Raw genomic sequence first — 72089 nt, forward strand, 5'->3', positions numbered from 1 at the left:
TAAAGCCCTGATGGTGGCGCTGTTGCTACTTGTTCACACACAGAGATGCATCTTGTGTTGTTGGTTTTAAACATGATTTTCTTTACTGACATGTTGTTCAACACATAAATACTTTATTACTTATAATCATATCACTTTCTTTCTTTTCTGCTTTGATGCATTTCTTCAATTTCATTTATTTTACTTTTTGTTTGAATTTAAAAGTCATTAATTCATGTTCTCAAGTTTTTTTGTTTATAAAATGCTCATAATTATTTATATGTATTATAATGTATGTACAGCACTTTGAGCAAATTATTATATTAGTATTATTATCATAGATTTGAAAAGGAAGTAAGAAAAGGGAAACTATTTGGGGTTATTTTATATATTTATCAAATACAAATGCTTTGGGAACTTATAAATAAATGCTCATAAAACGAATTTATGGATCTGCCAGTCAAAGCTAAATTCAATCTTATTGTTGTGTTATTGTTTTTATCTTTAATGATTTTCAATCAAAACCTTTTTAGAAGGACTGGATCTTTTATTCTCATCCAATCATCAAGGCCGTCGATCAACAGCATCTGAAATTCAAATCCATTCATCTGTCGGGACTCGAGCCTGTGGAGGTTAAAGGGTGAAGGCCACAGGGACAGAGTGTGTGTGTGTGTGTGTGTGTGTGTGTGTGTGTGTGTGTGTGTGTGTGTGTCTCGGAACAGCCCTAAGGGTCAGTCATGTAATCATCATCTCATCAGATCACACACACACACTTTGGAATTGTGTGTGAATTTCGACACGTTCAGGTTTTTGTTCCAAATCAAACACGTCTGTTGTCATCCAGTGTTTTCAGAGACATCACCAACATAGACCCAGAGACTCGTGAAAAGCTGAGAGCAGCAATTATAAAGATAAAATGAATCTATGAAGTTTATTCAAGCTGTTTTTATTTAACATTCCTCCTGTCGTTGCCTCTGATGAAGTTTCTGTTCACGTCGACGAGTTTCCGTGGAACCTGTGGAGGCTTGAAACTTCAGGTTCTTCAGGTCGTCAGTCACAGAGAAGAACTTCTGCTCACTGAGTCTAAAATCTTCTTTATAATCATGTGTCAACGGAGGAATTAACAACAGACTCCTCGACAATACAAACACACAACTCATTACTGATTTAACATGTTTAACTCCATCTTTGTTCCTCTTGGTTCTTTGTGTTGCTTGAGTGAAACATCATTTATTTATAATTTCATACATACAACAATATATTCATGATCTCCTGTGGTCTTTCAGTTTTTAGCAGAATAGAGTGGAACAGGATAAAGCTTCATGTCTTCATCCTGAATGAGCCACAACGTGAACACAACAATTACAGGGTCATAAATACAAGCGACAACATGATTAGTTGTCATTAAGTTATTAAAACGTGCACAGTGTTTCCCACAACGTGAGCTTGTGTGGTTGTGTTTCATGTTTTTTTTGTGTTGCCTCGCTGCAAAGAGAGAAACTTCCTCTGAACTGGAACCAGTGACGACGTTAAGAGGTTTGAAATCAATTTTAAATCTGCAGCTAAATGTGTGTCTGTGGTGTGAAGCTCCTCACACCTCGACCCTGAAGCCCCCTGTGACCTGCCCCTAACCCCTCCCACCCAGCCTGCGCCTGTCCACAACCAAACGCACCCCCATGAGAGCTGGTGTGTGTGTCTGTGTGTGTCTGCGTGTGTGTGTGTGTGTGTGTTGCAGCAGTGGATTATCTGACGTCTCTCTGGAGGGATCATTAGGCAGCTTTGAATATCTCTGATCTGTGCAACACACACACACACACACACACACACACAGACACACACACACACACACAGACACACACACAGACAGACAGACAGACAGACAGACAGACAGACAGACACACACAGACACACACAGATCTTTCTCAGCTCACATCTGTTTACCATTGAACCTTGTTGCAGGAGGAAATCTGACACCTTGTCACCTCAACCTGTGAACACTGTGTGTGTGTGTGTGTGTGTGTGTGTGTGTGTGTGTGTGTGTGTGTGTGTGTGTGTGTGTGTGTGTGTGTGTGTTAGAGATCATCAGTGTGTGTTATCGTGGTTTAACAATGAGAGCATAGAATAAACAGAGCAACTCATCGTCATATGTCATGATGATGTGTGTCTCTCTATGTGTGTGTGTGTATGTGTGTTTCTCTGTGTGGGGTTGGTGTGTGTACATAGGGCAATCCTGCATGGTGCAATCCTGTGGCCACACAAATGTACACACATATATACCCTGTACAGACACACACACACACACGTACACACTTGCACAAACTGTTCACTACAGATCCTTTTCTTCCAACCAGGATGTGGACGGAAACTTTTTCTTGTGGTGTTGAAATGAAACGTGTCGTAAAATCATTAAATTCCTAAGGAACAATTTCCAGGATTAATTAATTCTCCTTAATTCATCAAAATAATTAACAATGTCCATTCATTGGAAATTCTGTCACCTAAGAAAAACCCTTTACACTTTATAATTTTGCATCATTTCTGAGTCTTAACTGACTTGTCTGGCCTCAGAACCAATTCACTGATAAATATAAATTAAAAACAAATTGTTAATTCAAAGTTTTTCTCTTCATCAGTCGTTTTACTGCATCATTTTCATCTGTTTACTGTAAAACATCATTCTGTCCAGCAGAGGGAGCTGTGACCTGCAGACAGGATATAAACAGGCCTCAGACGTGTCGTCAAACACAGTTTACCCATGTCAGGTAAACGTGATCCCATGTGTTGTGTTCCCAGTACAATATTGTACAATATTGTACTGGGAAGGTTATGGAAGAGAAGAACTTCCCTCAGTCTGAAGAGGAATCTCACAAACCCTCCAACGTCTGGTTGGTCGGTGAACACAACCCCAGATGTGACGTCTTCGCCCCGACAACAAACCCCTGAGCAAGATAAGTTGCTCAGGGGGTCAAGTGTGTAGTTGTGTTGAAGTTTATGTTGAAGTTCTTGTTTGGACCGAGTCAACACAACGTCCTCACAGGGGACAAAAGGAGTTTGTGTGCACTGGAACGACAGAGAGACCATGTGAATGTCAGTGTTTGGAGAGTCACTGGGTTCTCCTGCTCATTCATCACAGCCTCATACAGTAACTGTCACGATCCACCTGGTGGTCACATGGTCGCGGCCCATCGCGGCTTTTGTGGCAATAATCTCAGAGTTAACAAACTCAACTGAGCGGTGACAGAGCAAATACCACAAATATCAACCGGTTGGTTTTCCTGTCGCTCTCGAGTCAAGTGGAATTTATTTTTCACAGCCTGGATCACACATTTTCCTAAAGAGCAAAAATCAGCACCTGGAAATGGTCTTTTTTTATATAAAATGTGTTATGGTACAGTTTATTGGCATTTAAACATTCATACAGGGAACCTATGGGCTTTTTTAGCGGTTCAATATCTTGCCCAAGGACACTTCAGTCTATATAGGCTGGCATCGAACCTACAACCTGTGTCCTTGAATCTAAATATAATTGGGCAAAAAGGGCAGGATCTCATTTCCAGGACAGAAAAGTGCAAAACCAGAACAGAGCAAGCAGAATATGACTAAAACATAAAATGTATAGATTATAAATGATTCTCTTCATATCACATGATCAAATCTGTGCACAAACAACCACCTGGATGTTATATTTCACTTCTTACTGCAGCAACATGATCACCCTCCCTTCATGTTCTTGCTCCAGATCTTTGGAAACGTGCGCTGAGTGGAGGCGTGTGCGAGCACATTGCTGATCCTGAGTCAGCGTGGTTCACAGCGTGGGCCTGCACGCGTACGTCAGTGATGGAGTCACTGACGTACGCCCACAGAACAGACAATGAAACATGTCGCTCAAGTGAGAGCAAGGGTGAGTGGAAAACTCCTCTGACTCCATCCTGTGATCTCAGCAGGGAACTCTGCAGCTCTCACACTGGACTTTCATGACAAAGTGAAACATGAGAACAGTTTCACTTTTTAATCCTCGTGTTGGGTTTAATATTCGTTTCCTACTTTTCTCTGATCCACGTCAGATTAATCAAACTCTTCTAACTAACGTTGAAACTTCAGCCGGATGAAAGTCACTTGCTCATCAGGAGGCGTGTCTTCATGAGACTTTAATATTTGCATAATCAACACCCCCAATGCCGTACAAGGCAAAACGTTCCTGTTGAGTTTGTGTGGAAAATTTCCTTCTGAAAAATGTTATATAAGAGAAAGAAGAAGATTGAAAAACTTCCAAGTCCTGAAGTGAGACGCCAGCAAAAAAGAATAAGAAGTCATCAGTCAGCAAATAATACAAATCTGTGAATGACGAGCCGAGCCCAGAGAGATAAAGAGGGAATGAGAAAGATTCATTCTGCAGCTGGTGATGTTTCTGTTGAGTGTAATAAATCATAAGTGGGGACTGGCCACGTTCAGCTACAGACTGAAACATCAAGTGTGTTTTGAAGTATTTAACACATATTTAAACTTGTGTCTTCTACAACCGAGCTTTCAATACAGTTTCCTAAAATCTTTTGTCAGACTGACGTGTATCTGTCGTTTTACTGTCGGCCCAGGGATGTTTAGAAGATGACAAGAAATTAAAGTTCAGAGAGACGATCTGGGTTCATTTCATTTTCCCAAGTAAGTTGCGATATGAGCTCAGTAACTGGAATTTAGAATCCTTCAATAAAACGATGCAAATGTCTTTAATCGTTTCAGTGAAGAGGAACGAGTGTTTTCTACCGTCTCCGGCTTCCTGTCTGAGCTGGTCCCAGACCTTCCTCAGCTTTTGGCAACGAGAAGATAAAATAAAAGCAGCAGCAGGTAAAAAGAAACGTATGGTTTTTCAAAAAAGTTGCATCACATCTAACAACTTCCGAAATGCGACCCCGATGATAAAGTCAGCTGCACAGGAAGCATCGTCACCTGCGTGGGCCGCAGCACTAAACTTACGACACAGTGACTCGACAGGAAAACCAGGTCAGAATAACTGTTTCTGTCTTTTCATGAGTTTAAACTAATCGGCCTCAACTTCTTCTTCTTCCACCGGATTTGTTCCATTTGCTGAATCCATCACTTTCGGTCTGAAGCTCTGCGGTGGAACAGATTCAGAACCTTTTCACTCGCTGCCCCGAGGCTCTTGTACTTTGCACTTGATGATGGCTGCTGTTGCCAAAGCAAAAGCACTCTTGATAGTGAGGTTGAGTCACCAGACGTTGAGCCTCCACCAATCAGGGCTCTGCAGTGGAGCCTGGAATGCAGAATGCTTGGGACGCGGTGCACGTCTTCTCAGCGCTGGTGCGTGTGGACGAGGATCAAACAAACTCATTTGCTCTGCTTGTAGCTTTTGTTCTGACATGTGATTGTCTCAGGTTCTTCCCTCGGGCAGCTGCCGCATGGGAGCGAATATTCCTGATAATGGGGCCTATAATTAGATTATTATCACGAACCAGCCTCTGAGATGTTTACACGGTTGATTTAAAGCTTCTTCTTAAATTCAGAAATGCCCTTTAAGAGCTTCCATTCAGTGCTCGGCCTCAAACCTGTTCTCATAGACATGCTACATGTTCTACTCATAATTCGGTTTGGAATTCAGTTGCTCGGGAATCGGGCCGGTGACATTTTAGTGTCTTCAGCTGCCGGGGCCACTTCGAGTCGTCCCATCCAGGGAGAAATGAAGATGTGACGATGTGTCGACACTTTCATCCAAATGCACAAAAATTTTACTTAAACATCTCGGAAGCGGAAGCTGCCGGCTCAATACACAAGCTCGACCAATCAGGAGTCAGTCTCAGCTGTCAATCAAGACGTCTCAGCCCGTTTTCATATATTATCAAATAATGAATAAAAACCAAACATGAACACTTGAAGAAACACAAACTGAAATGAACAACACCATCTTTGAGAAAACCCTTTTTAATATATACTTTATTTTAGGTTCGGCCCATGTCCGATCCGTTAACATGGAGGAGGGGTTGATAACCAGTACTGCCGCCAGCCACCAGGGGGCGATCCAGATGACTTGACTTCACTTTTGGGAGCCGTCATGCACCCCCCCCAACACTGTAACACAATAGTTCTGTAATTCCTCAGAACAAACCTGTGAGTGCACCAACAGGTTTTCACACTGATAACATCATTATACACACAAACACACACACACACACACACACACTGCTTCCCACAAATACACAACCTGAGGGACACACACACACACACACACACACACGTCTCAGGTCTCCAGGTTTACCTGCCAGTAATTGAAGCCCCGTTTATCCGTCACTTGCTGGAGCTTCAGTTTACATTGTTGTTCCTGTTGCTTCTATTGACACGGTGACGAGAACCAGGGAACCTGAGGCTGACCCACATTGAGACGCCAAAATATAGTGTGTGTGTGTGTGTGTGTGTGTGTCAATGTGTGTGTGTGTGTGTTTGCGTGCCAACAGACGTTTTTACAATGTTTGATTCAAAGTGAATCATCGACCTCTGATTACTGCTCCACAGGTTTCCTGCCAGTCACAATGATTATTTCACCTATTGACACAGTGCATCACTCGACTGTAGTTGACTTAGAGTTCATTTATTTGATTGTGTTATCGATGCCTGAACAGAAATGTGTGGAGTTTTTCACGTTCAACGTTTGTTTCTATATTTAAAATCAGAAGAACTGGGATCCTGTCTCCGTCTGTGAGGCTGGAGAAGTGTCAACCCCTGGTTCATTTGGTCTGAGCTCCATCACAAGCGACTCTCTGAAGCTGTTCTCAGATATCACCTCTGGAGGATGTCCACAGAATGATAGTTTGGAATTTGTAGGTCACATAATTACTAATAAACCAGAATATAAACCTCCATATTTAGACATCGTATGGACATGATGGAGAATCGGCCTCTACCCAACCTGCCGCCTCTCAGACAGAACCAGGTGGCTGCTGGGAAGACGCCATTCGCCTGAATCCTTCTGATCCTGTGGGGGCGGTTTCCCACTTTGCACACCAACAATGAGAAGCTCAACCCCCCCCCCCCCACCGGCCTCTCGCTCTCAGGCAGGTGGAGGGGTAACGTGACACTGTGGGAGCTCTCTGTCCTCGGGGGTTAAAATAACAGTCGATAATCTGCTGCTCTGCTGGTGACGAGTGTGTCGCTGGGAGAAGGAGCTCAACGTGTCACTGGTCAGGAACATGCATGTGTGTGTTAGAAACCAGTAACACTGGGATTGCACGGCGGTTGAATCTCTGAGCTCATTGTGGTGAAACAGTGTGAGTCGCCTCAGCAGGTTTTTCTTTTTTTTTTCTTATCAGCTACAGGAAACTTTAGTAGTTGTGCACAGCCCCCCCGTCAATCTGCCCAGGGATGATGTCACAATCTTGGTCGTATCTCACCGGATGGAATTCCAGGACTTCCTGAAAACCCAAATATGGTCACAGATCCTGTAGGATAACCCAGAAACCGTGCGCTCGGGTTGTGAAACAGACTTCTGGTTTCCCCTCTTCCTCTGAAGCATTTGGCAACAGATCGTTTTGTGGGATAACGCCTGAAAACGTTTTTATTTCCCAAATACTTGAACAGGAATCATTTAAAACTGATCGTCTACCTGCAGAAGAAAAGAGACACCTTTATTTTGGAATGTTTATTTATTTATATTAAAGCAAAACTTACATTTTTTCTAGATTAGAACATTACATTTCAGTGATCTATGGCCATAAACTCCTCCAGTTCCCGTCCTGATGAGACATTCAGTGTCGTCAGTGGTTTAAAATGTTTCCTCATATTTGCACATTTACAGTCCGACTTTTAAAATGAAAAGTGAATCTCACTCTCTCACATTTACAGCTCAGAGATTTAGAGACGTCTCTCGATTACAGCGACTGTAATAAACTGCGTCCGTCACTTATCAAGCTGCTGATAAAAGAAATGGAGCAACATCTGGATGAACACCTGCAGCTCTCACAGATTTAAAATAGGTAAACTTGTCTTTTCTTCATGGGCTTTTATTCTGAAGATTCCAGGGTTTGAGTTTAGCCTGCAGATTGTGTTAAACATCCTGGAGCCACGGACGTGATGTCACCGCTGCTCAGGGTAATTTCAGACTTCTCACTGCTGAGTAATGTGATGGCTCAACGCTCTGCAGTTTGTGAAGATACGATCAGGCCGGTAATAAACTGTCTGACTCCTTAAACAATAAAGTGATCGCAGCGGTGATCAGTGAACCTCTGCGTCACAGGAAGTGAAATAAAATGATACGGATGAATGTAATTTACAGTAAAGGCGATAAAATCAAAAACATTCCAGAAAAAATAAGAAACTTCTAGAAGATCCTGGGTTGAAAATTCCTCTTCCCTTTTTTTTTTTTGTTACTTCTTGAAAGTTTGATTTCACAATAAATGTCAAACTCAAGGTCAACTTACAAAAATTCTAAATCTAATTCTCTTACAGAAACTATGGTTCCATTTTAGCTTCCATTTGAATTCAGTCAGTGATCTCTATCTCTGTACATCCATTTGTGCAGGCGGGGGTGTGACTGACCCGAAACAGTAATATTACACATTGAAAACTTATATTATGAGCTGAGTGATGCTGGTGGAGCTGGGACGAAGTACAGAGTTGATTATAACTGATTAATTTGATCCACCTCCTGATAGATAAACATTGATTATGCATCTTTAACATTTGTTCATTTATTTAGGAATAAATCAAGATGATGCTGCTGAAGTACTGTGTTGGTTTATGCCTCTTTTGCAACTTCCTAAAGTTCTTCAGCAACAAACAACACAAAACAGTGTGTGACAGTTTGTGTAAGACCCAGAAACATAAAGCAGAATATTGCAGCAGCTCTCCTTCCACCTTGGACCTCACCTCTGCACACACTGTAGATCAGTGACGCCTGAGTTTACTCAGATCAATTGCTTAAGCTCTTACCTTTTTATAACCTGATTCCTGAGAACAATTAGAGGCTGTCCACAGCTTCCTCCCTCGGTCAATAGGAGGCCTCCGCATCCACGCAGCCAATCAGAGGGCTGCCTTTTAATCACGCCCTCCATTCACAGCACGTCCACACACCTGCAAGAGACAGCTGCCTTCATCCCTTCACTATCATCATCATCATCACAATATCACTATCTTTATTATCCAGTTCTTATGTGGTCACCATACTTTCTCCCATGAATCACTATGAAACAGAAACGTATTAGTCAAACATTTCTCTGTAGATGTTGCATTTACCTACAAACTGGTTTGACCAGAAGTCCTGGTTGTATTGAGCCCAGTGAGGTTTACTGGTAATCCAGGAGGAAGTGCCCTGGATGCAGCCTGGTGTGAAGCAGGTGTAGAGGAGGAGGTGAAGGAGGCAAATGATATCCTGTGACACATCCAACATTTACACCTTTATCTGGGAGTGAAGGACTGTTAAACAGAATTCCCGGATTAAGTCAATGACTGGATTTTATTTACATGCTTTTATTTGCCAGTGACCATAAAAGACACTTATGGCCCTCGTGGCAAAATGGTTTTGGCTCTGATTCGGCCCATTTGTCCCGGTCAGCTTCTGTTTGCCACATCTGGGCTACAGGGTGTCAACTAAAGATGCAAAAGGTGGCCCGGCTTTGTTTGTGCCATTTGGATCATATTCACCCTTCACCACATCAATCTAATATCACAAGGCTCTGTCTTCATTTGTTATCGCAAGTAAGCTCCATGTGCACAACCAAGTGAGAACTACCAATAAGGACTTTAGCTCATTCTCGAAATCCCATGAACGCCTCAAATCAGAACAACCAGCAGGCCAAACTCTGAACTCATTGTAGAACAGGACAAGCTGGTGAATGCGGTGGTCTAGTGGCAGAAACTTGGACTATGGGCAGAGAAGGTCTCTGGTTCGACTCCACGGAGAGACAACAAAAGACGAACCTGGATTGATCTGTCCAAAAATCCAAGAGTCTCCCTACCCTGTCTAGTGCCCCTGAGCAAGGCACCTTACTCCCCCAACATCTGCTCCCCGAGCGCCGTACATGGTCGCTCACTGCTCTGTGTGTCCTGCACACAGATGGGTTAAATGCAGAGGTAAAATTTACCTACCTGCATGAGTGTGTTGTGCATGTGTTTGGTACAAATAAACATATTTAAAAAGCCAGAAGATGGAGTTTTGACTTCAAATCCATCATCACAAAAAGGTTTCTTTGTTTAAACAAAACACATCCAGTTAACTCCTTCCCAGTTGAATCATTTTTCTGCAGAACACATTGTGAAATCCTATTTGATAGCACTTATCTGTTCATCACCTGTTATGAATATATATCTCTGTCGATCACGGTGACACATCGAGGACAAAGACTTTGACGAATGATGATTTCTGGATTCAAGAGCAACACAGATCAGAACACGTCCTCAGCGCCGTGATGCAGAGAGTTCTCACACATCCAGAACTGAGCTGTGAGGAGAAAACTGCAGAAAACAGGTCAAAATGGAAACGCTAGGAAACAACAAAGCAGTTGTTCACAGGTATGTATGAATGAACAGGGATTATTACTGATATGGAATTGAAGTAAGTAAAGTAGAAGCAAAGTAGTTTTCAAAATGCAGTTTTTCTACATTTCCTGCAGGTGATGGATTATTATTAAGGTTCTGGAGTCGGTTCTGGCCGCAGCCATCATTTTTTCCAGTTTCCCTGAAGCGGCTGCATGACGACCTTCAGCCTCGACCCTGACGTCGAAGGGAAGCCGGTGGTGATCCATGCAGCGTCCTGCCACAGGGGCAAAGATCTGAGTGCACAAGTTTCCAGTCAGCAAGTTCTGGCTTAGAGGAGACGCTGCAGTCTGCACCACCATCTTCCCTCAGAATACAAACCTGGGTCCTGTAGGAAACTTTGAGACTTCTCTGATCCCATCATCCTAAAGACAAACTGATTCAAACACATTTCCACACATTCAGATTTTGATATTCTTTTGGCAGTTAGTTTTTAATACAACACAGTCCAGAACAAGAGGTAACAAGAATAGAGAGCGAGTGAGAGTTTGGAAAATGGTTAAATAAGATTATTTAAGATGTTATGACACATCTGTCAGATCAGCAGTTTCTCTCTGACACTCTCTGATGGCCGACGTGAGCCGACATGAAATCAAATTCCTCGTTGCTGTTTTTTGGCTGTTTGTCATCAGCTGGAAAAACTTTCCCTTCAGTTCCTGAAGAGCCCCGACTGCTCTGTGGTGACAGATTGTGTCCCAGGAAACGAGCGGTATTGATTATTGACTGTGAATAAAGATGGACGACCCGTCTCCACTTCCTCCCACTAACCAGAAATGAATGAGAGCAAGAGTCTGCCCCGAAGTGATCCAGGCTTGGAGGCACCGAGTAGAGGTCCTGTTGAACCCGGACACTCTAACAAGCGTTATTTGAACTCAGTGTGATCCTTGTCCCATCTGCTAACATGGAGGGGGTGGGCTTTATGATCTATACAGCTTCCAACCACCAGGGGGGATCAACAAGGTTTCTTGCAGATGTACTTGCAGGATGTGTGTGTGTGAGTGTGTGTGTGTGTGTGTCTGTGTCTGTGTGTGTGTGTCCATATTTGCATCCTTGTCTCTTGTGATGTTGAGGGCGTCAACCTGCTGAGCGTGGAAACCTTGTCCTCATCTGCACTCTCTTCCTATGACAACACACTGCTGCTGCTGGAGAGAGAGAGAGAGAGAGAGAGACAGAGAGAGACAGAGAGAGAGAGCGAGAGAGAGAGAGACAGAAACAGAGAGAGAGAGAGAGAGAGAGAGAGAGAGAGACAGAGAGAGACAGAGAGAGAGCGAGAGAGAGAGAAACAGAGAGAGAGAGGTGATAAAGATTTTTAAAAAACCTCATTCATGTCTCATTAAGTGTTTTTCCTTTTAGTTCTTTGTCTTTACTTTGTCGGTCACACAAACACACACAAACACACACAAACACACACAAACACACACACACATTATAAGTGCACTACACTAATTGACTCTTTACAGAATTAAGTGGTGGACCAGATTCTGTTTTGGTTTTTTTATTTTGCCTGCTGTGCGTCACCTGATACATGAGAAAGAGTTTCAACAGCTTGAGAGGGAAATCCTCCGTTTATCAAATCATTAAAAGTTGTATTCAATCAACTTCCATGTAAAGACAAGAGAGTATGATTCAGTAGATACGTGAGAATTGAGCTGTGGTTTTAATATGTTTTGTTTTTTCAAGCGTCATGATTCATGGGATCTATTTAATGCATCAGTGACTCTCTTGATTACTTACACATACTTCTGATAGTTGAGTGTGATGCAAGGTTTTAAAAGCAAGAAGAGGGAACATGCCTGGAGCGAGAGACTGAACCCACTGCCTTTATGATGACGGGTATTTCGAGGTTACCTGCCTTCAATAACCAAAAGGAATAAACATTCTCACAGATGTTCTGGATGTTTTATGTATCGTTTTATACAATCGTTGAAATATTCTCTTGAATTTGAAATTAATTTGTGGATTTGAACAGAATCTAAACCTCCAGTGATTTTATATATATATAGAAACATGTATAAATTAAAGTTAATGAAGAGAAATAAAAAGCTTTACATATGTCCTCCTTTCCAACATTTTACTCAACGCAGTTTAATTCTTATTTGAAAAGCACATTTTACATTTGTGCCCCATAATTCATATCCAGGGGCCTCACAACAGGGCCCTCAGCTGAGAGCCCCCCCCAGCAACAACCCTTAAATTCTAAGGTTTGCTGTCTAGACAGTGGGGTTGGAAACCTGAGGCAGGAGCCCCGGGTCCCTTTGGCTTTGGGCCCATGTTTGTATTTCAACTGTTCCTCCAAATGAAGATGATCTATAACACCAGTCAGAGGATGGATCTGGATCATTCATTGATTGGACTGAACCACTCAGAGCTGGAGACGGGTGATGTCATCGGTTTAATAAAACCCTACAATCTTCGTCTTGGATTTTTCTACCAACGATCATTATTTGAACTCTCACAGGGTGTTAATTGTACGAGCTCTTATTTTCTCAGCTTGCCATGTTTCATCGTTGAAGGATCACAGTCGGCAGGTATGTGGCCCGACCAGTGCGACCAACTAAACCAGATCAGAAGAGATCCTGTCATTATATTCAGTATAAACAGAATCTGCATCAGCGCTGACTTTTCTCACGGTTCGGGATCAGACCTCAGTGTTTTGTTTTCACTCTGGCAGTGACACAATGTTCCCGTGAGGTTTGACAGGTGCATCAGCAGCTGACGGCAACATCCAGCTGCAACTGACACAGCAACTGACACCACAGGAGTTTCCTTATTCAACATGATATAGTCTAATTGTCTAAAAGGCTCTTCTAGGGAGAGGCATTAGAACTGAGCAGTTTCTGAAGCATTGGATTGTTGTGTTGATGTATCGTATCCGTCCCGAATAAACTTTTGTTTTTTATTATTGTTGTGATGTAACTGGAGATGAAACTCCACTGATTTGAACTGAAGCCTCGTTCAGCTCTGATGAAAATCTATAATAGTGACTCAGCTGATTAGTCTTAACGAGCTCCACCCTCTGGGCTCCTTGGTGAAGCCTTTATGAAGCCTCGGTGAGTCAGAGAGGATTCTGTCTGAACACACGCATGTCAGGCTTTGAATTGACTTAAAAAGTTGATCCATTGTGTCCTTCATGGACTCAGCGGTTGTGATCTTCACTGGGAAACATCAACGCATCGTTTCCAGTGTTGCCAGAGGTTCAGTCGTGGACGAGCTGATCTCACAAGTTTCATTTTGGTCGCTGAGGGCTTCAGGAAAAACGTGCTGTTTGCCAGTCGGGTGTTTGGTTCTCCCATCGTTTCACTCGTGATGGATCCCGATAATTCATGATCGTTCGCTGCATAACGTGAATACATCAGTTGATCCATGACCTCATCGGGGAACATGGTTTGAGCCTGAGTCACTTCAGAAGACGTCAACTCCCATGATCCCATGCTTCCTCGAGACGTCATCAAACTATGTCTATTGTTATTGTGTGATTGATGGAGCCCTAGTGGATGTGATGAAACTGCATCTGCCCCGATTTCCAGCCTCTGGTTTTTGTTTCTGGCTTTAGGATTCATACTGGTCCAGAGGATCATCGGCTGCCCACTGCCCCACCTGGAGGACTTCTTCAGGTCTCGCTGCCGCAGCCGAGCAGCCTCCTGAAGAACCCTCTCCACCCTGGACATCATCTGTTTGACCTGCTGCCCCCTGACCTGCTTTCAATAAAAAAACAGACAAACAGTCTGAAAATAGCTTTTACCCCTCGGCCATCGGAGAACTAAGCTCTGTTTAATTTGTGTTTCATATTTAAATTCGACCTCATACCAATTTGTTTTTATTGTACCCTTTTTTTATGTGTTTATGCTGTTCCCTCTTGTTGTTGTTTATTTTTTCTTTTCTGTTTTTCAATTTTTACCATGCACTTTAAAGATCGCTGCTAAATGTCCTTGTGCACTGTGCAGTGATAATAAAATGATTATATTCTAATAACCTTTATTTGAGGGAAGAGGGTGTGGTGCAGCTGACAACTGGCATAAATCTGGCCCTGGCGCTGTAACAATATAAATCTTAACCTTTAGGTGCAGTTAAATAAAGAAATAGAACCAGACTAATTGCAGGAGGCAGCAGTGCTGATGTCAGGGATGATATATACTGCAGGAAAACAGGTTTTGGCAACAAGTGTCTGTGTCAAACCCACGAGCGATGATGTCTTCATCAGTTTGTGCAGAGCAGCTGATGAAGGTGTTAGCGGCGTATCATCTGTCCACGTGGACAAAAGAAGGTGGATTGTGTTTCTATCTGATACTTACAGCCGGTGAAAACAGCCTCAACACCTTCTGGACTGTGAGCGGCGTTGTGCACGTGGTTCATCTGATCTCAGTATATTTATATAAGTATATATATTATATATAACCCATTAGAGCCTGTCAACGTGTACCAGGGCAATACTGGAAATGATTTTGAACAAGTGCAATGAATCCATTTGTGTTTTGAATGAATATACATACCGTACATGTTGTAGCAGCTTATTTATGTTCTTATAAGAGTTGTTTTCTCATGTGTGTACTTTTGGAAACCCACAACTTTCACCTTTCAACAACAGGCTGCCTGTGGAAGCCTGTCTAGGGGGCGCTGTTTCACCAGGCTAATTTACAGAAATGCAAGGAAGCTCCAACTTCTCTGACGCAGCTAAATGTAAACTTTCTCACAGCAAAGTTTCATTTTCTCATTTCTTTATGGAATTTGACTTCATGGGAAAACAATTGATTCAGGTTCGTAGATAAAGATTGTTGACATGACGTCTCCTCAAATGTGAAGCCGAAGCATCTTGATTGCCACCTGGTGGCTGGCTGCACTATAAGTCATATCCTCCCTCCTCCATGTTGGCAAATGGAATATGAACGAAAAAAATCTATATAGGCCTCAAATAAACTTTTCTTGAAGAGGGTTTCTGTCCTTTTGTAGTGAAGAGGAGGCGGGGAGAGGCGGTGGACTAGTGGCAGACACTTGGACTATGGGCAGAAAAGGTCTCTGGATTGATCTGTCCAGAAATCCAAGAGGATTCTCCCTACACTGTCTAGTGCCCCTGAGCAAGGCACCTTACTCCCCAACATCTGCTCCCCGGGCGCCGTACATGGTCGCTCACTGCTCTGTGTGTCCTGCATCAGATGGGTCAAAAGCCGAAGTTAAATTTCCCTACAATTGCATGAGTGTGCCTTTGCATGTCTGTGCATGTGTTTGGGATAAAAAAATGAATCTTAATCTTAAAATGGTGAATAGTTGTAAGTCAAATGTTCACATCGTTCACAAGTTCGGTTTTAATTTGTTATTCGATGCTTTAAAAACAGAACAAATAAAACAGAGGGATTCGATAAATTCAAATGAGAGAGTCACTGTGATGAGAAGTGTTTGGTTCCATGAAGTCGTGTCGATCTGTCTTCGTCCGGTCTGATGCACGTAAAGACTCGTCTGTTATTCCTCATGGTTACTGATCTGTCTGATCCTTTGCTTCTCTTGTGCAATTCACTTTTGAATCCATTATTACTCATTAAAAGACTTATCATTTGCTGAATCTGCTGTAGCATGCCTTGAAACGCACAGTCACAGATAAGCTCTATTATTTCCTAATTGTTCATGTCCAGATGTTTTTATCTGCAATAAAATACAAAATTTAACAATTTAATCAAAAGTTGAGTTTATGATTCCAATAAATCGATCCTCCAGAAACTCGTCACACTCAGATCTGATACAACAGGCTTCATTAAGTCACCATTACATCAGTTTAAATGAATACAACAGATCTTCTCTGTTTCTGAAGCCACAAGTGAACTTTTATCAGCATGACTCATTTATTTTCTTTGGAGTGACTTTTATGATCAATTCAGGAAACGTGATCAGGAAGAAAGAAAGAAATTCGGCAGCAAGTTTATTATAAAGGAAGGATTTCAAAATAAATCTTGTAGTTACAGGGATATAACGTGTGTGTGTGTGTGTGTGTGTGTGTGTGTGTGTGTGTGTGTGTGTGTGTGTGTGCGCGCGTGTGTGTATGCATGCATGTGTGTGTGCGTGCGTATCTCTTTGTGTGTGTGTGTTCCCCCCTCCTCTCCTGCAGCCCTCTCAGGTGAGTTCCTCCTCAGTTGCCGCTGATTGGCCCTCCACACGCCTGCTCCGCCCTGATTGGCTGCCCCCCCCGTCGGTCTCCCCCTGCAGGTAGCAGGTCCGTACTTGAGCTCAGGTGAGACGTCCCTCGGAGCCACAGCAGAGGGAAGAAGGGCGGTGGAATTCCCTGGTTGCTTTCAGCGCATTACGCATAAAAAAAAACTCTTTACGCACGTATACCCAGAAGAAAACCTCCATTTGTACACGTGAACTTTTAAAAGTACTTCAAATGGCAGCGAGTGTAGGATTGTCCATGATGAATCCGCCGCACGCCACCGAGGAGCGGGCCGTGTTCACGCAGCTGAAGCCGGTGAGGATGTCGGGAGCGGACGGCGCAGAGGACGCGTCCGTGTTCGAGGACGTCAAACCCGGGGTGAGAGGCTGTGCCGAGCCGCCGCGTGTAGCCGGGGGTCTCGGTGAACCACTTCTTGTGTTTTCATTTGAAGCTCATATGTTTTATTATATTTATCTTTAGTTAATTCATCTTGAAAGCCTTAACAGACACAGTGGATTTCTCAATCTCACATAAAAAAAAAATGATTTAATGATAAATAGAAACCATTTAATTGCGCTTGAGCTGCACGAGCTTTTTATTATCAGTGCGTGAGGCTGAGTTTGACCTGGAGGAGGCAGCTCACCTGTAAACCAGGTTAAAGTCCCACACACACCTGACAGGTCACTAACGTCTCCCAGTAAACCGGCTCTGGAGCTACTGGAGGGAACTCTGCGGCTCAAAGCATCCACGTCTTTATGTAAAGCTCTGTTCGCTGGATTCAAAGTGAAGTTGTGTATGGAAATGTGTTTGTAAAAGATGGAGCTGGTTGTGTTGATATATGACACCGACCAAGCTTTTTATTTGCGTGTGTGTTGTGGCATTGTAAACACAGAGGTTAGTACGCTGCAGGAGTTTTATTATTCAGATTGTTGGTCATAGAACAAGCTGAGTCCGAGGGGACGTCTCAGGTCCATTCCTGTCTGCAGGACACGTCAAGTCATGGGATTTGATCACATGATGGATGAGCAGGTTGAGTCTGTAAAACGTCTCCTTTGAAGCCCTTCTGGACACAAACCCACGAATAACCTCAATGCGGTGCCAGAAGGATTCAGGATGTAGGTTAACGTCACAGAACCTTAAGAGGCCGAAGCAGGTAGAGAGATAAACAACGTTCTTTACGAGCAGCCGACCTCCTGTTTGTTAAACCTCTGATCACCGCAGAGGGACATGACAGCCGCATTAAAGTTAGACGGCTTTGTATTGTGCGTCGGGCCTGAGTGATCACAGCACAACGCAAACAGAAACCGGATCCCCTTCGAATGGTGCCGAGTTTGGCCTCTCGCCATGTGTGTGGTTAACAGGTCTCAGATACACAGATCCACAGACCCACACATCCACAGACCCACACATCCACACAACCACAGATCCCTTCCCCTCAGGGTCAACGCTGGATTCCATTGGTGAATGTTGGATGCACAGTCTGGTTGATGCTCATGTGTTGTGTTGTGTTGTGTGTGAGTGGTGCAGGTTGACGTTGTTGGTTTTTGTTGCACACATGGAACGAGAGCAGTTAAAGGTCTCTCTCACCTGTTGCTGCAGAGAAATGTAACACACAGTGACTGTCACTGGTCTAAATGAAGTAGTTTTTGTGTATTTGTTTGTGCGATCCTTTGAATCACAATGTAAGGGTTACATTTCTGAACATTACAAACCACATTCACACACACACACACATTTATACAATGCTACTACACACACTCTTTTTCCATCACATACTATCAGCACAGCCATCAGGGGCAATGTGGGGTTCAGTGCCTTGCCCAAGGACACGTCGGCATGCAGGGACTGGGGGAGCTGGGAATCAAACAACCAACCTTTGGAGTAGTGAGCGACCCACTCTCCCTCCGGAGCCACAGCTGAAAACCAGAGCAACACTGGTCATTGACTAGATAGAAAAATAGATAAATAAACTACGAGGAGGAAAATGTGAAGTAAATGATCATAAGTTTTTAATTAAGCTCCTTTTAAAACCTGTTATATTATTATATTATGATTATTCTGTGCACCAGCTTTGGACTGGGTCACTTTCCTCTCTGCTCGACTCAAAATGGCCCCATTCACCTGATCGGCCTCATGCAAAACACGACTTTGTCAGGAACAAAGAAGTCGAGGTTAAGTGAAGTAGCCCCCCCCCCCCCCCTCAGGCAAATCAGAGCCAGCCCAGTGGGTTTCACCTCCTGTGCTCCGGATCCACCAGGAAGCTGCTGGTTTCTCTAAACACGTTCCACGCCACAGATCCCAGATCCTCACTTTTCATTTCATCTTTGAAACATTCAGAACATTCACTCTCTTTCACCCCCCCCCCCCCCCCCCCCCAGACATGTCTCGGTGTCATTGTGCTGGTATTTTAAAGAGAGCGCTGAACTCGGTGTCGTGACAGCAGTATGTGGCCCGACCTGTCTGAGCAGGGCCCGCATCTCCACAGGCCCCCCCGAGGCCAGAGCCAGGATCATAGAAGCCGGTACCGTGAGAAAGTCACAGCAGCAGTGAAAGGTCGACGAGGCTCCTCGAAACCTCCCCCCCCCCCCACCTAAGGCACCGCCACCGCAGCATTGTGAGGTCACGACTTCATGACTCGGCAATGTGCTTTACTTTTAAACGACGGGTACTAGAAGCGTTGAGTATCTAGACTCAGGCGCCATGTTCTCATTTGTTCTGCCAAAGTTTCCTAGTTAGCCAAACACTATGACAGGTCCCAGACTTGATGTCTTGCTCTGGGTCTCCTGCTCATCCATAAAGTTTTTACCATCCACGCAGACAACCAGACGTCATAGTTTGAACTTCTCTCTTTGGTCCGTCTCTAGGAATGTGTTAAAAGGGACACAACTCCTGCCATCGCCATAGATTTAAATAATTCTGTGGGAAATATTGAGATTAATATTGTTTTCTATGTATTTAGCTCTAATTTGTTGTGTGTTCGCTGTCTAGTCACTAACTCCAGTGTGTGATGTCCGATGTTGAGCCTGTTTAGTTTCATTTCAGCTGCTTCCTGCTGCTTGATAACCATCAGACCTGTGAAACTGGAATAAAACAGTGAAGTTGCGTGCAGTGAAACAATGAGCTGAAAGACACACAACACTCTGTAGAGCTGAGAGGAATCGATATCGTTCATTTAAGATATTGATTAGTGTGCAGCCGTTAAACAGGAGTGTGTGGGGGGGGGGGGGGGGGCTTCACTTCTCTGAGGCTCTGGAGAAACATCCCTTTGTCACTTAGAGACTTGAAGTATTTGGTTGTTAGTGTAAAAGTTAGAAAAGATGTGGCCACAGGCTGTAACGTAGAACCGGACTAGAGCCCGGACCATACAGATCTTTGTGTGTGTGTTAAAAAGTTCTATGATTCCTAAGATGTTGTTATCAAACATGAAATACACAAATGGCTCTGATTGGCTCATATCGGCCCATTTTTACAAGTCTGTGATATTTCATCTTCTGGTTTTGTCCTAATAACATTCAAAACTCATAGATTTTGAATTTTACCACTACATAACAAAAAAGCTTCCACGTTCTGGGGGAAGCAGAAACAAAAAAACAAAGGACACAGGGTTTGAACATGTGGAGCGATTGTGTTCATGCTCCTCAGCTGTAATGACAGAATAAGTAACTGATATGAAACCGATTTCCAGATTCTTCAGTCATTATATCACTCTGGGGGGGGGGGGGGGGGGGTTCCTGTAAGACGGAGCGCAGACGACAGGCCGAGTTACAGAGTAACTTCATGGCGAGCAGATCGAGAGCGTGTTCCCTGTCACGCCTAATGATTCCTGAAGATCAATACTCAGATATGGATTCTGAGGCTCTCCAGGGTTTTCAAGATGTTTCTTTACTTCCTGGGATCGAGTTCGATTCTCGTTGTGTTTACATTCATTCTCCTAAAGTCACAGTTTTTACCAGACTGCCCCCCCCCCTCCTGTTGGTGAACTGTGGCTCCGGTTTTTCTTCTTGTTGCCTCCCGCTGCAGAGGCTGAAGGACGTTGATGGTTTGGTTCGGACTAATGATTTGACTTGCAGCACAACACGCGCAGCTGATTTGCATGTGAGCGAGCGTCAGCTGGCGAGTCGCAGCTCGCAGGAACCTCTCATTTAGTCGCTGATGGAAAGTTTGATGAAAAGAGACGACGGGAATAATTCGTTTTTTGTTCATTTCTGAAGACAAGCAAACATCTGGGAGAATTCAGTCGTCCTCATGTGTTTTAAATTAAGATGGAAACGTTTCTTTGAAGCATGGACGTCTGTCAGTGCCACATTCTTCTCCTCAACTCTTCTCTTACTTTTGTTTACCTATTTTTACTACTGATTGTCAACAAGGAATTCAAATTGAAACATTGAAATTGGTTTTATCTGCTTTGCAAAAATCCATTCAGGTCAACCGGACGTATTAACAGACTCATAAATCAGTCAGATCCTGCAGCAGAACTGACCAGGACGCAGAGATTCATCATGTGACTCATGCTGTTTGTTTTGTTTGGTCTGATGATGTCATCATTACCCATCATGCCCCGGCCACCAGACAACACACGGCGCCCGCAGACGCTGGTGTTCTGCTGTTTTCTAATGCCTGCGGTGTGAGAACTCCTCTAAACCTCTTTTAATCACCGCTTATCACTGTTGATCCTCTGCTCGTCTGGAAAAACAGAGAAACCGACTCTGATGAGGAGAAAACAAAAGGTGATGTCACTTTGTGGCAGAGCTCAGTGAGTGTCTCTGAAAACGTTCAGTTACAGGAAGCTGACAAAGTACCATGTTGTTTGTTCCTGCACTTTCCCCCCCCCCCCAGGCTGAGATTTCCTTGTATCATTATGCAAAGGGATTGTTCTAAGAACATTTGAAAATCAAAAATACAGGAAGTGAACTCTGTGTCCACGGCTGGAAAGACATTTGAAAAGACACCTTTTTCTGTTATGTGGGACAAAAGACAGGAGAAACAAGAGACGGAGGTCAGCACGTGAGGATTCGTATCGTTTGCACAGAGTTCACCTGAACACACAGATATTTTGGTTTCTGTCCCAAGACGACCTCTGGTCTCACAATAGTTAACGGCAGGTTTTGAAAAATGCGTTGTGTCGTGTCACAGAGCGGAAATCAACACACAGAGTGTGTAACCTTATCACACAGATAGATTCATCTCAACCAGATTCTCACACATACGCTACAGGGTCTGCTCATATATGTAAATCCCTTCTGTGTACATAGAATCTTTATTTATAAGTATATCTCCATTTATGGGTGGTAGTATCCCATCATTCTCGTAATAGTCTGAGTGATTATAGATTGGCTGATATGAGACAAGTCACTAACAGTGTTTTAAAACTTATTTTACAGATTAATCAATACTTTTGTTTACGTAGATATAATATATATAACAAAAAGATGTTGCGTAAATGCACGTTATGTAGGATAACCATTCAATTTACTTTACAGTTACTTTTACATATAAAATAAAAGTTATACCCCTGTAATTACACTTGTATATCAACTCTTCACTCTTTGATATATGATGATAGATGTTTTATTTTGTCCACCTGCAGTAACTCTCAGTTGTGACTGTCCTGTAAAACCAAAACAAGTCTCCCTGTCGCCGCCTCTATCAGCAGCAATAAAACCTGTCGGTCTCAAAGGTCCCCCCCCCCCCTGTCCTGTTCCGCTGTTCCGCTGTTTAACTGCGAGCAGACCAGGAGGTCCCGGCGTTATCACTTTATGGAGATCCAAAGGCGACTGGCCACCATCTCTCCGCATTCCTGAGAAACATAAAGTCCAAGTGACGTGTAGGAGCAGGAGCAGGAGGCCGATGGAGACGCAGCAGACGTTGTGGCTTGGAGGCTTTTTGATCAGAACGGGATAATGAGTTCATTTAACATACTTTACTTAGAAGATAGGGTTTATGACCTATACTGCAGCCGGCCACCAGGGGGTGACCGAGAAGGTTTGGCTTCACTTTTACGAAGCTGTCGTGTCGTCCATCTTTAAATTCACATCAAATTCCTTCAGAACAAAGTTTGCTGCCTTGTCAGCAGGGAAGTTGCCGTTTCTCTCCATTTCTATAGATTTCCCTGGGGAAACAGCGCCCCCTATACATGCTTCATGTACAGAAACATCTCTACTTCATCTGTTTCTGTTCTAGAATGAGGTGATGACTCATATCAGCTCTCCTGCCAGTTTCAAGACTCTGAAAGCCTGATTTCTATACCTGAGTGGGAAAGCAGTATGATAAGAGGAACACTTGGAGCTGATTCTCTTTGTAGAACATGTCATATTGGCGTTTGTGTGGAAACTCCCACTCCATCCCATAAACCTGAGTGGAGCTGATAACAGGCTGTTATCAGGCAGAAGGATTCAGAGCGGAGCAGTTGTACGTGTTCTCCAATTATTAACCGACTCCGTCTTGGCCCAAAGATCTTGTACTGTGGTCGAGCTCAGTTATACGGAGACATTTTTTTTAATTGTAGTTGTTCAACCGGTTTGCTTTGATGTTGCTGTGCGTTCACTAACGAGGCAGTTTCCAAATTACTGAAGAACAGTTTCTATCAAAACACAGAGATTCCACCTGAGTGAAAACAGACGTTCACTTTGAAGTGAACAGGACGTTGAAGGCTGCAGGTTTTTCATTTCTCCAGTGGAAGTGGAGTTAGAACAGGAGCTGGCGTCGGTCACGGACTCGTTCTAAATCATTTATGGGTTTTTTTTATTATGTTTGCCAAGGACGTTATATTTTACTGGTTTGTTTGTTTTTAGCAGGATAACATGAAAACTACTGTGGGCCATGTATCGGTCAGGAAAGAACCACATTGAGCTGCAGATCGGGGGGGAGGATGTTTGTGCTCTACCTTGAACCTAGCGCCCTCTGCCAAAGAAGTTATCTTTGCATCTGAGTTTGTTTGTTAGTTAGTTAGCAGGATTGTGCAAAATCTACTGGACAGATACCACAACACTTTATGGGATGTAATGTTGGTTATGGATAGCGGGGGTGCACGTACATCACTCTCAAGCACAACTGCCCCTGATACTATGAGGTCCAAATGTCTGCGTGGATGGTAAAAACCTTATGGCTCATGTTATCGTAACTGTGGTGGGATGAATTAGAATAAGTGCACCACATTGTAGATGATTCATAGAAAAACGGCTTCGGTGAGATGGAGCCTTGGCAGAGACTTACACAATCAGAGCTTCATTGTGTAGTTTATAGTGTGTTTGCCTTCTTTTCCCTGACCCATGAGCTACATCAGGGTAACCTCCAGTTGTCGTACGTTCTAACAGCATGTAGACAAGTGTAATTTATCCGAACCCCAACACACGGCTCTAACTTCTCTCTGCACAGACGTTTTTCCTTCTGCATAAAGAGGCTAAAGAGAGAAACGTCCGTGGTGAGAGAAGAAGCAGATAAATCAGGGAACCGAGTCGGCCGGCAGGAAGGAGGAACCAAACAGGGACAAGGGCACCAGCGGGTCCCAGCTGCCAGCACCCAACAGCACCCTCGCTGTTTGAGTCCCGGCACACAGGAGTCCTCAGTGAGCAGGAAACAGAGAGGCTGTTTTTGTTTACCCCCCCCCCCCTAGTAAATACCCAGGACTTTAATTTCACCGAGCGCTCAGATTGCAGCGGTGATAAGCTGCCGCGAGTTCACCTGCGATGAAAAACGGACACGCAGCGTTAATCCTGTGGACACAACTGAACAAGAACACAACACACACACACACACACAGATACTCAAGCATATTCACAGTAAATGCAAGCAGAGATGTGTTCATATGTAGAGAAACAATCTTTCCTGCACACAGATAAAACCAGATAAGATACGATAAGATAAAAAACTTTATTGATCCACATAAAGAGGAAATTCAGTTGTTACAGCAGCTGCAGGTCAGAAAGAGGTAGACGAGAGAATGAAAGAGATATGAAAGGAAAAAACAATAAATTACAAATGCTGAGGATGTAGATTATCAACACCTCTCAAAGTGGTTTGAGTAGAAATGTAATAAAGTAAAGAAACGTAGAGAAAAGTCCGTTTTATTAAAACCTTTGTCTCTCCGTCCTTTTTCATTCATTTCATTCTCTTCCTCTTTCTCTCTCTCCTCCCCCCCCCCCCCCTCTCTGCTGGGCGGTGCATCACTTGTTGTCGTTGGGAGCACTCTGTCTGGTCGCTCTATTTTTACCTCACATTTGTTTAGGTTTCTCGTTCTCAGGCCGTCCACCTTTGTTTTGCTTATTCTCCTCCTCTTCTTCTTCATGCATCGAATCACTTCCACTGGCCACACCCACCCAGGGAACTGTCCACCTGTTTGTGTGTCTGTGCGTAGTTGAGTGTGCGATGTGAGGCTGCAGTGTGTGCATAGGTACATTTGCTTTCTTTTGCATTTCTATAACAAGTGCATTTATACATTTGTGTGTGTTCATGTGTGTGTGTGTGTGTGTGTGTGTGTGTGTGTGTGTGTGTGTGGTCTCTGCAGCAGAGATTCTTTACTTAACGGCTTGTGCGCCTCTAAAGGACTGACTGAATGCTTCATAGACTCTGAATGACACACACACACAAACCCATACACACACAGACACACACACACACACAGACACACACACAGACACACACACACACACACAAACCAGTAAATCCTGAGGATCAGATAATGCTCTCGACCTGAAGTGAGGCAACCACCTGCGTTTTGTGTAGTTTTTTTTACTCCCAGCCTGCCCAGTCTTGTTGCATGAAAACATTTTGTCATGCAAGTGAAGTGACTGACAGTTGTGTCTCCCTGGCAACTTGAGAAAACAACAACAATGATCCTCATCATCATCATCGTCATCATTGACGTTTGACATTGTTGGATTCTACGTGTGTGGAAAAGTTTCTGTGCTGACGTGATGTTTGTTCAGGGCTTCGTGCTCTTTGTGGCTGGATTACACCTGAACGATCATTATTCCAAATGAAAAGATTATTCTTCATTCTCTGTTTACCAGTGGGGCTTCTGGAAAATTGTGCAATAACATTTAGTTTATTTAATTCTAAATTCGTTTGAATTACCAAAGGGGAGTTTGCACGTTTCCCATGTGTCTCGGTGCTGTTTTAAAATGGTTTCACTGATGATGACTCGTCCTCTGGAATAATTAGACATTGCTTAAATTGATTATTTATTTCTTTTTCTTTTCAGATTCGACTGGAGCTGGACAAATACCTGCCTGAGGTCCACGTTCCTCTCATGAACCCCTCGACTCTCTGCGTTGACAAGAAGTACAGACGAGACAGCGCCTCGGTGGTGGACGAGTTCTTCTCCGAGGAGAAGCCCAGCCCCTACAGCCTCAACATCAACCTCGTCCTCCCCAGCACCACCCACCTCCGCACGGGCCTCTACAGGCCCAACACCAAGACCCTCACGCCCCAGCAGATCAAGATCGAACCGGGCCTGGAGGTCCCCTGCTCCATCTCCTCCGGCACCACCCAGGCCCTGCCAGACTTCACCTCCGTCTTCAGCGTGCCGCCTGTGGTCAACAACGTTTTCATCAAACCCGACATGAGCTCTGGAGGCGTCAGTGGATCTCAGCAGCAGTCGAGTTTGGACACAGAGCTTCACATCGGCCCCCCGGCGCCCCAGTCGCAGGTTTACCACATGCCCATCACCAGCTGCTCCGACCTCACGCTGTCGCACTCGTCCCCGGCGTCGCACGGCTCCGCAGGCAGCAGGACGATGATGAGCCTCGGAGGCGTCGGGCTGCCGACGTCCAACGGCCACTACATGATGCAGGAGCAGCAGCTCCAGCAGCACGGCTACTACCACGTCAATCCCAGCGCCTCCCAGCACACAGCGCCCCACAGCCTGCCGCCCTCACCCCCCAACTCCCAGCCCGGGAGCCCCGACCACGCGGAGCTGCTCAGCTTTGCGTCTCCGCCGCCCTACCAGCAGCGTCACGGGGGGATGAAGGTGACCGGGATGTCCCCCCACGCTCTGCTGATGACACATGGCCAGGGCGTCCTGACGGGCCCCAAATACAACAGGCGGAACAACCCGGAGCTGGAGAAGAGGAGGATCCACTTCTGTGACTACCAAGGTCCGTGCTTCATTTGTTTAACGCCCAAAAAACGTCTCAAGCGAAAACTTGTTTGGCTTGATTTAGTGACTTTTCCTTTTTGTGTGAAAGACATTTTAGCACCAGGGGCAAAAAGCTTGACTGCAGGTTTTCCACTTTCAGGTTTTACTTAAAACAAGGAGACACATGTTTCCCTTTCCTCGTGTTTTCATAGGTTCTGTGAGAGTAAAGGTTCTGTGGTGAAGGCAGATTCTCTCCAACACAGAAAACACTGAAGCAGATCCACATCACTGACACAACACATCTAAACATGCTCTAATAAATGCAGAGCTGCGTTCAGACAGGAAAAAACGAAATGTTCAACTGTGGCAGCTGAGAAGGACAAACGGAAGTTGACACGGGTTTAAATACGTTTTAAATTCTTCTACATGTCTCTGTGAAGTCGCCTGAGGTCTCAGGAAGCATTGTTTCATTCTGGAAAACTGCCAGCTCAGCTCGTTGTGTTAAACTGAAAATCATAAAGAAGTTGTTGCCACTCGATGACCCATGTTCAACGTGTCCTCGTCTGAACTCGACTGTAAAACCAATCATGTGTAGAAGCCCTCAGGCGACGGATAAAACACACTATGCAATTGGATACCTACTCTTACTCACACACACACACACACACACACACACACACACACACACACACAGGCTGAGGTGCATCTACTCTATACTTTGATGCACAGAAACCCACACGAGCGTGAGGCCTGCGACCTTTCCTGCTGTTTATTGACAGTTTGATTCATAAATAACTTATGAAAACAAGTTCCAACACAACCGCTCCGACAGGTCGGATCAAATAGTTGCCTCCCTGTGTCCCTGTTGTGTAAATAAGCCCTCGTCCCCGAGCACAGATGTGAATCTCTCAGTAATGAGCCGCCTCCCAAAAACAATTGTGCACAAACAAGATTGCAGACATACTTAATAACACGGCGCCAGGACATTCATCACTTCTCTACAAATGATTAAGTCTCATGTTAATCTAAAGAGATATGACAGTGAGGTGAGATCAGTCTGCCTGGATCACGTTTATAAACTGTCCAGGCCGAGGTGGGAGTTTACTCAGGGAGAAGTTTAAAGAAAGTTGTTGATCTATTGTTGCTTCAAGGAATTTGGAATAGCAAGTTTAAACTTTGAGTTAATCTTCAAGTGGAGTTCACTCAAGTTTTCATGGCAACAATGAAACTTTAAACTTTTTAATTTGAACCAGATTGATAAAAAAGTGTAAGACAACAAAATCTAGACTCAACTTAATTTGCAGTTGTGTTTGAAACCGGGGACATCATGACAGCTCATTGGCAGACGCTTCATATACTGAGATATACAAACTTAAGAATTCATAAATGAACTAACTGGAGGTCTTTTATGGTTTATTTAAACCAGCCTATAGACTATTAATACATTAACTTTGTTTCTCTGGATCTTTGTACAATTATGTATTTATGCCACACATCGTAGCATGGTCCAGAAGTGTGCCTCACTGGCTCCTCTTGTAATGTCCCAAGCAAACATGTCAGTTGAGCACATTTCAAATGTTTCATCGTGTCTCATGGTTTCTCTCGTTTCTTCACAGGCTGCAGCAAAGTTTACACAAAGAGTTCTCATCTGAAGGCACATCAGAGGACACACACAGGTGAGAGAACCCTTCTCCTCAGGCAGAGGCTGGAAGCAGTCAATTCAAACAGAGCTGGTCCTAATGGCCACTCAAAGTCCCATTCACACACTTCATTTAGCTGTGGAGGAGCCAGGGATCAGACCACCGGCCTTATGGTTGGCGAGAGATCCGTTCTACCTCCTAAACCATAGATGCTCTATTCTAAATCGTGTATTCTACCTCTTTTACTTGAAAATATGTGAGTACCCACAGGTTTAGTTGTTTTTTTAATACCGGTAAAGCCAGAAACCTCTCTGTCTCAGCAGTGTTGCATCTTTCATGAAACAAAGACAAAATATCCTTGTTGCTTATGTTAAAAACAATAAGTTTAGAATCTTTCATTGCCCTGAAGCTGGATGTGCATCAGAATCAGGTGAAGCCTTAAAATAAAGATGAAGAAATGAGTGCGTTCACCGGGTGTCATGTTTCCATCGCTGCTGAAAGAAGGAAAAATAAAGACGAAAGCAAATAGTAAAATAAGATCTCGAGGTTTGAGAATAGGGAAAAGTGTGTAAAGTAATTGTCTAGAAAAATTATCTTTAATTTAACACATTAAAGCGAATTTAGAGAGTGTGTTTTTGCCCCAACCCCTGTGCCTCCCAGTAAAGTCACATGTACTGGCTCCTGCTCAGTGCATTTCCAAACTAATCCTCGGATTCAAACCAGTCGAGTCACAGAGTTCATCAACTTCATTCGTGTGTTTTATTCCTCATCCTGTCAAATCTCCGGTTTCGATACACCCAGTGACTATAAAGGGGATTAGCCCGAAGAAAGGCTAAAACAGCAGGGAAGCCACGTTGGTTTGCTTAAGAGTTTTTTGTTTTTCCTCCGGCGTGTTTCTACGTGCTCGTACCTGTCGGCCGAGCTTCCCCAGAGAGAGATAACAGAGCAGGAGGGAGGAGGGGAGGACGAGGGAAATAAAAGGGGGGAAGGCGCACCGTTGAAATAAAGGCCAAACCAGTTACTCCTGCTTTTCAGTCCTGTTGTCAGAGGATGGAGGAGGAAGGAGGGGGGACTGGTTTCGATGCGTGGCCCGTTCTGTAATATGAAACCTGTGGATCTCCAGCAGCCTCAGACCTGGATTTCACAGATTTACTCATGTGATTAATGTCACAGTGGGAAACCGGTGGCAGAGAGAGAGAGAGAGGGAGAGAGAGAGAGAGAGAGAGAGAGAGAGAGCGAGCGAGCACGTGACTGAATGTAGAAGAAGATCTCTCTGTGGTCATAAACAGATCAGATTTATGGATCCCAGGGGGGAAGTTGTGTCACAGCAGCGCAAAAGACAAACAGGCTGTAAATTCTACAGTGAGAAGGGTCAACAAAACCAGGAATATGTAAGCGAGTAGGGAGAACATGTTGATTATGACAATTTCTGATAAACAAGCAAAGAGTCTTCAGCTCATCGTTCATTTCTCTGCACAAAACACAAACAGTGATTCTTTTTGGAGGTGTTTTAAATCCAGATTTTGCTAAATCTTTATAAATCTACAAATGAATCTCTCTCCACACGGGCTGTTTACCTGCGGGCGACCAAATCCTTGCAGCCCCAGAATCTGGTTTCTCTGCTATAGATTCTGTATATTAACCTGCAGCATCTGTTACTAGAGATTAATGGTGAGCTAATGTGTGTCTGTCTCTCAACACACAGCTGTAAAACCATTTTGCACCTGGGGGAGGTTCCGCTGTCAAACTGATTAATCCAGCTGTCAAAATGTCAAACTCCTGTATTCCCTTTTCATGGGTCTACATCATCCTCAGAGGGATTAGTCCTCCTCAGGTTTCTTCAATCAAATCATTTATTCTGTTATTGACGAGTAACAAACACAGGAAATAACTTCACAAAGAAATATATTTCATTTGATATTTCAAGACACTTGCAGTCAGCCCATTATAACAGCAGAGAAACCACCACTCCTTCTCTTCTGCTCTTTGACTTCATCGGACGAGAGACATTTATTCAACTGCTTGTTCTGGTCATATTTCTTAATCCAACCAACAGACCTGACTTCTGATCAGGCGGAGCGAGGCCTGCCCGGTCTTGTTACGCGTTCAGCTGCTGATGACTCAAGACCTGAGAATGTTCGAGAGACAATAAGAAGTACTCCGGGCGAATCAAAAGAAATTAACTAAACCCGAACCGGAGTGTGGAGCGGGCGTCGCTCCTCGGCCTCGTGCAGCTTCCTCTGACCTTATTGACATGTTCTGATCAAATGATGTTGAATTATCAAATATCCCTTTAACTCCAAACAGTTTCTATCCCTCAATCAAAACCCTGATTGTTAGTAATGGTTATTCTCTGATCCGTGGAGTACCCCAAGGCTCTTTCCTAGGTCCCCTTCTAATCTCTATCTGCTCTATGTACTTCCTCATAATCCAGATGCAGATAGCGTTTCATTGTTATTCTACCACAATACTGTAACAGGGATATCTTTGCCTAATTGATAGAACTACATCTGCAATACAGTTTTCACGTGCTCACTGGAATCTGATGGTGAGAGCTGATGGTTTCCACTGAGACACTTTTTGTCAGAGACCTTATTTGACATCATGTCTCTCTTGTTATTGATGTATGTATAGCAACATCAGAGATGCATCATGTTTGTTGAATCTGTCTTACAATCACAGGGACTATAATTTGTTCCGGTTGAATAATAGAGTACGTGCATGTAGAGGTTCCATGTGGAAATGTATGTTGCCTTGCCAGAAGGCTTATGTCCACACCCACGATGTACTGTAGTTCCTTCATCTATATACATCGTCAGTGATTTACTGTACGTCTGCTTCATTTCCTTGTCACGGGGATGAATCAGGGTTTTGTTTTCCCGAGATGACAGAATCAGGAAGTTGTGAGTGTGTCAGTTTGATGAAGGCTTGAGTTTTTCATGCCCCTCCTCTTTTCAAGCTACTTTTCAACGGTTTATATTTAGATCGGGAATCTGCTCTCAAAGTTTTTCTGAAAAAAACAAGTCAGACAACCTGGAGCCCCTGAGAAGACTTGGTTGGAAAGTGTTTGGAAAATGTTCTGCGATTTATAAAATATCCCTGGCAGGTGATTGGACGAATTTTCTCCCATCGACCGCGTTCGCCTCGGCCGCCAGTGGAGAACGCAATCGATCTGCGACAACGATAAAAACACTGACCTCTGATCAGCTCATGTGACTTCCTGTCGCAGCTTCAGAATAAAAGCAGCCGTCTTCAAGGTCCTGAACCACCCGGAAGCTGTTGATGTGCACATTGTTGTTGAACCACCATCTATGGTCATTGTCAACTCTGCTATCACAACAATCTCACCCACCCATTGCTAAACAGGTGGGGGGGGGGGGGGGGGCAGCCTTGACCGTGGCCCCTGGCAGCCATTGGCAGTCCTGCACATGGACTTTCGTAATTGTGCGAGTGTTTGTGCGTGTGTGTGTTTGTAAAGAGCGGAGCGCTATCGGCCTGATTAGGGAACCCTCCAGCCCTCTTCACAAACACCGGCCCTGCTGATAAAGCTGAGAGCGCCACAAAGAGTTTATGGGCGTCCTGGAACAGCCTGTTTGCTCTCGGACTCTAAAACAGCAAAGTGAATATTATTACTCTCCTCTCGTATTTAAACACACTTGGTTTAGTCATTTGTGGTTTGAAGTCGAAGGTTTGAAAAATCTCAAGTTTTCAGCTCTTTCTTACTTTTCTTATCAGTGTATTTGCCGTAGATTTGATGGATTGGCCGTGAAGTGTGGGTGGAAACTGCCGTTATTTAGCCGTGACCTTTGTCCTCCTCACTGTTAGTTGACATTCCATTTAACACCGTTCTTGACTCATTCCGAGTTGGTTCACTTATCAGCTAAATGTCTTTTATTTGAAATGCAAATTGACTTTAGATTAGAAGCTGCCACGTGGTGTCAAAGGAGATTTTAATGGAGAAACGTTCTCGGCACTTTTAACCTTTTATTTCCGTATTGATTTGATTGGAAGAAAGATTTTCTCGTATTTTGGAAATATTCAGACAGAAATATTACTACTTTATTCTCGTAATGTTACAAATTCTTCTGGAAAATGTATTTTCTTCAATATGGCCTTAATACTCTATTTTAAAAACTTGCTTCAAACTAAATTTGATTTAAAATAGAAAATTGTTCTAAAGTTATAAGAGAGGAATAAGGAATAAGCAGGAATCAGTTTTCCACGCAGAGAGTTCAGAGAGTCACAGAAACTTGAAGCCTCCTATAGAGTAAATATACGATGTATATGTTCCTGTGTAAAGTACACATGAGTCTGACAGAGGCTTTTGTGGCCCAGTGTGATTGATGTGTAGTTGCTGTGTATGTGTGTGTGTGTTTTGCTGAGACTGAGTGTTTGTCTGTTATGATTTATGATGATTCGTGCATGTGTGTGTGTGTGTGTGTGTGTGTGTGTGTGTGTGTGTGTGTGTGTGTCTGTGTGTGTGTGTCTGTGTGTGTGTGTGAGAGTGAAATAATAGTTTGACCGTTTCTAAACAGCCACCTGAACAAACAGTTGGTGTTTGTTTGTCTGTAAAAGCTTTTTACAGTTTGAAAGAAAAAATCCTGCGAAGTGAGGATGACGCTGAAAACATCAGAATCTCTGATGTTATACATTTTTATATATTATATTATAGTTTTATATGTGATTTATAATCCTTTTAGTATCAGTGGAAGCAGAGGAAGTGATCACACTCTGTATAGTTTGCTAACTTTAGCAGAACTTTTCCTGCTGAAAATCAATTTAACCAGAAAAGGATCACTTTAGTACAACTTTATTTTCTAGTACATTTTTCAAAGTACAAGTCTTAGTAAATGTCTTGTTTGTTAAACCTCTATCTCATCAGATTGTTTCTATAATCCTCTTGCACCATTATGAAGACGAGTCGAATCAAGTTAAGTCTTAAGACATTAAAAAACTTTTATTTTGGCACAATTTCTTTAATCTGCACATCCAGACACGATTTCACCATCGAATGGAAGCGGGTGATTTTTTTTATCCATCTCTACAAAACGCAACGCTCTCCTTTAGATAGCAGGAACGTGCACGTGAGGATGGATGATGCATGTGGCAGATCTCCACCGTTTGGCAGCTTGTTCAGGATCCTGCACGAGCCCCTGGTGTTTGCTCTGTGTGCGTTTCAGCCTCAGAGGCCCGGGAGGAAATTAGTCTGAGAGGCGGCGGCTGCGCTTTTGACCCCGACAGTTCATCTGTAGAGCAAAACCAACACACCTGCAGCTCGAGAGCCTTTTATATGGAGACACTGGTGCTCCACACACACACATACACACACACACACACACACACACACACACAGCAATCAAGTGCAGTGAAGTTGAGAAACAGGATATTGTCCAAACAGGAGGCTGAAGTGCTTCTGAGCCTCTGATGTGGGGGTTAGGTGCTGGTTGGATGTTATAACGATTTATAATATAAATTATTTAATATATTTACAGTTTTTAACTTATTGGACAAATGCAGTTGGGATATCTTTGCGTTATTCTCATTTCAAGAGGCTTTTTTTTTTTATTAAATCTATAAAAAACATATTCATTCTCTCATAAAACCACAAATTGATTCTCTCTCTTTATTCTTTTTTTCGTGCTTTATGGTCGAACCGTTTCCTCCTCTGCTCTTTGAACCCTCTGCTCCGCTAATAGCTGCCACTCAGTGATTGATGACCAATAGTCAGAGTTATCTAATCAGCTGGGGTCTGAGCTGCTAACGAGCACTTAATGACCCGAACCACCAGAGAGAGAGTCACGCTCACTCGCCCACGACTCGCAGGAGAGATTCCTCACAGGACACGAGTTCGTCCAAAAGGAAAAGCTGACTTCTTTAAAGAGGTTTCAGAGAGTGAACAAACATTGAAGTTGGATGAATCCTTTATATCCTGGAATGATTTATTTTTACAGAAATGTATGAGCAGACGTTAACTCTTCAGAAAGTAGGAAACCACAGATTAAGGACTCTGTGTTTTCTTTCAGTCTCTTTCAGTTTTGTTTGTGCTCTCGATTCCCAGACGGTCATTTCCAGCTCGACTATGAACGACGGCTTCTTTCTCTTTCCTCCTCTTGTGCAAACCGGCCCATTCAACAGAGCCTTTTCTCTTTGTTGATGATTAGCTCACTGAGCAGAAACAACAGGTCGTGGCACAGCGGAGAAATGTCAGGGTTTGGGTGTGGTTGTGTTAACGTTGTGTTAAATGAACTCGTTAGTCTTCGGTGTGTTGAAAGTTTATTTTCAGCTGCTCATCAAGAACCACCATAAGAAACAATGGGATTTACTTTAGGTGATCAACAGTAAAGTGCAGTGAACAATGAGCAGGTTACAGAGTTAGATGATAACACAGTATAGTTCAATAAGGTTCAGTTTTAAAGCTCCTCTGTCTTTCATATAAAACCAAATATTTATTAGAGTGAAACTGATTTATCAAGTTAGCCGATAAAAAGGTCTGATATGAGTTTCTTTGCTGATATGAAAACTTAATTTTACGGAATAAATCATGCAGAAAACTTATATCCATCAGATCTCAGTTACATTTGTTTGATAACATTTTTACAAATCCCAAATATACAATGGTAAATTTGTGCATTTGCTTATTTTCTGCTCGAGACACAAACAGGGACCCGTTCCTGACACATTACTCCACAGTGGCTGTGAATGTTCCTGTTGCGTCTTGATCAGCGTCACACACTCTGCAAATAAACAAACACATTTTTGTCGTGTTCCAGGAAGACACATGAAGACCAGACAGTCAGAGAGATTAAGATAATTCTATTTATACATTTGCTTTGCTTTACACACACACCTTCACTTTGCTTCATATTTGTCCAAAGATTGAATCAGTTAAAACACACTTTCTGTTACAAGCTCCACCTTCCACTCTACACACACTCACAAACACACATACATACATACACTGATAATGACAGATGTAACTATAAATAAAGGTGTGTCCCTCAGCATTACACACACACACCTACACACCTACACACACACACAGTGGTTACTGCTGTCAGCTCCTCATAAACTAAACTTCTCAGGAATTTAATAAAGTCGTCTTTCAGCTGCGACGGTTCTTTTTTTAAACATTCTGCGGTTTGTGAATGAAACAAACTTTGTCTCCGGTTCTTTTTGTTGTTGTGTGTGTGAACAAACCAAAACAACCCTGCTCTGCTGCTGAAGGATTGCGTGTCTGTAGGTGTGTGTGTGTGTGTGTGTAGGTGTGTGTTACCTGACCCAGTTGTTCAGTGCATTGTCCAAAGCAGTACACCGTGTAACTTTATCTCCGAGTTCAGCTCCGTAGCTCCGAGCGCATCGTGCACAACAGCAAACCACACGTTTAAAAATACCTCAACACTCATTACCTCCATTTAGAAACACAACACAGGTTCACACCAGGACACACAATTAACGTTTGGCATTCAAATGTTTACTGATAACATAGAACTGATGAGAACGACACAAATAAGAGCTGGAAAAACATCTGGTGTGAGTCTGTGCTCATGTGAGTTTGTGATTCAGACTCAAGAAATCAATCACTTGTTGTGTTATGCTGTTGTTGCATCAAACTGTGACGTTGGGATGTTCACGTGCACTCAAACTTTAAGTTATTGTTAGTAACTGAAAAGCGTTGCGAGGATCTCCATCACCAGAAAACCTGATACAGAGGAAAAAACATCTGTAAAGAGTTGTTATCGTTTACTCACAACTTTTTAGTTCAGCCCATGTCCCATTTGCTAACATGGAGCTGGAAGATTTATGTACCTACACTTCAACCAGCCAGTAGGGGGCGATAAAGACGTTTAGATTCAAACAAGTAAACAAAGAGGTTTTGAAAAGGATCATGTTACACATTTCATTAATAATTGTCTCACACAAAAGTTTCAAATCCAAAGAAGTAGATTTTCATGTCAAATAATAAAGAGGTAGAAAGGAAATCAATTTAAAACCCTGAGATTGAACTGGACCCTCTGATTATGAATCTGACCAATTCTGGAACCAACACATAAGAACAATACTAATGATCTTAAAAAGTTATGATAATATATGAAATATGCATTTTGTTAACCCCCCCCCCCCCCCTCTCTCTCTCTCTCTCTCTCTCTCTCTCTCTCTCTCTCTCTCTCTCTCTCTCTCTCTCTCTCTTACAGGCGAGAAGCCGTACCGCTGCACATGGGAAAGCTGCGACTGGCGCTTCGCCCGATCGGACGAGCTCACCCGACACTACCGGAAACACACCGGGGCCAAACCCTTCAAGTGCATCGCCTGCAGCCGCTGCTTCTCCCGCTCCGACCACCTGGCCCTGCACATGAAGCGCCACCAGAACTAGCACGGGCATCGAACCTGTACATACAGAACACAGACAGTGCAGTATCCGGACGTGACCGCCACTCCAACGTCACGTTGTTAATATGAACAGAAACAAAATCCTCCCTGTGTGCCGGTGTTGGTCCTGGAGCTCGATGCTAACACAGGTTGAGTGACTGCAGTTTGTTCTGCATCCAGCCACCAGAGGGCGATCAAGGCGCTTTGGGGAAGCCGTTTCGTACATCTTTATAAAAAAGCTTTTAACTTGTACTTTGAATTTTAATTTGGTCCATGTCACATCCACTAACATGGAGGAGGGAGAGTTTTTGATATATATTACAATCAGCCACCAGGGGGCGATCATGAGGATTGGATTCACTTTTGGTGTACCAGAAAAAGAGGGAAATAAGCCAATCAGCAGTCCTTCTCCAAACTTCTCCAGGTTTTAAGTTTTCCCCTCTGAGATAAAGCCGATCACCTGCCGTCAGTCACCATCACGTCAAACCAGAGGATCCACCGGGCGCTCGGGGGGGTTCTGTTATCAAACACAACACGTGTGTTAATGTAAAAACATGCAAAACTTGATACAAACACACACACAATCACACACACTCCAGCTCTTCACATCCCGGGACAAACCTTTAAACAACAACAACAACAACAACAACAAAATGAACTTTTCCAACAACTGTGCTGCCAACATCCCCCCCCCCCCCCCCGCCCCCGACACCATCTTTAATCATGGTACGAACTGTCAAGGAGAGGTGGAAACACTTGTGTAAATATGTGTTGATACGTGTGCATGTGTGTGTGTGTGTCTGTGAGAATACGACGAATGTACTGAGATTCATACTTGACATCTTTCTTCTTCTTCTTTTTTTACACTGAACGTTAATTTGAGTAACGTTGAAAACGATCCCACGTCAATAAAACAGTAAACAAACAATCAAACAGAGAAACTCTCCACGGAAAAGTTAATGATCGCCTCGCCATGCCTGTTCCGGCACAAGTCCAACCTGCCGAGCTCAGAGCTCGCAGCGATCTGACAATGTTTGTATCCCTGACTTCACCCGTTGCTCCGGGGACCGATCTGCCGTGATGACGGTTTGATTCCCTTCAGCGGCGTCTTGATCCGTCTCCTGTGTTTGTTTGGCTCAAGAGATGAGGGCGCCGGGCGGATGCAGGTCTTACGTCAACAACCCTGATTGTTCCGATGGAGTCAGTCCTGTTAACTGCAGGTTACAGTTCCTCTTTGTTGCATCGCGATAATTCTAAGTTGCGGCGTCTTTCATTGTTTCAGGGGTTTTAAAAAATTCTTCTCACCCACACATGTTTGTGCCGCGGCGTAGCTGCTGCCAAGAACAAAGATTTACAAGACGGAGACAAAAGAAAAGTTCCCTAGAGCAAATGAAGGGTTTGAGCCTGTGAACTGGAACAAATGGTCGTTATCTGGGAAACGTGACAAGAGGAGTGGATTTAAAACTGGATCCACTTGACACCTTTTCCCTTTCGGAGAAAATGACACCTCAGGAATGCGGTGATACTCTTTGTTCTGCCGGTGACGGCTCAGGAAGCATTCTGTTCCTCCTCTAGTTGTCTTGTTCTGTTCAGCACAGTCGAGCTGTTTGGAAACAGGGTTCCATCGTAAAGCTTCCCGGGTAAAAAGAAGAAAATACTTCAATATTTACTCCTCTGGCTCGTTCGCTGTCACAATAATTACATTTTTTTTTTAACTTGAAGTCGATAATGTCCCAAAAAGTAAAGACTCGTTCTCTCAACCGATCAGAAACACTGGATACGTTCAAATCCAAACCACAACCTGAAGTGAATCTGTGATGTCGGAGTCTCAGTCTCTTTTCTTGCACTTAAAAGAATAAGTAAGAATATTAATTAAACTGTAAAATATACAAAAGAAGCATCATGTTCAGGAACAAAACTGTTTTGTAAAAGTAAGAGCTCATTGTCATGAAGTCCCTCAAGGCTCCTTTGTGTTTATACACTTTCTCTGCCTGTAGGTGGCGACAATTGGCGAAAATCGGGACTGAAATTCTTAAATTTAAGACTTTGACGTTACCGGACGAACTCTTTTCAGGGGCTTTGTGTCTTTTAGAGTTTTACGTGCAGGATTGTTTCTTTAACGATAACAGGAGGATGACGTGTGATCATTTAAAACACTTGTAACAACGTATTTAAAGCCAGTTTTTAGCTAATTTGATTGGATCAACCCACTTTGTACCTCGAAGCGGTGATTGACCCATGTCCGTCCAATGTGTGTTAATTTAGGAGAAAACAAATCTTGATATTTCAACTGTATTGTCGTTTATTCTTTCTTCCAAAGGAAACAAGTTCTTCTGCCGTCCTCCAGGAGGCAGCACTGACCACCCACTGTGTACATAACTGTAGTTTAACAGAAAAGATTGTAAATATTTGTTTGGTTTTATTTCCTATTATAATATTAATATTTTTTCTTTTCTTTATTTTTTATCTAATGGGACTTTAGATCGGTTTTTATGTGAATGTTTGTTTAATTTTGTTTTGGTTTTGATACATCTTGTGTAAGAGAATTTATCAGTTTATGTAAAATTAATAAGAACAACAAGAATGGTTTATTTTTATTCCTGTTTGTGTAAAAACGCTGCAATGAGATAATAAAAAGATTCATGAAATAATTCCAGATTGTTTTCTTGCCTCTTAAGACAAACTTGATTTATTCCCCTCAGTTCTGCATCTACTGTTTGTTTCAGATTCAAGTGTGACAGATATAAAAGGTAACGCATTTTATTAATTTAGTCTTTTACATATATCTGGATAAGCGCCAGAAGTTAAAAGGTTCTTTGGTCAATATGTTTTTGCTGAAGGTAACAAAAGCTAAAGTGAATCAAAGTGTAGTTGGTTGATTTGGTTCAGATTAAAGAAAATAACCTGAGATATGTGCTTTCCTTATCAATCCAGTGGTGCCATTGGTTTAATGATAATCTGAAACATTAACTTCACAAACCATCAGCCTTCTCTGCCAAAGATTTGATTTAGATCTTATCTGAGAGAAGATAATAGATTTGGTGAAACATTAAAAATATCTTATTGACAGCTTTCGTCAAAACCCCCGAGGAAGCAGAGTTAATCATCTCCTGGCATCGAGTCCCCGGCTCTGCAGATACCGGATTGTGTTGGTGCGACGTGGCGGGGGGGTGAAAGGTGACCCGCCGGCAGGCAGCTCCGTGGGGCTGCGTGACAAAGAGCCTGCTGCCTCCACGAGGAGAGAAAGACGACAATTAATCCAAAATAATGAGATGGTATCACACGAGAAGGCGGAGAGGGTGGAGTCCTCCGCCGGGTTCTGCTGGCAGCGAGAGGCGTCATTATGCCGGTGCCAAGATGCTCGAGCAGGGAGCTGCAGAAATGTGCCTCCTCATCTGGGACAACGCCCTTTATCTCAACACGTGACGCCCTCTGTGCACGTGTGTGTGTGTCTGTGTGCACGTGTATGTGAGTGTTTACGACTCTTCAATCCATGAATCGCCAAGAAATACAGGAAAGTGTTCACACATTTCACTTTTTCACATTTCGCTGTCCTGAAACGTATCTGGTCAGGAACGTTCCTGAGCCTGACCTCAGAGAAGCACCTGAAGCTGTCGACTCTGAAACCAAACGTCCTTATGAACCCTGGAGCCTCAGCTGATTCCCAGCAGCTGACGGAGATCCCAGCTGCATCCCACTGCTCCTGCTGAGGAACCACCTGGACTCTGATCTCCACATATCTTTATCTCTCTATCTATATATGAAGATAAGGGGTGCAATAGATGCAAAGATGGATTAGAGTAATACTCTCTACTGATGTCCATGCTTCACAGATGATTGATGAGTTCGATTCCCTGACTCTTCCTCCGTGGTCCTGTGAGGTTTCACTTCACACTGTCAGATCGATCACCATGAAGTTAGAATCACATATCAGACCTTCAGAAACCCTTGAGGACCACTGCTGTGTGTGTGGAAGCTCTCCTGGTGTAACAGGCCTGGAGTTTGGCAGCAGCAGAGTAACACACTGTTCCCTGACGCTGTGCAGGTGACTCACATGTTTACCTGATCGGTTCCGTCCTGGTTTCCTCCTCAGGTGCGTTTTCTTTGGCCCGAGCCTCATGGCCGGTCGCCGGGGCTCAGAGCTCATTCCTCAGTCGCAGCGTTTAAACTCTCCTGTTAAAACTTGTCTGACAGACGCTGCCTGAATCCTCTCGGAGGAGTTTGACTTCACTGCTGCTGAGAAACCTTTGATGAAGATTGTGTAACTCAGTAGTTGATACAAAGATCTGAATCACAGACTGATTCAAAGACGGAGGACTCATCTCCACTTCCTTTCATTTGATCAATTCAGAGCAGAAACATCCCAGATATCGGTTCTGCCAACTCGCTCCTGTGATGTGATTTGGAACCAGAGGCTGCACTGAAGCTCCTGTGATACCTGAGCTCCACCAATCACAAGTCAGTCTGAGTTGTCAACCATGAAACCTCTGCATCTACCCATCGTCTTCCAGGCTCGGATCCCGGAGGTGGTCGACCAGGCGGGGGATCCCAGGGGTCCCTCTGCCAAGACACGCCTCCTGGCTCCCAGACCAGATGGGATATATGACAATCCCTCGAGTGAGGTTTGAGTCTTCACCCTCTGATTGGCCGAGCCTTTTCCAATCAACATTCCTGGTCGACCCCCCACGGGAGATATTCAGGATGTCGTTGATGCTTCCTCAGTTTTTACAAGCTCCTCTTTTTGTGAGTTTTACACTTCATCTTTCATAGAGCAAACAGTCAGGTGACTTATTTCTACCATTAAATTGCAGCTAACATGTGTTTTCAATCTTTAGGAGGTGATTCAAGAAAAATATTCAAAAAGAATCATAAGGACTGACGGCCTCATCAGGCTTCTGCAGGATTGATTTCCTCCTGGAACACGTGTTGAGCAGCAGAAATCAAACTGGGACACCACTGTCATCTCAGGGTGCAGAACCTTTTCTTATATTAACAAAGACCTCGTGTGAAACTGCCTCGACCTCCTGGTAGACGTGGCCGGACCAGTATTGCCGCATGTAGGCGTTGTATTAACCGCTCACATTGGAGACACCGCTGCAGACAAAAGGCTCCTGAGCATCGAGCACATGTGAGACGCTGCAAAAGGGAAACGAGCCAACAACCTGTCAAAACAACCGGCGGCTGCAGACTGCGCCTCGTCACGCTGCCACGCAGGGATCAGCCGCATTGTTCCCGGGGTTTAGTGAAGAGATGCATGGGCGAGACCCGCCACCGCCTCAGAGTATGGATTGTCTCGTGATGCGAAGGCGGGTGTGTTGCACGGAGGAATCAAACAAGATGGCCGCTGTGCGTCTGCACCTGCTGCACTTCAGCTGCGCAGTCAGACGAGTTTGTGTTCTCAGGCTCGAGCGCAGCCTCCGGGGGGGATCTGTGTCTTCTACGTGTTAATCCTCCTCGAGACGGAGTCTGAGCTCAGAAACACGACTTTGTTTTTGTCTCTGCGAGAAGCAAACTGGAAAGTTTAGTAGAGAAATGTTTATCCTGGCACGGCAGAGAGATCTGTCAAAGATACAGGTGCTGGCAGGTTACAGCCTGGACGTCTGTGGAATAGTGATCGCAGCAGCTGTCAATCATAACATTCACCTTGTTTTCTATACCATAAAATGACTATTTAAAACCAAACTTGGAGGTGGAGTTATAACCTATACTGCAGCCAGCCACAAGGGGGCGATCAAGATGATTTAGCTTCAGCTGTGATGGTGGGGTTGTTTTGTTTTCTCGCCTCTTAACACCAATAATTCAATAACCACAGTTCTTCTTCTAATGGAAACTTCCTGCAAGATGATGCAGCGTGACCTTCATCCGGCTCCACACTGAATCCAGTAGAACAGATATATGTATGTATAAGTAAGTGTATACAGAGATAAAGGTAATTTAACAGGACGTCGCAGCATCACAGGATTCATTTCACTTCTTGGTCCGTTGATCCTCAAGTGGTTGATTGAATCATCGCTGAGTCACACTCCCAGTTTGTTGATGGAAGGTCGAGGTGGAGTCGACGTGTGCGACAGAAAAAGAACACAAAACAAACAACTCAAGTTAAGACTCGTGCATTAGAGGCAGACTCGTTCTCTGTGGGGGGGAAACAACTTTTCTGCGGCAAACCATCGGAACCAGTCCAGTCACAGCACTGGTTGGATTCATGAATCAGGATGAGCGGACCCGTGCAGGTCACTTCCTGTCCTCGCCGAGCGCCACCGGAACGTGCACGTTGCTCAAAGCAGCAGCTTCCTGTTCTGTACTGTGTTGATGTGGAGCGAGTCCGTCTGAGTCTGTGAGAATCCGACCGACTGGCGCTGGCCGTTAATCATTGAGCCCAACATGGCGGCTGCAGGCCAATAAAACCATTTAGAGCAAACGACAAAGACACGGTCAACACACACACAGACACACACAGACACACACATGTTTTTATGACTTTGTTCCTGCACTTTATTCTCTGTATTTATTAACCAGGTTTGATCTCTCTGCTCTCCTTCTGTTTGAATTACAGGATCCTGGATAAACTTTATATACTTTCATATTAACGAGGACTGACCCATATTTCAGATGAGTAACTTATTGACTGGAGCAGATGTTTCACACCTGGAGCTGAACTTCACCTGGAGCTCACCTCAGGTGGATGGTGCAGCTCTACTTCTTCTGTGATGAGATTCCTTCAGTGGCTCTCACGTCCTCTGTGTTAGTGCGCCCTCCTGTGGCAGACGTCTCAACACACAAATGTGCACAGTGGGGCAAAGTAACTAAGTAAATTTACTCACTATTTCATTTTATTCTACTTTTCATCTCTAATCGTTTCTAATCTATTATTTGATAATTGCTTCTCTTAAAATGCTTTTATTTTTATTGTTCTCCATATATAAAACAGGATATGATAAATAATTCAACATTAAATGGTGAAGAGAAAGAAAGTTAACTTGAGACTTTAATACTTTCATCATTTCAAGATAATTTTTTTCTCAAAACTGTTATTAGAAATATATCATCTTTAAAAAAAGTGATGAACCATGAAACGACACAGGGACTCGACATTAAATTGCACCAAAAACATTTTTTATTCTATAAAAGAAGAAGGAGGGAGGGGGGGAATAATCACAACTGTACAGGGAGAAACTGACTTTTAAACACCATGAGTCACAGTATCAAAAAGCTCACGTCTTCCTCACTGATCTTTACACTTTTGTTCTGTACAAATACAAAAAAGGAAAACAAAAAGAGAAACAAAAAAATATTATTAATAATTGTATTATTATAATGATAACTGCATTGCACTGAGTAAATATAGTACTGGCCCATAAGTTACTGCATTCAATAGAAAATACCTAAAAAGACTGGTAGAGGAAATGATTGGTGGTGAGTCGAGGCACTCGCACACAGACACACACACGAGTCAGAGACGTCTCTGTTTTCAGATATTCATGCTTTTAAAAACAGATTCAGAAGAAAACTGAGGAAAACAAGCTTGCACCAAGTCGAAGACAACAGGATGGAAGGTTTGTGTCTTTGTGGATTATCAATTTGGCTTTAGAAATATACTAGAAATAAGACGATGAAAAATATGTTAAATACAGAAAGATTGAATTTGGTGTCTTGTGTAATTTGACTCGTTTAGGACACAAGTCTCTGTTCAATTAGCTCCTGCTACACAATTTACTTTCTCATGTCGTATTTCTGTCCTAAAATCTGAGATAAATGAGAAGAAGATTATATTTTAACAGATTAATACCAGATTAAATCAAAGGTTATTTTGTTTCTGAATGTTAGAATGTTAGGAGAGAACACATCTCTAACTTTGAAGGTCGCAAAAGTTCTGCACGACCAACACAAAGATACAAATGTTGAAATCAAATATTGGCAAGCTTGTTTCCTGTTTTCTTGTAAGAAGTTTTGTAATTTCCCCCGGAACTGATCTGCAAAGAGTCGACTCACTCGTCATGTACATTTTTCAAGAAACAACCAAAATAAATATATATATATATTTTTTTTAGCCCTGTTTCAATTCAAACTTTCGGTTTTTATAAACTCTTTCAAGACTTTTGTAAAATCAGGTGCAGTGCAGACAGATCAAAGTCTGTCGTATTAAATCAAAGCCTAATTAATCATCTTCAAAGTGGAGGTTTTCATTTCCCCCTCCGATCTTTAAATGTTAAAGGAAACCCTCTTCTCTCTCACACACACTCTCACACACACACACACACACACACACACACACACGGACATGCTCACCAACGTCACTAGAAGAAAACAAGAGGGCTACTCTCCATGCAACACAAGTGTGCACAACACAAGAGGGACCATTTTTTTTATTTTTTAAGAAACTACGAAACAAATGAATTATTCGATTTGAGAAATAAAAATGAACACATGATGAAAGAACTTCATCAAACCAACAGAGGAAGAAGAAGAAGAAGAAGAAAAGATGTTTTCACATTGTCTAGTCAGTGTTAAAAATAGAAATTCACCCGTTACATTTACTCTGCACTTTCTGATTATATACATTTATGTACATGGATTTATCTTAATTATTTGTCCTTAATGTCTTTATCAACAGTTTACAAAAGAAAGGAAAATTGCAATCAAATGCATATACTCTTCTAGAAAGATGTGCTATGTGCTTAGTAACTATGTTTTTTTGTCTTTAGGTCGAAGGGGGACGATATCGAAACGGGAACATCGCTCTGCTCTGCAAAAACAGAATCCCTCTCGACAGGAAAGTGAATTCAGTCCATTTTAAATAATAAACTTTCTCTTTTAAAAAAAACGCAGCTAATCTCGTCTTTTTTTCTACTATAATAACAATATTTAAAAATCTAAACCAGACTCAGTGACTTGCAGAGAGGGATTTGTTGTGTTGTTTTTTGCAGCGTGCAGATCACATGACAATCTGCCCCGTTCAGGTCGTGCACTCAGCTCGTACGTCCACCTCGCGTCCCACCGACCGACGCCCCGCTCTCGCTAACTAGCTTTTCACAGGTGCTTTCAGAGGCTGCTTTCCTCTGGGCGACCTTTGGGTTAAAGGTTCTGCTCACGACCCGGCGGGGGTGAGAGTGGCAGCGGGAGCTCGACTGAGCTCGGGACAGCGCCTGGAGCGAGGTCTGCGATAAGTTGCATAATCAAGTTCAGCCCGGATCAGGAGCTGGAGCCACTTAAGACATGGACGCTGTGGGCTATAGCAGGGTCAGGGCACGGGGGGGGGGGGGGGGGGGGGGGGCGTGGGGGCAGGGGGCGGGGTCAATTCAGTTCAACCGAGCTCAAGCGTTTTGCTCATTGTGTCGAGCTCAAGCTTCACGTCAAGAGAGAAAGGGAGAAAGCATGAAAACGAGATTCCCTGTTAGTTTGTTGAGGCTTTAAATTTCGTCGCGATGGAAATTAACTGATTTGACGGAGAAGTGACCCCCCCCACACACACACACCACAACCTCCCCCCCACACCTCCCTGTTAGAAATGCTAGTGAGGAGAGCGCTTAAGGTTCCCCGTGGTTCGAACCCCAGGCACTACGGACCCTGACAGCCCGACACAGTGCCAGGTTTCTCCCAGAACCGCTGACAGCCGACGGCCTGGCCACCTGCTAGCGGCGGCCATGTTGGCTCCACGTTCTCTGATCTTGTAACAGTGCAAAGTTTTTCGACATTGTTTCAGGTAGCATCGATAAAACCGCGACCACGTTCACCCGGGAAGCTGAACTTTAAATCGACTCGCTCTCTGGAGGAACAGCGCCCCCTTCTGGATTTGTGCTGTGAGTTTTTTATGCCATGAACTTCCAGGTGGGGTCACGATGTAGAACACTGAGAAGAAGCTTCCCAGCAACACACCTGGTTCACGTCCTGGTTTCAAAGGTCGGAGATCTACTCGCCGCTTAGCTACAAGTTCACGTAGAAAACCACATGTGTCATAAACTGTGAAGTCACCGCGACCTTTAACCTTTGACCGTCCAAATCCAATCAGCTAGGGGAACATTTCTGCCAAATTTGAAAGGATTCTCTTGAGGTGTTCTTAAAATATTGCGTTCACAAGGTCAAAAAGGTCAGAGTCATGTCATGGTCACACTGGAGGACACGTACTGCCCCCACACTGCCCCTACTGGTCATGTGGGTATTGCATCTTGCAGACAAGGAGCGCTCTAAGGCTGGCTCGACTAACGCAGGAAACACGAAACAGCCACGATGTAGTGAACAGCGAGAACATCTCCGACCAAGCACCGGAAACAAACACGTCCTCACGTCCCCGTGGGCGGAGTCTCACAGCTGACCTGGGGCCGAGGGGCGGAGTCTCACAGCTGACCTGGGGCCGAGGGGCGTCGCCTGTCACAGGTTCTGGTTTCGCCCTTATTCAGATTGACTTCGATTATTAAGGCTCGACGGGCAAGAGGTAAAAGAACAACAAGTGCCCGGAACACACACTTGTAAAAAATCGTAAATTCTGATTATGTGTTTGTCTCAAAACATGCACACGCACACAAAGACACACACACACTCACACACACATAAACACAACACGCAAGAACACACACACACACACTCAGAAAAGCTCCCCTGTTCCCTGTAGAAGAGTTTTACTTGTAATCTCAAACTATTTGTGTCTCCGGTCGTTTCCAGGTCATCAGAACACAACTAAAGAATCTTTTCTTCTTTTTTTAAAGAGGGAGGGGGGGGGGGGGGGGCTTTCTGTTAAGAGCCAAACCAACAACACAAGAAGAAATAAAACACAGAACTGAAGGCCTTATTAAAAACAAACACAACAACGCACAACAAAAAGCAAAATACTGTTTTCGAAGGAGAATCAGGGGATGTGCTGGGGGGGGGGGGTGGGGGTCACGCAAAAAGACAATAACTTGATTGATAACGATGAAAACAAATGAATCTTTATAAAGTTCACAGTCTTGTAGCTCCCTGTACCATGGGAGGGGGGTCGGGGGGGGGGGTCAGTGTTTAATGTGACTTCAGCTACTCGCACACACACACACACACACACACACACACACACACACACACACACACACACACACACACACACACAGAGGACGTTGGGAAGCCGAGATGAACAAACGATATAAGTTGTCTTTAGAACTTTTTACAAGGACGTGAAAAGGTTGTTTAGATTACAAAGAATTACACAAATTCCCATTTGGCCTCGTTCCTTCAGTCACAGAGACAAAAGTGAAGAATCCTGGAAAAGGCTCTTGAGCGGGAAAACGTTGATTTATCTTCCAAACATCCATAATCTGTAGATAACTGATTTAATTCTGACTTCTTCTCACAACTTCCCAACTCCGGATATGAACACAATTCAAAAAACAGAACATAAGAGCAGCTGAAGAGACATAAGACAATACACACGTGTCCTTCCTCTTCCTCCTCATCCTCCTCCTCTTCCTCCTCTTCCTCCTCTTCCTCCTCCTCCTCCTCCTCCTCCTCTGGATGGATGCACGTGATGGATGGATGAGCGTCCCTGCTGCCGGATGTCCTTCAGTCCATCCGTCTCTCTGTGACGAGGACGCGTGTTATGAGACAGGTGGGGGGGGGGGGGGGATCGGTGGACGGAGAGGACGACGTCTTTAAAGACACACACATGGACAGACACATTCCTGATGTCCCTGCGGTTTCAAGATGAAGAGGAGGAGGACGAAGAATCTCCTAATGTAGGTAGAGGCGAGGAGGAGGGGGGGGGCGGGGGACACTGGTACAAGATGTGCTGTGAGGTGGGGGTGGTGGAGAGGGGGAAGTGTTTTTTTTTGGGGGGGGGGGGGGGGGGGGGGTTCACATCATGACGTGGCGGCGGCGGTGCAGGGAGAGGTGGTCGGACCGCGAGAAGGAGCGGTCGCACTCGGTGCAGCGGAAAGGTTTGATTCCCGTGTGCTTCCGGAAGTGTCGGGTCAGCTCGTCAGAGCGGGCGAAGCGCCAGGTGCAGCCCTCCCAGGTGCAGTGGTAGGGCTTCTCTCCTGGAGGGGGGGGGGAGAGAGGAGGAGACGAGTTAGAGGAGGAGAGGAGGAGAGGAGGAGGAGGAGACGGGTTAGAGGAGGAGAGGAGGAGAGGAGAGGAGGAGACGGGTTAGAGTAGAGGAGGAGAGGAGGGGAGGAGAGGAGGGAAGGAGAGGAGGAGGAGGAGACGGGTTAGAGGAGGAGGAGGAGACGGGTTAGAGGAGAGGAGGAGAGGAGGAGACGGGTTAGAGGAGAGGAGGAGAGGAGATGGGTTAGAGGAGAGGAGGAGAGGAGATGGGTTAGAGGAGAGGAGGAGAGGAGATGGGTTAGAGGAGAGGAGGAGAGGAGGGGATGAGAGGAGGAGGAGGAGACGGGTTAGAGGAGAGGAGGAAAGGAGGAGAGGAGGAGACGGGTTAGAGGAGGAGAGGAGGAGAGGAGGAGATGAGGAGACGGGTAGGAGGAGACGAAGAGAGGAGGAGGAGAGGAGAGGAGGAGACGGGTTAGAGGAAGAGAGGAGGAGACGGGTTAGAGGAGGAGACGGGTATGACGAGACGAAGAGAGGAGGAGGAGAGTGGGAGAGGAGGAGAGGAGGGGAGGAGAGAAGGAGGAGGAGACGGGTTAGAGGCCAGGAGGAGAGGAGGAGGAGGAGAGGAGGAGACGGGTTAGAGGAGAGGAGGAGAGGAGGAGGAGAGGAGGGGATGAGTTAGAGGAGGAGAGGAGGAGAGGAGGAGGAGGAGACGGGTTAGAGGAGGAGAGGAGGGGAGGAGGAGGAGGAGACGGGTTAGAGGAGAGGAGGAGAGGAGGAGACGGGTTAGAAGCCAGGAGGAGAGGAGGAGGAGAGGAAACTGAATCTCTCACAGAATGAAATCCTGCTTCTTTCACTGATTTATTTCATTTTTAACATATTGCAGATGAATCTTTGTGCCTCTTTTCCCCCTGGACGATTATTCAGCGTCGAATGATTCACTTCATTTCAGATTTAAACAATCAAACATCTTTCTCCTAATTTTCCATTTTGCACCAAAACTACTTAGTCTTTTGATTTACATTTTTTGGGGGATAATAACTTTGCCTTATTAATCACCTCTGAAGAAGGTTTTTCACTGCTCCTCTTTTTTCAGATTGTTTGTTTGCTGGATTAAACAAAAACTACTGAACTGATTTCCACTTCATTTGATGGAACCCATCACATTTAGTTGTGGATCTTGAATTTGTTAAATCTCTTTCTTCGAACATCATCGAAGCGTTTCTTGATATTTTCATATTTCAAGGGATCTTGATTTAAAACCATCTGGCACATTCAGAGGACTGATATTAATGAGTGTGAGAAATTTGGTGCAGTTTCCAAATAAATCCAGTAAATTTAATAACCTGCTCTTTTGTCACAAGACCTTAGAACCTGAGTGTTGTGTTGTCTGTGTTGTGTGTGTTGTCTGTGTTTGTTCGGGCTCACCTGTGTGTATCCTCCTGTGAGCCTTGAGGTGGGAGCTCTTGGTGTAAACCTTTTTACAGCCGTCATAGTCACACATGTGGATTCTTCTTCTCTTGACGTCCGGCGAGTCAGGATCCACGGGTTCCAAATCCATCACCGACCTGAGAGGAGAACAGGAAACAGATCAATGATCAATACTCTTCACACCTAATGTTTAATCCATAGACACCAACCGATAAGAGACTTTCACAGAAAAAACAATATTCATTGAATTAATAGAAGTTGTAGTTATATTTGGTTGAATTTATGTTTTGTATTTAAGGAGAAGCAGTTGAGCTTAAGAGTTGATCCACCAGAGGGCGACAGAGGGTCAGGCTGTGAGTCAGCTGCACTTCAGCATTAATGTCTAGCTCTCGCGCTCTCTCTCTCTCTCTCTCTTTCTCACTCTGTGTCTGTCTCTCTCCCTCTCGCTCTCTCTCTCTCTCTCTCTGTCTGGCTGTCTCTCTCTGTCTCTCTCTCTCCCTCTCTCTGTCTGTCTCTCTCTCTCTCTCATTTATTCCATTATATCCTTTCATTCTTCATTTCTCTTCTCGACCAACTTGAACCCTTCACTCGTTCTGTTTCTACTCAAATCTTCCTCCCTCTCTCCAGTGGACGTTTCACAGACGTGTGTGAATGTCTCTGACTTGATCTTCTGACTCATGATTCTATCAATTTAAATAATCACGGTGCAAATAAAGTGAATATGAACAACAACAACAACAACAACAACAACAACAACACAAAACACGGCAGAGCTCTGCACTGTCGTTACACGAGGGGGTGTGACGGCACACTGCATTACGTAACCTTGTTTACACCCCAGTTCTGGGATAGCCCTGCCCAGCAACACACACACACACAGACACACACACACACACACAATCCATCTTTCTCGCTCTCACACACTAACAATGCAGACGCACACAATATAAAACTCAAGTTACCTCAATCACACTTGATTTCTTTGTTTCTATTAAGCATTCTCTCCCTCCCTCCCTCTCTCTCTCTCTCTCTTTCTCTCTCTCTCTCTCCCTCTCTCTTTCTCTCTCTCTCTCTCAGACTGCCTCTATCTCCTGTCTCACACACACACACGTACGCACACACAAACACACACATACGCACTAACCGCACCCAGAATTTCTGTTAAAGACAGGCGGCCTCGCCCATCAGGGTGTGGCAGGAGGTCCATCCTGATCTTACTAACACACACACACACACACACACACACACACACACACACACACACACACACACACACACACACACACACACACACACACACACACACACACACACACACACACACACACACACACACACACACACACACACACTACTGAACTTCCCTCTCACATTATGGATATGAGATTTGTGGAGTTATGGATCTGATCCCTGTTTGTGTCGGTGGCCGGTCCAGGCATGTGTTCATGTTTGTGCATGTGAGCCCCTCCCTGTGGAACTGTTGGCCCATGATCATATAACCAGATTTCTCCAGATCTGCGGTGATGGTGGACACGTTAATATACGCTATATGAAGTTATTATTATTATAATTATATATCCAGCAGCACATTCACTGTGCAGATAATATCTTGATGAGAAACAGAGGGGGGGGGATATTGCGACATCTAGTGACAGCGAATATTACACGTTAAAATGTCCAAGCTTTCCTTGAGAGAACCAAATGTCCTCTTTTATGAAGTGTGTACTGAGCATGCACAGACACACATCACAGACACACACATCCCACACACACACATGCACACACTTGTTTCCCTGCGAGGCAGCCTGGGCGTCTCCGGTGTGTTCTGCCGTACAGAGGGTTATACAGGGTTATATAGGGTTATATAAGTGTCCAGGCACGGCAGCGCTGCAGTAATGTAATTAGTCAGGAGACTGCAGGCGTTTCCCATAGAACCTCCTGTACACCCCCCCCCCCCCCCCGCTCCTATCACACAGTCTGCACCCAGATGGCATTGTGCACGCTTCATGGTATTTATTTCCTGTCAGGTTTTACAGATGTCTGATTTGATGTGGAGGTCGAGGGATTCTTTTTTATTTTAGCCTTGCTGTGTTTGGCCTCCAGGGCGACAAGGCAGCGTCTTAATGCTAAACAACACAACACAACAGTGATGGTGTCCTCACAACAACATTACTGTGAGATCACCACGCCCTTTAAAGTAGACCTATGTCTTTTCAGGGGAATTTAACCCACATCCCTCAAGCGCTAATGTTCGCTGGTAGATCCGAACAAAACCTCAAATAAAGCATTGCTCCACAGCACCTCTAGTGGCCAAAATCACATCCTTGACACATGCCAGTTCCAGCAACACAATCACCACAAGCAGGACACGCACACAGATCCCCAGGTTTGAACAAATTAAGCTTTTCTTGTCATTTTCTACAAATACCTGTATTTTGTTTGCAGCAATGTGTAATTTGAATGTGTGTTTACTGTGGGACAATGTGTTTTCACAAAGTCCTGCGTCCGGGTGGAGGATGGACTCACCCTGCGTCGAGGCTGGGGTTGCTGTGGGAGGCCGAGCCGGACCCGGTACCGCTCTCTGCATCGCTGTCACTCTGATACTCCACCGGAGACGTGGAACCCGGCTTGATGCGAACTGCGGAAAGGACAAGGACGGAGGGATGAGCGGGAGTGGGAAGGGATGGAGGGAGGACGAAGGAGGGAGCGAGGCCAGAGATGAATCAGAAAATGGAAGAGGCAGAAGTGAGAGAATGAAGGAGGGGAGGAGGGGTGGAAACAGAGGAGAACAGCAGGGGGTTAATAACTTCTTAAAAGCAATGCCTGGATCCAGCAAGTTAACAAGACAAAGAAGTGGTGTTTGGTGCGTGTGAGTGTGTGTGTGTCTGTGTGTGTGTGTGTGTGTGTAGTTGGGTGTGGTCCGCTAGGCTCCAGAATTGATGGAATAAAAGTTGAGGCCAACCCGACTCTGGCTCTTTCCACTTCTTTCTCAACATCTCTAAACATGTTTTGACATCTCGCCTGAAAACACTTTCTGACGGAGTCTCTCTCTTGTTGCAACAACCTCTCCCACTGCCAGAGTGATGGGAGGACGACGTGGACAGGTGTTAATGAAGACCCTTCTGCAGGAATCACTCGCGATGCTAATTGGCAATTAAGAGGGAGACAGATCTCCAGAGGGGCCAACGCATGTCTCCGCTGGTTGAGCTCAAGTCTTGTCAAGCTGTTAAGAACACAGACTAGATTCTCTTGTCATTCAGTGAATCTATGAGCAGCACCTTTCTCTATGAGGGGAACTGTGGGGTTCAGTGTCTTGCCCAAGGACTCTTGCAGATGGGGAAGACTGGGATGGAACCGACAACCTTCTGGCCACAGTTGCTCCTGAGCATCAGGGCGGACATTGGAGTCCTCAGTCATATTTTTAGCCTCATTAGAAAACTCAGATCAACTAGTAACCAATGTTTTTACTAACCTACAACATTGGTTGGTAACAAATAAATAAATAATAATGATAAATAAGTTTTCTTCTATATCTAAACTTTAGGAACTAGGCAGTCATGTGGGGGGGGGGGGGGGGTTGTTTGGTCGTGGCAGAGGCAGGTGCTCCACTGAGGGACGTTCTGCAGGATGGGGTTGGTTCGGCCATTTTCCAACAAAGTGAAAAACCAGAGTGATGATTCATAGAAGGGGGGGGGGGGGGGCTACAGTAAAAAGCCCTGACAGACTCAGGGAGGTGGACACACACAAACCTCTGTTGATTCTCTACCTGGTGATGTTATGATGTAACATTAAAGACATGAATGAATCAATCTGAAGATATGAAGATAGAGTTCATATCTTCAGATTAACTTTAAATCGATCAAAGGAAACGATGAAACATGAGCTACTGAGTTAATGAATTGAGTTTTCTCTCTCAATCTGCTCTCTCTCTCTCTCCCTCCTTCTCTCCCTCTCTCCCTCCCTCTCTCCCTCTCTCCCTCTCTCCCTCTCTCCCTCTCTCTCCAGGAATGTGGCAGCCATTCGGTTCAAAGTCCAGCCAGCCTGAAGAGAGGGAGCTGGGGCGGGGCGGTTGGAAGGGTGACGCGAGGAATTTTGGGTGGAGTATCCGTGTGTGTGTGTGTGTGTGTGTGTGTGTGTGTGTGTGTGTGTGTGTGTGCATGGGGAGGGTCACAAACTAAAAGAAGTGTTCTTTGTCTCTGGAGACAATTAAGCCATCCCCATCCCCCCCACCCCTCAGCCATTGCCTCCTTCCTCTTTCAAAGGGGATACAAGCCATCTCCTCTCCTCTCAACCCCTGCACCCTCTCCTCCTCATCCCTCCTCACCCTCCACCTCCCCCACCCGGTTTCACTCTCCTCCTCCATCTACCTTTCAACTCTTCCTCTCAAACACCTCTTTAATCTGCTGGTGGTTGAAACAATGGACATTAAACTCTGCAGACACGGCCCTGGTCGACCTTCCTGCCGACTGGAAGCAGCACAGCTAACAACATCTGCGACTTTGTGACATTTGAATGGAATGTTGTGGCCTTTTACTGGGAGCAGCCCGAGGCTCACCTGTAAAACAATGGTGCTGAGTAATCACACACGTCAGGTGGAAGGGGAAGTGCTGGGAGAGGGATTCAAAGAACATCTGGACTGTGGAATGACTCGAGATGATATATCCTCCTTCCTGAAAGAGGAAATATAATTCTCCCCAGTAAGTCGGTGAGCTGCAGGTTCTTGTGGAGGTTTCTCCCTGGTTTACATTCCTGAGTAGAGTCCCAGACCACAGAGAACCACACTGAGGGACCTCACTGCAGTTCATCACTGGTTTGTCTCAACACATGTCGGGTTTCCTCTGGGATGATTACACCTCCTCCACCTCGTTGTGTGTTGTTTCTTTAATTGATTAACGGGATATTTGACTGCTTCTTCTATTGTTCCCCTGTGTCACACACGGACAAATGTTAATCTGCTTTCAGACTGAGTCCAGAACATTTCCCTGCAAATCAGTTGCTCTTTGAACTCAGACGTGAAACTGACGAGGAGGTTCCAGAGCTTTTGGTGACTGGGATAAGTTCTGCAGCAGAGTTTAGACGTCACTCCTCCTGCTGCAAAGAAACAAGTCGGACCCGGAACAATCTCCTGCTGCTTCTTCATTAGCTGAAGAAAAACTCTGGAAATAGTCCAGATCCGATCTTCTGGACTATTACCAGAGTTCATGTGTCAGAGAACTTTTGAGTTTTAAAATAATAAGACAATATCGCACATTAGAAGTCATACAGCGATCTGTAAAACAAGCTTGTGTTTTGATTTATGAACCATCTGGACACTTTCCCCAACAAAATCATAGAGAATGCAATCAGCTGTTGACAGCGTGACGCATGAAGTGCAAAGTAGGAACATTTCTTCCGGCATGTTTCCTCGTTTCAGTGGGAATATCAGTCTCCTGGCACATGTGGGAGGAGTCCAGGGCAACAGAGAAAGACATGGAGACAGACGGCAGCACTAACCATGAACACATATCAGCCCTGTCACCGAACTGGTCTGAGAGAGACCTAGAAATGACAGTGTGAGCGAGTGAGTGTGCTACCAAGACACAAAAGTTCACACAGACTCTGCGGCTTCTGGAAATGTGACTGTGCAGCGGTTACATGTGAAGAACAGCCGTGTTTTCTTGGGGCCACTCACCGGATCCTTCTGAGCGCCCGTCGCTGCCTATGAGCGGGACGGTGATGGCCGCGGTGGCGACTCCGTCAGTGGGCATGGTGGTGTAGACCACGGGCAGCGACTGCACCACCACGGGGATGGTCTGCAGCTGGCCCACCTTGCCGGGCATGCTCACCGAGGGGATGGTGTGGATGACGTGCAGGATCTGCTGGCCCCCGGCGCCCTGCGTGGCCAGGATGGAGCCCGGGGACAGGACCTGGAGGGGGGGGGAACAACGAGGGGAGGCCTGTGATTGGTTGATCCAACAACAGCTTCACGACAGTGGAGGAGAAGGGACTTTGTTGTCCTTACCATGGAGCCTATCGACTGCACCCCCGAGGGGAGCGACGTGGCGGCCATGCTGTGGTGAGTCATGACGCAGCTGGGCGCGGGGTTGACCGTGGTGCCCGTGGTGGAGGCGGGCAGCGAGGAGGGGCGGGGCTTGTTGAGGGACAGGTCCACGGGTTCGGTCTGGTCCTCGGCGGGGCGCGGCTCGGGCGAGGACGGCTCCGTCTTGCAGACCGGCGACTCGGTCTTCACCTTCAGGTCGGTCGGCTGCGGGGAGTCCACGAATGCATCTGCCTGCTGGGAGGGACGAGAGGAAATTTAGATATGAAACAAATCTTCATCACAGATTAAGACCAAAGAACAATGAAATACGTTTATGTGTCAAAATCAAACAAACATCTTGTCAGAGGAAACCAGCTCAACACTTTACATGTTATATATTTTAATTGAGGTTAATTGGCAAATATTTTCAAGCAGATGTTTCTATGGTGATTTCATACTTTATATATTTATAGTTTTATATAATTTGCACCAGACTCTTTCACACCACGACCTCGTTTTTCTCCTCTCGCCTCCTCAGAGGAACGAGGAGCCGCATTCACCACCACAGCCGGCGAGAAGCTCGGCTGCCATGTAGCTCCAATGTGCCGCGGGAACAATGGCCGCTGTGTGGGACATTGGAGGGGGGGGGGGGGGCAGATAGAGGAGCGCTGAACGGGCATAGAGAGAGACTGGTACAGATGGAAAGAGAGAGAGAGAGACAGGATGAGTGGAGTGAGAGAGGGAGCAGCAGTGCAGGAGTTGGCCCTCGGCCAGGCGAGCTGAGCCCGGCTGTGGGCGAGGAGGCGAGGAGGCGAGGAGGCGAGGGTGGAGACGACGCTACGCCCTTTTATCAGGTCGCACGGCTCAGATGGCGGCGGTGGACGTAAACACGGTGAACACCCGACTGCAGTCAGCCGGCGTTACACGAGCACATCACCACCGTGAGAGGAGCACGGCGCCGGTTCGGGGGCATCAGAGGTCGCAACACGTGAGACATCTGGTGCAAAACCATTAGTGTCTGATGAGTTAATCCAACTGTGGCCACAAGGGGGTCGGCTTGCAGGTGAGAGGATGAACAGTAACCAAAACCCCCCCTGGATTGTGAGCATGGTGTTTATTATTCTATATTTACCATAATAAGAATAAAGAGAGATAGAGAAATGCACCAAAGCAAATGGAAAGAAAAGGAAAGAAATAAAGACAGAACTTGGCAGAAGGTAGAAAGAAAGGAAATGAAATGAGAGGGAGAAGAAAGAAAGAAGAAGAACGAGAACGAAAGGAATCAAAAGGAAGAAGAGGAAGGGAAAGGAAAGGAAAGGAAAGGAAAGGAAAGGAAAGGAAAGGAAAGGAAAGGAAAGGAAAGGAAAGGAAGCAGGGCTGTGACGTTGGTACTGAGGAACGGCCTTAGAAAAAAAAATGAAGAAAGAAGTGTGAAAGAAGAGAGGGAGTGGGTGAGGCGGAGAGAACGAGAGAACGAGAGAACGAGACGATAGAGAAAGAGAGTGGGTGGGAAAGGCCCAGGGTTGCCATGGAAACTGGGAGCTATCAGCTGACTCCATGTTTTCCACTGGTTCCCCCCCCCCACCCACCACCAACTCCCTGCCCCTCCCAGTCCCCTCGTCTTTCCATCCCCTTCTCCCCCACCCTCTCCTCCCCCCCTTCCTCTCAGGTGAAAGAATATGGAGTGATCATGACGCTCTCTCTCGACCACACCCCTTTCACCTTTCTCTCCCCCCCCACCTCTCCCTCCAGCATCACTCGCTCTTTACAGTCGACCACACCTTTGTTCCTTTCCACCCACTCCCTCCCTCTCCGCTCTACTTCTGTCAGACAAGGAGACTGAAATGTAGAATAATAGAAAAAGAGAAGAAGCTCCAGCTCTGATCGGAGAGACGGAGCGAGAGAGGAGGAACGAAAAGAGAGAAAGTTCCTGATTGGAGCTCAGACTGATGAGATGAAGGAGGACGATGTGTGAGCAGCTCATTAGAACACGGCTCCAGACTCTTCATGCTGAATCACAGATGCTAATTCGGTGCCGAGACGCGAGGACACATCCGCCTCCGAATCAGGAGCAGCATTATTCTGAAGTTTGTTAGAGGAAGTGAAGATAGGGGAGAAAGTTAAGTTTGACACGAGTCGAGTTCTGGTTCGAATGAAGAATCGACTTCAGGTCGTCCTCTGACCTCAGAGTCTGAAGCGTCACGTGATGGTTCCATAGCTTCATCTGATCTGGTTTGTTCTGGTTTCACGTTGTAGTTAGTTCTGTCCTGTCGCCATCACCTACGTGGGCGGAGTCGGCCTATACTGGACTCTGATTGGTTTGTAGACGTGGGCGTGTCGTGTCCAGCATCAGCACCTCCAGTACTCCACACTACTTTCTTCTTCTACTGTTTAAAAGCAGTTTTTCGTAATTGCACCTTATCATCATTAGTGTAATTTCTACACTTATGAAACCACATTCAAAATCTGCTGAATCTTGATTTTTATTTGTCATCAAGATCCATAAAATAATTTCTGGGAAATTGGGTGAAAATGTCGAGACACACCCCAAGAAAACGATTTAAGAAAACAGATCCGCCCCCAAGTTTTTACGAGATCTCTCATGTTCCATCCTGCCGACAGATTACATGCAAATCTGTTCGGTAGTTTTTTGTGTCATCTTGCTGACACAGAAACAAAGAGTGGTGAAAACAGGAGCTCCGGGGCAGAGGTGCAAACCAACAGGCCCTTTAATCCTGCGTCCACTGTTCTTTTAAAGATCCAGTTTGGACGTATAATTAAAAGGTGAAGCCGCCGGGTGTGAACAACAGAGTGATGATGAGGTGTGTCTCCACTGTTTGTCTCTGGAAGACGTCTCAGAGCAGAGACTCGTTCACTCGGGCGTCACCTTCATCATCTTCGCCGATCAGCAGTAAGGGAGGGGCCCCGGGAGTCACGTGCACGAACGAGCACGTGCACGAACATGAACGCACGCCGGAGGAAGAGAAAACCGGAGGAGGAAGCTGGCACCGAGAAAATGTGACTTCACCCTCGGCTCATTACTCAGAGAGAGTTTTCCAGAGAAAGAAGGTTGTTGGCTCCAACGTTAAGATACTTTATTGTCATTAAACGGTCGCACACGATGACAACACAACATTTACACGTCCGTCAAACTTTCCATTCAAAGTGACAAGACGTGATTTATTAAAATAATATATATATAATCCATCTGATTTGCTCTACATTGGTTGAGGTCATAACGCATTTCTCTGAACCAAACAAACAATCAATTGATTACTGGAGAAAATAATGAGCAGATTAATCCATAATGAAAAGTTCACCCACATCTCAACAATAACTATCTATTTATACTATATTTTCAAGATTCAAGTACAATTCAAATACAAATTACTGACATACTTTTACTAAAGTACCTTTTTTAAATGCAGCACTTTTATAACAGTATTTCTACACTGTTGTATTTGTACTTTTACTTTAGTAAAAGATCTAAATACTTCCTCCACCACTGCCAATTTAATTTCTAGGAATCTATAGAGTTCAATTTAGTCGTTTGAGGAAATGAACTGATTTGTGTCACTCGTATTTAATCACATAGAAATGTGTTGTTATCTGTGTCAGAGTCGAGCTGTGAGTGTTTTCTGACTCCAGTCTCCAGCTGTATATTTATTTATCCACTCCTCTTCCTCTGCCCCCCCGAGCTCCAGTCACGTCTCTGTGAATCAGACGATGGCACGAGGCCATAAAATAACCGTCTCTGGAACAATCACAACAATCTGCCAAGACTCCATTCACCTTAAAACAATAAAACCTGCCTGGTGACCGCAGCACAATGAAGAGTGAAACCCTCCCTGATCCCAGACCTGCTGCCGGAGCACGCCGCCCGGCTCCATCATTAAATGGGTCACCCAGTCTTCGCCTCGCAATTAATTCATGTGATCTCCAAGTTGAATGGAAGCAGGAAGCAGCTGTGAGCGCGGCGTCAAGAAGAGGAGGAAGATGTGGAGACATCCAGAGGTAGAAACACGCCTCGGCCACGGTGAGATCATGTGACCACATACGTGTGATTACACCATCATGTGTAGAACATGTCACTGAAGCCAGTGAAGCTGCTTTGTCCTGTTTCTCTTATTTCATCCCAAATGAGCCACAAACAAAACCCCAAAGTGAAGCCAAATCATCTGGATCGCCCCCCGGTGGCTGGCTGCAGTATCTACAGGTCATAAACCCGCCTCCTCCATGTTAGTGAATGGGATCAACTCAAAGGTGGTTCCTCTCATCAAACTGATGTGTGTGCATCAGGATTCTCAAACGTTTGGTTTTAAAACGAGTTCCACTCAAAGATCCCAGAAGTCAAACTTCTATAATAACTATTTATGTATTAGTTATGAGTGAAGGCGTGTCGTGAATATGTCGGCAGCCGAGCAGACAAACCAGACACACACACATAAATCACCGATGACAGGTTACATGAAAGGTTTGGCGGACGACGACTGCTCCAGTTCCAAAGTCTCTTTAAGAAATTAAAGTTTATCAGATTAGTTTCAGATTCTATTGAAAGTCGTGATCTCATTTTTAATCCTGATGTTGATTCGGTTTCTCTTTTATTCTTACAAACTTCAGTTATTGATTTTTTTATCACTTCTTTTACAGTCTGATGATTTTATGAAATCATTGTTTAATAGATATCAGAGAATAAAGATTAATATTACAAATAGAAAAAAAAATCCAGAGTTTCTTACATATAGCTACAGATAACATGCGGTAAGGTGAGGTAAGTTTTATCTGTTAGCTGGGACTTACCCACAAGCCCTTGGTGTCATAGATGAATTATTCCATTACCAGAGAGGGAACCAAGTTCAAACCTCAAGATTCTCTCGGCCACTACCAACATCTCTACCTCTGCCCGTCTCTTTAACTCTATTCTTCCAAAACATGACACAGCGATCAGGATCGTGATCCCTTACAGGTTCTTCAGGTCGCGAGGGAAAACAAAACGTTGGAAATGCAAACAGGTCCTGAGCTAAACCGACGAGTCTCTTCCAGGTGTTTGGAGGAATCGGAGCCAAGTTACTGCCCAAACTGAGTCAGGTCACAATGCCCTGAAATCACAGAGAGGGAGAAGCTCCTTCCACCTGACGGGCTCAGGCTCTGCTGCTGATCCGTCTACAGGATGAAATCCATAGGTCTGGAGGTCACACACACACACACACACACACACACACACACACACACACACACACACACACACACACACACACACACACACACACACACACACACACACACACACACACACACACACACACACACACACACACACACACACACACACACACACACACACACACACACACACACACACACACACACACACACACACACACACACACACACACACACACACACACACACACACACACACAGGGGAGGATGGACAACGAGGGAGGTAAAGGGAGGAGGAGAAGGAGAAAATGATGACGGGATGGAGGAGAGAGATAAAGACTGAGGCATTGATTTGATGGGAATGTGTGTGTGTGAGTGTGTTAAATGTGAATTTGTATGTGTTGTGTGAGCATGTGTGACTGTGGGTGTGTCTGTGAGTGTGTGTGTGTGTGTGTGTGTATTTGTGCACTGGAGGACAGAGAGGAAAAACAACAGCTGGGGGAGATATTAACCACGAAGCACGCAGCCCCGCCTATCACACACACACACACACTCACACACACACTCACACACACACACACACACACACAGTCACAGACACACACACTCCACCTCTTACAGCCTGACCCGCCCAGAGAAGCACCAACTTGCCCCCGCCCTGCGTTAAACGGTAAGTCTACTCCACTCGCTCGGCCCACCTGTTAGCTGGCTGATCCCAGAGCAGTGTGAACATCCACGTCTCCCTCGGCCCCCGGTCACCTAAGGGGAGTCACCGGTGTGGATTTCCTGGGTGCTAAGTAACTTGCTTGTCCCGAGCACCCACACAGGACGAGCAGAGTCCACAACCCTAAAGCAGAATCTGCTGGAGTAACCGACATCAGCCTGACATCAGTGACACAGCTGGGTCTGGATCTTCTCACTTACATTTAAAGGAATAATTAATCCTTTATCCATATTTACATCTTCCTTTCCTACATTTTTCTCATTTGAGTCTCCGCACATTTTCACAACTGCTCATCCAAACAAACAAAAAACCCTGTTTCTCTTCAACATGTGTCGGTTTCATCTGTTTTCTTCATGTTATGAACAAACCCATTTTAACAAAGCTTTGGACAAACAGACAATCTGGAGGAATGAGCTCGACAGGAGGCGGATTGTTTTCAATTCCCAAGAAGAACTGGTCTGGGCTGTGTGTTTAAGCAGAATTATGATGATGAATACAAATCCAGTTTTCAATCAAACTTCTCTCTCCCTGCTCAGGAACGTGCAGAGTATCAGCTCACCACATCTAGAAATTCCTGTAGAGCATCTCTTCCAAACCTGTTTCCACGTTATCCAACTGATCCAACGGCACAATCAGTTTTACCCGAGAATAAAACATCTCTGCTGACAAAACAAAAATAACCAGAATCTAAAGGAACAGACATTTTAAAAAGGGTTAAAAGGAAAACATCCCTCGTGCTGCAGGGAGGGGAAACATGAAACTGTCCGTTGACCCTTCGTGTTTTTCCCCAAATCATCACTTTTACCAAATGGAAAAACCACAGATACTCTGGCTCAGCCGTCCTGGCAGCGGAAACCTTCAACAGCCAGAGAAGCTCGGCACAGACACCGGCCGGCGCCCAGTGACACCTCGGCTGCCCGACTCGGGAAACAGTCTATTTGTGTTGGAGCGAGGTGGATTCATTTCACCAGGAGCGGAACGTGTTTTACTAACGTCGTTATTTTAGAAATGAAGAGACGGGCGACGCTCAAGGTGAAGTGAGGATGAAAGTGAAAACTGTGCACAACAGTAAACGTCCAATGAAGCTCGTTAATACTCAAACTTTGTATTTGAAGTTAAATGTCAGTTTCAGACCCGATAACAAGACATTTTAATGAATATATAAAAAATATCTAAGTAGGATTTTAAATGTTCTGCTGAAAACTAGCAGAACAATCGAGGAAAAATTATTTTCTGTAATGGTTTTATTTATAAAGCTCTTCACAAGTCGATCAGTGATCAGTCAGTGATTGTAACTGTTAGTTGACTTAACCATAGTATTTTATTGAATCGTCAAAAATGATTGTTTATGACCTTTACCTTGTATTACTGTATATATATATATATATTTATGCATATTTATTTCATTCTTATTTTTTTTTTTTTTCTTTCAATGTATTAACTCTTCATTTTACCCTCGGCACCATTGTAAATGAGGGTCTTATTCCTCATGTGTTTTCAGAGGTTAAATAAATAATCAATCAATTATTCAAAGCCACATTCACATTCACACACTCACACTTTCAACATCTGCTTTTTATTTCCCATATTTCCTTTTTGCCTTTGATTCCTGTATGTTTCTACGTTTGTTCTGTTTTATAGTCTGGTTCCTGTGTTTGCTTTCTGTGTGTTACCGTCTCTGCTTCTATTAATATATATAAATACTCATTTTTTTCTCACCCAACAGGTGATTTTTCTTCATCTTAAAGTGTAAACTTCTACATATCTTGTGTGTTTCTTCAGCTTCTCTGGGATCAACGCATCCTGAGCACAAGAAGACTTCAGTTATCAGATATAAGAAATCAGATATAAAACATTAAATTACGGATTAATTCACAGAGTGTCACCATTGTTTACGTTGTGTAAATCCTCCGGTGGAAAAAGCATCAGGAAAAAGAGAGATCCATATGTTTGGTTGGATTTGTGTTTTCTTTTTATTTATCGTTATTTACTAAAAGGTTAACGGTTAAAATGTAAAATATCAAACTTTGTTTACATTTCTTTGTAATGAAGGTTTGATAAGGACATTTTAAGAGGTTTTTATATATATATATATATATATATCTCTATATATATATATATCGTATCTGAAAAGTTTTAAACCCAAACATCAATTTCAGCCCTAAAAATTAAAAGCACCAGACTTGCTCTAATGCAAACGTCTCAAAAGTTGATCTATCATCAATATGAAACATCAGCAGATTTAATAGACTGGAGATAACTCAGATCAGCACACACTAACACACACACGGAGACACACACTGTGACACACACACAGCTGCTCTTCTCCACTTCCTGAACGCTTCACGCTGCAGGAAGTGGAACTGCCAACGATGACATCATCATCCTGCACCAGCAGAGGAAACTGCACCCCCGTCCAATATCTGCAATATACTCGTCTTTTTTCCTCACATCATCCCCCTCTCTCTTTCTCCCTGTAACCCAAAAATTGTGAATGTGCCGTCCTCTGAATGGACCGAACACACACAAACACACACTCACACAAGCACACACACATGCACGTAAACACACACACACACACAATAGGGAACACTAGTGCTCGCAAAGCCCTCCTGGCAAAAGCACAGTAAATAGGCCCCTAACCTCTTATGTCCCATGCTCCTTCTCAAACACACACGCACACACACACAGACACACATGCACACATACATAGGGACACACAGGGAGTAAAAGAGTTGTGTGTGTACATTTGTGTATGTGTGTGTATGTGTTGTGGACGGTCTTTGTGCATGACTGCTCCTGTTTGCCGGAGGACAACTGACTTGTTTATGTGCATACATCAGTGACACACACACACACACATACACACACACAAGTACACATATGCACAGAGGACCTCATTGTGTGTTTGTGTTTCTATTTGTGTGCATGTGTGTGTCTGTGAGGGAGAGAGCTAGAGAGAGAGAGAGAGAGACATTTCAGGGCTATTCACTGCACTGTGCTGGCAGGTATTCAGAGTGTGTGTATGTGTGTGTGTGTAAGTGTGTGTATGTGTATGTGTGTATGTGTGTGTGCGTGTTCGCCTTTGGCTCAAGTGGTGAATTAGAAGAGGGAGAGATAGAGTGAGAAGGGGGCAGGGAGGGTGAGAGAGAGGTAGAGTAACAGAGAGAGAGAGAGAGTGAGGGGAGGGAGGCTTGGAAAGGTGGAGGAGGAAGAGGAGAAGGAGGAGGAAGGGGTGTGACTGTGTGTATATATGGGGGGGGGTCAGTCTTTTCGGCAACTCCCGCCAGAGCTGCGGTTGCCATGGCGACGGGGCGAGCGGAAGCAGAGCCTCCCTCGACATATCCTATTAGGGCGAGAGAGAGAGAGAGAGAGAGAGAGAGAGAGAGAGAGAGAGAGCGAGAGAGAGAGAGAGAGAGAGAGAGAGAGAGAGTCAGCGGGGAAAGAAAGAGAAGAGAGAGGAGAGAGAGACATGGGAGAGGAGGAAGAGGAGAAGCTGGAAAAGAAGAGCGGCGGGAAAGAGAGATGACATGTGTGTGTGTGTGTGTGTGTGTGTGTGTGTGTGTGTGTGTGTGTGTGTGTATGTGTGTGTGTCGTGGGAAAAACAAGAGAAAGTTTTAACTTTTGCTTGAGAGCCGTAACGAGGCGGCCGAACGACCTTTGACCTCCTTCTGACACCGAGGAGAAACTTTGAACCAGTCTTTTCATCCTCCCCTCTTTCTTCTCCTCCCTCTTAATCGTTCTTTTATCACTTCAACACAAGTTTTTAAAACTCGGGTCAACACAACTATCAGAAGGCGTTTGACTGCGTTCACACTGTCTCAGGTTCGAGCGTCTGTCCATGTCCCCGTGAGACATGTGAGACATGTGAGACATGTGAGACATGTGAGACATGTGAGACATGAGACAAACTTTCTACTTAACATTCTCCAGCATTTCCTCTGCAGCTCTATTCAGTCTGTCCACAGGGAGTTAGCTCCCGTGCAGGAGTTGTGATTGTGGGTCAACAGTGTAGTTTGCCGTTTGGATACGAACATGAAATCAAAGAAAAACCTGCAGATAATAATTCTAACCGCCGCAAACAAGGTTATGATTTCACCTGTTTACTTGTTGTTCAGCAGGATTATGAAGATTCTCATGGACGGATCACGATGAAACTCGGTGTGAGGATGAGGGACGGGTCGGTTAAGAACCTGTTACATCCGGTTCGGGGGGGCTGATCCAGGAAGTATGTTTCTCCTCCTTTTACTTGATTTCTCAGAGAATAATGTGTAAAATGTCATATTATATTGAGGCGGTTGATATTGAAGAGAGATTTAAAAATGTAACTACCATCGATGTGTAGCTGAGAATGTGGCCTCAGCCATGAGGCTATTTTAAAAAGTCAAAAATGAAAAATGTCTCTGGTTCCAGCTTCTTCAAAGTTTATCAGATATTATAAGGTTTAAGATGTGAAGATGGGACAAGATACAGTTTTTGAGAAACCTTACACAAGAACAATTATATGTAGATTAAATATGATTTGTTTTCAGTCTTTGGACGAGACAAAGCTAAAAGTGATAATAAAGAATTAAAGTTGAGACAAGACGTGTAACATGTGACATGTGACATGTGAACACGGGAGGGATCAGCTTCCTGGAGACTTTATCTTTGGACAGGAAACTCCACTCCCCTCTGAGCTACAGAGGTGTGGTCAGCACACACACACACACACACACAAACACCCACCCTCTGCTTAATGATGCCTTACGCAACACTACTCCACCCAGCCCCCACCCTCCACTAACCCAAACCACACCATGCTACAAACACCAATGCGAACACACACACACACAGACACACACATGAGGCCCCACCACTCCCCTCCCCCAGGCCTCGGCCCTCTCAGCCTCATGTGAACATACTAACGGAACACTGCCTTTTTTTTTTCTCCTGTGAAACAAGAGATGTTTTCAAAATATGTGAAATTATATTTTCTGACAGCAGGTGAACAGTCGCTTCCTTCTCATCCTGTGTCACTTTCGCTCCACGTTACACTTTCTGAGTCCTTCAGTGTTTTTAGTATCAAGCAAATAAAGAATCAGATGAAACGATAATGACTGGAAACATAAACCTCCAAAGAAATGCATCAATATTTAGATGATCTCCAATTGCAATCTTCAAATCCTTGTTTTTTTTTCATATTTAGAAATGGTAATTTCACAATTCAAAAGTCACCTGCTACTGTTATTTGTGAAAGAGCCACAACATAACAGCTACTTTACTCATTGGTGTCATTTGAGTGAATGGGAGTATGTTAATTATCAATAAAAGAGGACCCAGTATTGAGCCTTGGGGAACTCCACAGTAAATAGGCCGTTAGTGTGAGCGCCAAGTTGTTTTTGTCATGGAACCAGAGACAAACTGGGAATGGAGTCCAAGTCTTGACTGACCAGTGTCATGTCTGGACCGGTATGACGAAATTTTGTGTGAGTTTTCTCGACAATAGAAATGTCTAAGATGTGGTCTGCACACAAAAAAGACACAACAGGGGAGCATCCGCTGAGCAGAGCAAACCTGAACTGATCTGTAAAATCACATGTTCCACCTTGTCCAGACAAACATTTAAGTGCGGAGCAGCACTACCGGCCTGATGAAATCTTAATGATTCACATTATAACAGATATCATATGACAGATCAGAATAATAAACTCATTAATCAAAAGGTGCTGGTGTCGCTGTTTATTCTCCTGAAGATAAACAAGTCCAAACAGTCACGTGTTCAAATGTATCTCATGGAGGAAGTATTTTTTATTTTCATTTTATTAGTTCATCCATCTCTTCACAGGTGTCAGACTTATTGTTTCACTGTCATAAACGATTATTCAATTACTATTGAATTATTTCTCTGTTGACTCAGAGTTTATAAAAACCAAGAGATTTTAGACTAATCCTCAGTTAACACAAGTTTAAACTCAATTATAAACCGAGATTTAAGCTAAATCAAGTCACGATGAGACTCAGAAACAACAAAACCTCCATTGGCTCCACAGGTTAACGTTACTTTGATCTTTTTACTCTCTGCAGCTCGTTTGCTATTGGTCCAATTTGTTAGATCTCATCAATCATGGTGCCGAGGATCACACGTTTCTGAATTCTCACTGAAGGTTAAACTGACGTCACACGAAGACGTACGATTCCACATATGAAGATTAGCTGAGAATGACTCAAACATCACCTTCACCTCCACCCCCCACCCCTCAAACACACCCCCTCCCTGCCATTAGAGCCAGTTCTGCCTTTCCAACAATCTCACAAACACTGAGCTTGTGAATAACGCTCACAGGCTGAAAGATTCCTCTTCAGGTGGCGTCACACCAGCCCCTCACAGCCGTGGCCCTTCCAGTCAAGGTAACAGGATAATAAACACCTTCTGCTGTTGCCATGCCTTCGCTGTGGGTCCAGCCATCGGGCTGACGTCTTCCTCCGTTTCTCTACAATTACTAAAAAGGGGCCACATCACTCGGAGTGACAGGTGCTCGGCTAACGAAACACCAACCAGCATTTGTCACGATGACGGACATTTGCTCCAAAGCCTCTCTAATGATTTCCAGAGTGCACGGCTCAGGCGGAGGAATACACCTGGATTAATCACAGAGAAAAGATGCTTTTATATTTGTATGAATACACAAGACCTTTAATTAAACCACTACTGGAATAACGAATTGCACTTTTGGATTATGCAGCGTTTCTTAAATAAAATCTGGTTTTACTCTCGGTTCATTTATTTTTGTGCCGTTTCTCTGCCTGATAGCATTGTTAGCTGTCCTGATGAAAACCAAAGGGAGCGGCAGCGAGCTTCACGGCACAGGAGGAAAACGGACAGCCGTCATAATCCTGGAGTGCAGCCCGTCGCTATCTGCACGTCCACACCCTCGCCACCTCTCCACCTTCCCCTCGTATCTCCCCTCTCTCCATCTGCGTTCTGTCATCAGGCCTCCTCGCCACCAAATCCTTTCTATTTCTCTCCCTATCTCCTCCTCCTCCTCCCTCCATCCTACAGCTTCCTCACTCCCTACCTCACCCATCCTCCACCCATCCAGCTGACAACACCCTTCCCCTCTCAGCTCAGTATGTAGGCTGGGCTAATGGTTTCTATACGGCGCCTGTGACGGTGACAGGCCTCACCGTATCATTATGGCTCACACCCTTTATTCCATACCCTCCTCAGTCTCCTATAATAACAGAGTACGTGGAGCAACTCATCGTCTTAACGCTGGCGTATGGAAATTCAGAGGAGCGGCGACGATAACCGACGACTGCAGAGAAGTTATGAATGTGTCCACCGCTTTTAAATATTTGTTCACATCAGATCCAAAGCTTTTTCGTCTGCGTCTTCGTGTGTGTGATCGTAACGGAGTTCAAACATGAAAAATTTCAAAAAACACATAAGTAAATATGATTTGCAGAATATTTTCTTATTATTTACTAATTAGAAAACCTCTGTTGACCCTTTAGATTCATCACAGGATCCAGTGTCAGGGTCTCAAACCTGAGGTTGATAACCACTGGTTAATATCATCAACATAAAGACAAATATCTAATATATACTAAGATATACATTAAACAAATTAACTGAAAGATGATAAAAATGTGCACCATAAAAATATAAAGAAAGAAAGAAGCATGAGTCTTCAATCTAATTTAACTGTGATCACAATTTACTGTATTTCTCAGCAATGAAATGAATGTGCCTACTGTAAATTGGTTTGGATAAAATCAATTTCATGTAATATAATAAAAAAGAGGTCTGTCAATCTTTGACATGTGACTAATAAAATAAACAGCCAAAGCAGATATGACGATACTAGAATAAAACACCTGGTAGAGCTTGTATGTCACCAAGGTTTAATAATCTCCTTAAAATCAATAAAGCTGCACCAAATTACACATCCTCACATATCTCACTCCTCATTTTCATTGAGTTCTATTAATTATTCTCAGGGAAATAAATAAAAACTTTCTGGATTCGTCCCTGAGCCAAATCACATTAATTGGATTTTGCCTATTTCTGCTTACAAATAAACAACTTTTATATAATTGAGCTATGATCACAAGCACCGCAGCAAACTAACCCAAACAAAGTTAAACACCAACTTTCAGAAATAATCAGCTGCAATGTAATGTTATGAAAGAATAGGATTGTTGAAGTAATCGTGTTTTTTGGCATATTCAAGATAATATTCTTGTGTAAATCGGTTCGTTTACTGTCCTCATGGTAGAATAAACAGTGAATAAACAGTGTAAGTAAACATTTGGATTTGATTATCTGCTACGATTTGTACTGACTAAATACTGAAGGTCACAAAAAACAAATATCTCTGTGGAATCAGGTGCACTCGTTCTCATGAGAACTAACAGAATCAAATCTGAGAAAATAAGAAACTACAACTCCTTCAGTTTATAGAAACTCCCTGATTCGGTATAAATCATAAAACGTTTTATGTATTTGTAGAAAGCTCTGACGGAGAGAGTTTCGATCCTGGGAGATAAAGGTCAGAGTTCAGGCGGCGTGCAGCACCGACCCCGGCAGGAGTTTGGTTTCAAGAGGAGCCTTTCTCCTCCCAATGATTCACGCAGCCTGTTGTCAGCGACCTCTGACCCCCGACCTCACCGCTATTTGTTTCCTGGAGCTCGTTCTGCTGATTCCCTCCCTCAAAGTCCATCAGGATAATAATGAACAAAAGGTCAACGCCGGCCGCTTGAAATGCAAAACCCGCAAATGTCAACACACTTCAGCGGCGCGAGAGCAGAGTGTTCTGGTCGGTGACGTTTCTACGGCGGCTCGGCGTGCAGCAGCTCTACCCGCTGCCGCTCTACCTGCTGCCGCTCGGCCCGCTGCCTCGCTCCCTGACATCCCGCTGACAGAGTGGAGTCATCATGATCTTAATATATCCTGTCATCTTTATATATCCACCGAGGCCAGGCAGAGGTCACAGGTTTGTTTTCTGCTCTGAGCTGCTTCACTCCACGTTCACACAAATCATTCACTGCTGCTGGAATCAAAACGCTGGAGTTTCAAAACTAAAACATGTTAGTTCCGTGTGTCACATGTGACCTAAGGTCCCTACTGACACGCCTGAAAAGGACTTTTCAAAACTAGGCGGGGGGGGGGGAGGGGTTCTTCCCCTGGAGCGACAGTGAGGTGGAACTGTTACTGACAGGAAACGTTAGAACGCTTTTAATTTGTAATCCACCCTCAGTCGTGACTGATAAGAACCAATCAGGGAGTGTGAGGCATCTCTGATTCTAAAAGTCTCAGTTTCTGTTTGTCCAGAGGAAAATAATAATGATAATATCCAAACTGTACTTCTGTAGCAGTAATCGAAAAAAGAAAATGACACAAAAACTAAAGAATATATTTAAAAACACCATAAAAACCAGTTAAAACCAACTCTGCTTCAAACGATGATTTTAAAACAGATAAAGTGCTGAGAAGAACTAATCTCCTCACACAAGAAGTTCCAGAGCCTCGGGCCCTTATGGCTTCAGCAGGTCAACCTGAGTTTCCACCTTTGACTTTTAGGAACGACTAACAAGTGGTGGAAGATCTTAGATCACAGTTTTAAGCAGAGAGAAGAAACGACCCATGACTTTTCAAAATAAAAGAGGTCCAGCTGCCTCGTGTATCCTGATGGGAGCCTCTGTTGTGAACGTCCTCAGAAATAAATCCACTGCTGTCCACAAGAGGCAAAACTCACAAAGAAAAGAAGAGGAGGACGAAGGGGGAGAGGACGAAGATGAAGAAGAAGAAAAAGAAGAGGACCAAGAAGAGGAAGATGAAGAAAGAGGATGAAGGAGAAGAAGAACTGTAATTGCCAACACTAGAATCTCACATGACCATTTTCCTTCCTTTCAAAGCATCTGATGTCTCTAACCTCTCTCCCCAAACTCCTCCTCTTCCTCGTCTCCTCACCCACCATTCATGGAGCAGTCCATCCCCCTCTTACTCCCACACGCCCCCCCACGTCAATTCC

At 44.4% G+C, this 72089-nt stretch overlaps 2 protein-coding genes across 3 annotated transcripts in view; one reads left to right on the forward strand and one right to left on the reverse strand.

Moving 5' to 3' along the window:
* The first annotated feature begins 16763 nt into the window (after positions 1-16763).
* klf5l (Kruppel like factor 5 like) lies at positions 16764-39318 on the forward strand. Its single transcript, XM_062406754.1, has 4 exons — positions 16764-17029; positions 25851-26745; positions 28343-28402; positions 36559-39318. The coding sequence occupies exons 1-4, from the start codon at positions 16886-16888 to the stop codon at positions 36735-36737; spliced, it is 1278 nt and encodes a 425-aa protein (XP_062262738.1). The 5' UTR covers positions 16764-16885; the 3' UTR covers positions 36738-39318.
* Positions 39319-48540: 9222 nt separating this feature from the next.
* klf8 (Kruppel like factor 8) overlaps positions 48541-72089 on the reverse strand; it is a 52284-nt gene continuing 28735 nt past the window's right edge. Inside the window, exons 3-7 of one of the 2 annotated variants that reach the window (XM_062405797.1) lie at positions 56169-56438; positions 55839-56073; positions 52694-52805; positions 50165-50304; positions 48541-48732 (exon numbers count right to left, since the gene is read on the reverse strand). In XM_062405797.1, coding sequence (XP_062261781.1) covers positions 48551-48732; positions 50165-50304; positions 52694-52805; positions 55839-56073; positions 56169-56438 — 939 coding nt within the window. In that variant the 3' untranslated portion in view covers positions 48541-48550. Of the gene's footprint in view, positions 48733-50164; positions 50305-52693; positions 52806-55838; positions 56074-56168; positions 56442-72089 lie in introns of both variants that reach the window. The other variant, XM_062405795.1, reaches the window with a different exon arrangement.

The sequence above is a fragment of the Platichthys flesus genome, chromosome 15 (assembly GCF_949316205.1).
Source record: "Platichthys flesus chromosome 15, fPlaFle2.1, whole genome shotgun sequence".
Taxonomy (NCBI): Eukaryota; Metazoa; Chordata; class Actinopteri; order Pleuronectiformes; family Pleuronectidae; genus Platichthys; species Platichthys flesus.

Bases quoted from the DNA above. Each gene is read 5' to 3' on its own strand.
- klf5l (XM_062406754.1), top strand. From the start codon at position 16,886: ATGGCAGCGAGTGTAGGATTGTCCATGATGAATCCGCCGCACGCCACC. The intron at 26,746-28,342 runs GTCCGTGCTTCA...GTTTCTTCACAG, and splicing joins CCACTTCTGTGACTACCAAG to GCTGCAGCAAAGTTTACACA. The intron at 28,403-36,558 runs GTGAGAGAACCC...TCTCTCTTACAG, and splicing joins ACATCAGAGGACACACACAG to GCGAGAAGCCGTACCGCTGC.